Below are 72,089 nucleotides of genomic sequence, written 5' to 3'. Positions count from 1 at the left end.
AGCCGCAGGAAGAGGGCCCGAGCTCTTCCGAAGGGAAACGGAAGTATCGGATCTTCGAACAAAGCGGGATTCTCGCACCACCTTACCAGTTCAGGTGTAGATGCGAGCGAACTATTTCCTGTGCGCTGTGTTAGTTATTTTAGCGTGTGCTAGCACCTGAATTTTGAGGCTCGAGTAACAAGTGAATACGTGAAATAATGAATCAGGTAATTTCATTCGATTCCCGGCGGGGTTAGGGATTTTCTCTGCCTCGTGATGACTGGGTGTTGTGTGATGGCCTTAGGTTAGTTAGGTGTAAGTAGTTCTAAGTTCTAGGGGACTGATGACCATAGATGTTAAATCCCATAGTGCTCAGAGCCATTTGAACCAGGTAATTTCATAGCTCTTTCCACCCCTCAGTTCACGTAAGTTTGAAGAAAAATTTGAAATTAAGAGGCTAGGTGGGCCGTCTCCTGCTTTAACAATTTGACAGACCGTTAAAACGAAAAGTCGCCAATTCAATAGGAAATTTGAATTGTACAACAAGCAAGAATGGCGGTGTGGTTGTGACATGAAAAATGACTTATTTTGTTTTCCTTGTTTATTGTCTGGAGGAGATCTTTCATGGTCTAAACACGGAGTCTGTGACATTCAACACCTCCATGACAAAATTAGAAAACACGAACTTTCTTCAGACCATGTAAATAACATTTTGAATACGGCAAGTCTAGGCAATAAATATAGCTACCCAATTAGACGGTGGGTACAGAAGGTCCGTGGCATTACACAACCAAAAAGTTACCGATAATAGGTACATATTGAATCTAATTATTAACTGTATTCGTTTCTGTGATGCTTTGGAACTTGCCCTTATAGGACATGAAGAGAATGAATCATCTTCCAATCCTCGTGTTTTTCGTTCCGTGATCAATTTTAGTGCAGAAAATTCAACCGGTTTACACGAGTAGCATGAAAGAGGGATAACTGAAGATGGAACAGCGATGTGTAATCTACTGCGGGAGGCAAAAGTAGTATGTGATGTAAGTTACGAGGCAAAAGAAAGATTCAAGTTCACTGGACACCTACTTTCAGCCTCTCTCTTTCTACCAGAGAAATTCGCTACTTACTCTTCCAGTTTTCCAGAAACTTCTTTCAGAGCTGCTATGGAATGTTACTCTTTTTTGGAAGCAAAGAAACTTCGAACAGAACTCTCTGTTATTTATGGAAGAGAGGAGTTCAGAAGCATATGTGGAGCTTTGAGCTTTCTGGATTACATAACAGACAATGACCTTTGTGATACACTGATCAAATCTGTGAAGCTCCTGAAAGCAATAATTACAATTACAATGACCTCATCAGAAGCAGAACGTTGTTTTTCTTCGCTGAAACGCATCAAAACCTTCTAGCTGAATACTATGGACAAAGAAAGACTGTCAGCACTCCCGATGCTCTCTATTGAACGAGACCTCGTTTCAGGAATTGCAGACTTCAATCAAAGAGTGATTGAAAGATTTGCAAATATGATGGAAAGAAGAATAGAGTTCCTGTACAAGTGAGCACCACCAGATCCAAATTCAGAGACAAAATCGAATGGCGTTAGCATCAGTCCTGCAGAAAAAGGTTAGTAAGGCATGCCTACCACTTTTTGAGTACATAGAGCTGCAGTTGATTTTAATTCCTTTTATTCTGTAAAAGTAATACTTTTTTCTGTGTTCCCTTTTGGTTTTATTATGAGAAGATGCAGGAGTGACACGAGCGAGCGGTCTGTTTATATAAGGCATTGACAAAAACATGAGCAGTATACTGATTTTCTCTCTTTTGTTGATGTTTTCCTTCGTGAGCAAAGTGCACCACCATCTTCTTTGGTCACGAGCCTCCACTGATACCGTCACTGCGCGATAGCGGTGGAAATGTTATACCGATGATGGTGCCACTAAAGCGGAGTTACTAAATACAGTTTTCCGTAATTTCTTCACGAAAGAAGATGAAGTAAATATTCGAGAGTCCGAAACCAGAACAGCTGTTAGCATGAGTGACATAAAAGTATATATCTTAGGTGTTGCGAAACAACTCAGATCACTTAAGAAAGGTAAATCTTTCCGTCCAGATGGTATACCAATCGGGTTCCTTTCAGAGCATGCAGACCCAATAGCACCTTTCTTAGCAATCATATATAACCGCTCACTATACGAAAGGTCTGTCCCTAAATACTGGAAAGTAGCACAGGTCATACCAATATTAAAGAAAGGAAATAGGAGTAACTCATTCAATTACAGACCACTGACCTCAATTTTCAGTAGGGTTTTGGAGCATATACTGTACTCGAACATTATTTATCACCTTGAAGAAAATGACTTATTCATACATAACCAACATGGATTCAGAAAATATCGTTCTTGTGCAACACAGCTAGCTCTTTATTCCTATGAAGTAATGAGTGCTGTCGACAAGGGATCTCAGATCGATTCCATATTCCTAGATTTCCAGAAAGCTTTTGATACCGTTCCTCACAAGCGACGGTTAAATTGCGTGCATATGGAGTGTCGTCTCAGTTGTGTGACTGGATTCGTGATTTCCTCTCAGAGAGGTCACAGTTCGTGGTGATAGACGGTAAATCATCGAGTAGAACAGATGCGATATCTGGCGTTCCTCAAGGTAGTGTGATAGGCCCTCTGCTGTTCCTGATTTACATAAATGCCCGCATCTCGTGGTCGTGCGGTAGCGTTCTCGCTTCCCACGCCCGGGTTCCCGGGTTCGATTCCCGGCGGGGTCAGGGATTTTCTCTGCCTCGTGATGGCTGGGTGTTGTGTGATGTCCTTAGGTTAGTTAGGTTTAAGTAGTTCTAAGTTCTAGGGGACTGATGACCATAGATGTTAAGTCCCATAGTGCTCAGAGCCATTTGAACCATTTTTTTGATTTACATAAATGATCTAGGTGATAATCTGAGCAGCCCCCTTCGATTGTTTGCAGATGACGCTGTAATTTACCGTCTAGTAAAATCATCAGACGATCAATTCCAATTACAAAATGATCTAGAGAGAGCTTCTGTAGGATGCGAAAAGTGGCAACTGGCACTAAACAAATCAAAGTGCGAGGTCATCCACATGGGTACTAAAAGAAATCCGATAAATTTTGGGTACACGATAAATCGCACAAATCTAAGGGCTGTCAATTCGACTAAATACCTAGGGATTACAATTAAGAGCAACTTAAATTGGAAAGATCACGTAGATAATATTGTGGGAAAGGTGAAGCAAAGACTGCGCTTTGTTGGCAGAACACTTAGAAGATGCGACAAACCCACTAAAGAGACAGCCTCCATTACACCTGCCCGTCCTGTACTGGAATATTGCTGCGCGGTGTGGAATCCTTAGCAGGTAGGATTGACGGAGGACATCGAAAAAGTGCAAAGAAAGTCAACTCATTTCATATTATCGCGCAGTAGGGGTGAGAGTGTCACTGATATGATACGCGAGTTGAGGTGGCAGTCACTGAAACAAAGGCGGTTTTCTTTGCGGCGAGATCTATTTACGAAATTTCAATCACCAGCTTTCTCTTCCTAATGCGAAAATATTTTGTTGATACCCACCTACGTAGGGAGAAATGATCATTATAATAAAATAAGAGAAATCAGAGCTCGAACGGAAAGATTTAGGTGTTCCTTTTTCCCTCGCGCCATTCGAGAGTGGAACGGTAGAGAAGTAGTATGAAAATGGTTCGATGAACCCTCTGCCAGACACTTAAGTGTGAATTGCAGAATAACCATGTAGATGTAGATGCAGATGTAGAATATTTCCTATGTTGTAGTTCTACTCCACCATCTCCCAGAGCAATAAGTTTGTGGCGACTCCTTCCATCGCCTCCATCTGTAGCAGCAGACGATGGTTTGAGCAGACAGGAAACCAGGCTTCCGCGTCTGTTATGTAACTACTGTGTCTGCGCGTAGGTGTCTGACGTTAGGCTTCATGGTGATCAAGTGGTTAGCATTCGAACTTCGTAAGACGAAACGATATGATGCGATGGTGCGACTCCTGCTCAAACCTTCATTTTTGTAATACAAGTGTAAATTCTGCGATATTCCAAAAATTTGCACCTACTCATCTTGTTACATTAGCAACCTGTGCGCAGGTTAACTGCCAAATTGGGCCTTTCTCTGTGTCTGCAGCTCGAAGCGTCGAGGTGCAAAGTACTTCCGGGCATCTTACGGGATCGCGTGTGTAAAGGATTTCGCAAATCGCGACAGGCGTACGTTTTCAGGAAAATTCTATGCGTTTCTTCATTCACTTGACAATAGTTATAAATGTACTGTCTGCCATCGGGTTTCCCTAAATGGCAGGCAGCACCGCATAACAGCCACGCTATGAGGGAAACAAACCAACAGCCAAACAGGCGAAGACATCAGGTAAACACGCCGAAGGTTCCAGTCGATTAATAGGAACCTTTCCTTGCAGAGGTCGCCGCGACATATCCGGCCACGGATCTCTACGCCGGGTTTCTATTGGCTCCAGCTCACTATATAGGCCCGGTCGGTCTGCTGCTAATGGCAACCGCTATGGCAGAGTCTCCAAGAAGATATCACCGAAGCCGCTGTACTGCACCGCCGATCGAAGTACCAGCCGACCGAAAGGAACCACATCTCCGGCTAGATCGACGGACGTCTACATGTATTGTACAGCCAGCTATTGTGTTGTAGAAGAAGTTACGTTCAATAAACTGTTGGAGAACACAACAGTGGCGACGAGTAAGGATTCGACAACCCAAAGAAGATGGAACCACAACAACAACAAGCACAACCACAACTGAAACAACAGAATCTATCAGTGCAGCATGTACTGAATCAACTTTTTCAACAGTTCGCGATACTGCAGCAGCAAGTGATTGCCGAAATTCAAAGTCTTCCCCGTCCACCGACACCGCCAGCGTTCCCGGAATTCGATGAAGACGCTGAAGATTGGGAAACATACGAAAAGAGGATTCGCCAACATTTCCGGATTCATCAGGTATCCCAGGAAAATGATCAGAGAGCCTATTTTCTTTCTTGGAATGTCTCCAGTATGTACGTGCTCCTGACGAAACTCCAGCCACGTGATCCTGACAGTCTTACCTTCACCGCCATATGTGAGTGTCTCACCTCCTACTATCGCCGCAGATATCACGTCATGGCAGCAAGAGTGGAATTTCACCAGAGTCGAAAGAAACCCGATCACACGTACCGACAATGGGCTGCTGAACTCCAAGGTCTCCGTCGGAAGTGCAACTTTGTCACCCGCATATCCCGGGTAAATTACGCAGATGACATGGTCCGGGATCTCCGAAGCAGCCCCAGACGCGGCTTTCCGCCACGACGCCTTAAAGTTGGAGGACCCGTCGCTAGATCAAATCATAGAACTTGCATTCAAGTTTGAAGTTTCCACTGCAGCTGACCGCAGATTGGAAACGTGGGCCGACGTCGCAGCCATCCGAGAAGAGACTTCCGACGTCCAGGAGGACGTTGCGGCCATATACGCACCTTCGCGCCGCACTGATATCACCATATTGGGTAAGCCAGTTCGACTGCAGGTCGATACAGGGGCTGCTGTATCCCTGCTCAATTACACTACCTACACCGTTTTAGGAGCGCCAAGCCTTCAACCGGCTCCTCGACGCCTCCTTACGTACAACAGACAGGGAATCGCTTTGTTGGGGCAGTTCACGCCGGTGGTTTCTTACAAATCTGTCAGTCGTACGATTTCTTATCTGGTAGTCGACAGTTCCGATGCTACCGATCTGTCTGGGTTGGATGCTTTCCAAATGTTCAGGTTCACAATCGACGATCATTTACCTCTGGCTTCTCCACAGGTGCCGTTTCCCGAAGGTGACTTTCTCTGCACCGAATTCCAGGATCTCTTCTCCCCCGGCATCGGGTGCGCCAAGGGGTTTGCAGCGACCCTCCACCTCCGGCCGTCAGCCCGCCCTCGATACTTCCGCGCGAGACAGGTCCCCGTCGCACTCCAACAGCCACTGCACGACGAATTGGACCGTCTGCAACAGGAAGGGGTGCTACGGCCTGTTCAGTTCAGCCCCTGGGCCACGCCTCTCGTCATCGTCCAGAAGCCAGGCATGCGTCTCCGTCTCTGTGGGGACTTTTCGGCGACCCTCAACCCCCAGCTCCAGGTGGACGACTTTCCGCTCCCTCGGCCTGATGATCTCTTCCGTAAATTGGCTGGTGGTCGTTACTTTACCAAAATTGATCTCGCTGAGGCGTACCTCCAGGTTCCTTTGGATGGAGCTTCTCAAACCCTCACCGTTCTGAATACGCCCGCCGGACTGTTCCAAGTCACACGCTCCTGTTTGGCCTGGCTAGCGCCCCGGCCATTTTCAGCGCTTCTTGGAACAACTTCTGCAGGACATTCCCGGTTGCATTAATTACCTAGACGACATTGACGTTACGGGCCCTACAGCTGCAGCCCATCTTACCAACTTGCGTCAGCTGTTTCTTCGCCTCCGCTAGGCTGGGCTAAAATGCAATAAGGAGAAGTGTTCCTTCTTTCAACCTTCTATTTCCTATTTAGAATATGTTATATCACATAAAGGCATCTCTCCGTCATTTTCCTATGTGGACGCCATACACCGCCTGCCTCCCCCCCGGGACATCCATCAGCTGAAATCCTTCCTTGGAAAAATATCGTATTACCGGAAGTTCCTTCCGTCGGCCGCTCAGGTGGCGGCCCCCTTATATCACTTATGCCGCAAAAATGTCCCCTTCAGTTGGTCCCCGACTTGTAAGACGGCCTTTTTCACCCTCAAACGCCAGTTGCAGTCGGCCTCCTGCCTAATGCTGTATGATCCGTCTCTGCCGTTGCTCCTGGCCACGGACGCCTCTGATTACGGGGTCGGGGCTGTCCTCTCCCATAAGCTTCCGGATGGGACAGAACGTCCGGTGGCTTTTCTGTCCAAAGCCCTAACTGCCACCCAGCTGAAGTACTCTCTGATCGAGAAGGAGGCATTGGCTGTCGTATTCGCCTGTTCCAAACTCATGCTTTTTTTGTATGGACGGGCCTTTCATATCGTCACTGACCACAAGCCCATCCTCTCCCTGTTTTCCCCGGAGGCCCGGCTTCCTACGACGACGTCTCAGAGGCTTCAACGGTGGGCTCTGTTCCTCTCGCAATTCCGTTACGCCTTGCATTTTAAGTCCACATCCCAGCGCGCCAACGTGGATGCTCTTTCCCGCCTTCCTCTTGGTCCTGACCCTGCGTTTGACTCTTCGGACGTCCTCGTGTTCCAAGTTGATGAAGCGATCCACGACACCCTGTGCGGGTTTCCCATCACGGCCCCCACGGTGGCAATTGCGACCACGCGTGACCCGTTGTTGTTCCGTGTCAGCTCCTATGTTCAGCGCGGATGGCCCAGCTGTGCCCCCACCCGCGACCAGCAGCACCTTCGGTTCTTTTTTTCTATCCGCCATGAGCTGTCAACGGTGGATGGTGTCCTATTGTGGGTAGACCCTACGTCCACTCCGCGTGTGGTCGTTCTCCAGCATCTAAGGACCGAAGTCTAGCTTCTCTTACATCAAGGCCATTGGGGAATCGCTCGCACCAAGGCGTTGGCGCGGCGTCACGTCTTTTGGTTCGGGCTTACCAGGGACGTCACTCACGTGGTTCAGAATTGCTCCACGTGCGCCCAACAGCTGCCCTGGCCCCCTCAAACCTTCCTCTCTTGGCATAAGCCGGCCGGTCCCTGGGATCGCATTCATTTGGACTTCGCCGGCCCCTTCATCGGCTACCAGTGGCTTCTCGTCACCGATGCCTTTTCACATTTTCCGTTCGTTATCCGTTGTACCAGCACCACTTCGGAAGCGACCCTCGCTGGTCTCCAGATAGTTTTTTCCTTGGGAAGGTTGACAATTGTTACCGATAACGGCCCTCAATTCCGGAGCCAGGAATTCACGACGTTTTGTTCTGCCAACGGCATCCAACACCTCCTCACTCCGTCCTTTCACTCGCAATCGAACGGCGAGGCCGAACGCCTCGTCTGGACATTTAAGGCCCAAATGACAAAATATGCCTCCGCCCACACTTTCGACGAGTCGCTGACTTTGTTCCTCAGTTCCTATCGGTCGACGCCCATTGGATCCCGTAGTCCGGCGGAACTTTTGCATGGCTGGCAACCTCGTACCCTTTTGCACCTCCTCCGGCCCGGACCCAAACAACGGGTTCCGACTGCACAGGCTCCCTTTGTTCCGGGATCCCTTATCTGGGCGCGAGGTTTCGGCCTGGGAGCCGGATGGATTCAGGGGGTGATCGTCCGGCCGCTGGGCCGTCAGCTCTTTGACGTCCGCATCGCCGACATAGTGGTCCGCTGGCACCGCAACCAACTCCGGCGCCGGTATCGGAGTTTTCCGACCGCCTCTTCTTTCCGGCAAGCCGCTCCGCCGCCTTCTTCCGGACTCCCGGATGTGCTCCCTTCCACCCATGGTCGGCGTGCAGGGACGCCAGACCCCGTCCAGCAGCAACAGCCGTCGTCTCCACATCGGCTGCAGGCTCCACCGGCTCCTCCGCCGACCCGACTGGCTGCGCCATCCGTCATCGTTGACGATGCCCCCATGCCCTTGGCACCGGCGCCGCCGATGTCGCAGCCTAGCCAGCGACGCCCGCACGGTCCCTTTCCGGGCAGCATCCCGCGGACGCCGATGAACCTATGCCCCTGGCGCCGTCTCGGCCGGCTTCCCCGCCTATTCCGCGATGCAGCTCCGCCCGCGCCCTACTCTGCAGGGGCGAGTTTTCACCGCCTCCTCCACGAGGCCGCCAAGGCCGAGCAGGACGACGTCGCCCTCCTCTCCCGCCCCCCCCCCCCGGGATGGGGGTGTGTACTGTCTGCCATCGGGTTCCCCTAAATGGCAGGCAGCACCGCATAACAGCCACGCTATGAGGCAAACAAACCAACAGCCAAACAGGCGAAGACATCAGGTAAACACGCCGAAGATTCCAGTCGATTAATAGGAAACTTTCCTTGCAGAGGTCGCCGCGACATATCGGCCACGGATTCCTACGCCGGGTTTCTATTGACTCCAGCTCACTATATAGGCCCGGCCGGTCGAAGGCAGACCAGGCTTCGTCCGCTGCTAATGGCAACCGCTATAGCAGAGTCTCCGAGAAGATACCACCGAAGCCGCTGTGCCGCTGTGCAACGGAGAGGCCGTCGCCCTCCCGCTGGCCGAGCGCGTGTCGGTTTCGCCAGTCAGCCGCGTCGGTTCTCCCAAGTCAGCACTCCGTGCCGCGCGCTGCGACACCTCACCAGCCGCAGGCGGAATCCGACGCGTCGGCAGCGGCCACCGGCTGCCCCGCGCCCCGCCGTCGACGTCAGCAGTAGCGGCCACCATCTGTGCTCCCTGCTGTTGGCAAACAACCGCCTGCCTACCTTCGGCCCTGGATTCCAGCCGACGAAGCAGCGACAGCACCACACCAGAGGCCGACGGAAGAAGGAGGAAAGCATGGGGTAAGACGCTAGCTCGAGCAATCAACGTCACACCCGGTATGGAACACACGGAGGAAGAACTTGTGCCCATGTTCCCCAGTCAAAAGATAGCAGCCATAGACAAAATATTGAGTGAAATAGGAGCAGAGTTAAAAGCTAAGCTTGTTTCATCTGCCCTGTTAACCGTGATTAGAGACAGTTTCCCTTGGCTTTCGAAATAACTAGCCTTGAAGCTAAACTGTCCTCCCTAAACGATGAAAATAGGCCACTAAGACTAGAACTACAGAGAGCCTCGAATCCAGTCAAAGACTTGCAAATACAAACTTTGCAAGAGAAGGCTGAGAAATTAGAGAACGAAAATAGGGAATTGAGTGTAGTGAACCAAGACTTGCAGCATCAAATAAGAGAACTAACTAATAAAGTCACACAACAAGCACAGACACAAGCACAGACACTGACATATGTTGCCGCCTTAACTATAGAGCCCAAAACCAAAGAGGCTCGAAGAATAGAACAGGCCAAAACAAAACAGGCCACAACCCTCTATATCAAATCGACAGAAAATCAAGACGCCAAAGCTGTTCGACAGACCATCACCAAGAATATAAATCCCAGGAAAGAGAATATACATGTAAAATCAATCAGAACCACACAGACTGCAGTTATAGTAGAAATGGAAACACAGGAGGATTGTCGAAAAGTAATAGAAAAGACTAAAGACCTGCACACCATTGTCTGTGAAGGACCGCGAAAATGCAAGCCATTCGTGGCAGTATACCACGTGCCAGATACACTTACCGACGAAGAGTTTGTAGAAAGCATTTACGAGCAGTATCTAAGCGGTGACACCATGAAAGAAGACTTCGACAGAGAGGTCGAAAGAAGATTCGAAACGGGGCCTAAGGGAAGGGGCTTCAGTCGCCAGATACTGGAGGTCAGCCCACACCTGTACAGAGTCCTTACAAGAAGACAGAGAGTGTACATCGAATCATTTTCTGTGAAAGACTATACAGTAGTAAACCAGTGTTTTAAGTGTTCCGACCTAGGACATACGACTAAAACGTGGAGAAAAGCCGACGTCACGTGTGCCAAGGGCGGCAACCAAGGACACAAGCGCAGTGAGTGCAGGTCCGCGGTTTGCGTCTGTATCCCCTGCAAATACAGAGGCAGTGTCTGCAATAAAACAAAAGGAGGTGATTGTTACACCTATAAACAGCTGCATGACCGGCTCCTGACAGTATAGGCTATGGCAGCTAAAACCAGCACACACACAAGAAACGCGAACGCCCAAAGCCAATCACCCAAAAAACATAAATACAAATCACCGTCAACATTACAGAGAAGCTACCAAAGAGCAATTTCCTGGAGAAGGCGAATGAATCTTCTGCCCTAGAATTACGTCGATAATGAACCCATCCCGCCCGTAACACACTCAACGACGTTACAGGATAGCTGCATTAATACGATAGAATATATAGATGACATGACAATCTGTGGCTCCATCCACTACGAGGTGGTAAAGCAAATTAAAAGACAATTACACCACTGGATAAACTTCAAAATAACATTAATGCAGAGGATAGGTGAGTTGGAAGAAGAGCTTACATATATTGTGTACAAGAAAATGTGCAAACAAAATCGACATACTCCCTCACAATTTCTCCCAGCCGAAGTACATCACACCACACATACGCAGGATGAACACAAACCAGAATCATCATCACATGGAAAACCCTACGACACACGTAAATGTGAACAGTACATCAAACCAGTCAAATTTGTCTCGGGAGGCACTCTTCACCCCGGGAAAAAGGAACAAGGAACAGACAGGCACGCAGTCCCTGAATCAAAACACATCGAAACACTCAGGCTACAGACCAATACAAAGCTCAAAACTACCGGACCCAGACTTATAAAAGTAGACCAATTAGATGAGGACAAATCTGAGGGAGAGACATGTGACATTTGCAACGATGTCAACGTGCGTCTAGCAACAACCTCCACTCCAAACACAGCCAAAGACAACATAACACATACAGTCAGTCCCATACAAATCACCACCATCGTCGACACCACGCCACCAAGCACCACCAACATCAGTGAAAAACGTGTGAAGGCAAAAAACATTGAGGAGGCGTGTGACAAAACGAAAAGTAACCGTGTGACATCCCAAAGAGGTCTTAAAATGTTCCCCAATCAGCGGCCAACACCAAGCCACAATCCGTCTAGTACCACTTCAGAGACCGCAACAGAAACCAGTACCAACAGCAAGCCAGCTGCATCTAATTACGATAATTTAGAACTTAACTTACTTTTAAGTAGGCTAGAGAAAAAAGAGATACTGCAGACAGCGCAGCGGATGCTACTTAGATTGTGCCATCCAAAGGGAGATTCTCTCTGTTTTCCAGTAACTGAGCAAACAGACAGAATCATCCTAAAGACAGAAAATATTCCTACATCAGCAGAGCCGCTGCTCGATCTCATGCTCCAGGTCTGCCTGCGCAGGTCAGAATCTTTCGACTTGGACAAAATATATATAGATCATGTAAGAGCACACGGACGAACACATTTTGATTACTCACAGACTGGCAGTAAATGTTTTGTACTCGTAAAACACCCAGAACACAGCCAAAAAATGAATGTCTTACAACATAAAAAAAAACAGTACGACACTCAGCGCGGAAATCCCTAAAATAGCACAAGACCTGCAGGCAGACATCATGTGCTTACAAGAACTTTATAATAGAAACGGGGAACTGATATGTCTACCAAAACATTGTTGTTGTTGTTGTGGTCTTCAGTCCTGAGACTGGTTTGATGCAGCTCTCCATGCTACTCTATCCTGTGCAAGCTTCTTCATCTCCCAGTACCTACTGCAACCTACATCCTTCTGAATCTGCTTAGTGTATGCATCTCTTGGTCTCCCCCTACGATTTTTACCCTCCACGCTGCCCTCCAATACTAAATTGGTGATCCCTTGATGCCTCAGAACATGTCCTGCCAACCGATCCCTTCTTATGGTCAAGTTGTGCCACAAACTCCTCTTCTCCCCAATCCTATTCAGTACCTCCTCATTAGTTATGTGATCTACCCATCTAATCTTCAGCATTCTTCTGTAGCACCACATTTCGAAAGCTTCTATTCTCTTCTTGTCCAAACTATTTATCGTCCATGTTTCACTTCCATACATGGCTACACTCCATACAAATACTTTGAGAAAAGACTTCCTGACACTTAAATCTATACTCGATGTTAACAAATTTCTCTTCTTCAGAAACGCTTTCCTTGCCATTGCCAGTCTACATTTTATATCCTTTCTACTTCGACCATCATCAGTTATTTTGCTCCCCAAATAGCAAAACTCCTTTACTACTTTAAGTGTCTCATTTCCTAATCTAATACCTTCAACATCATCCGACTTAATTCGACTACATTCCATTATCCTCGTTTTGCTTTTGTTGATGTTCATCTTATACCCTCCTTTCAAGACACTGTCCATTCCGTTCAACTGCTCTTCCAAGTCCTTTGCTGTCTCTGACAGAATTACAATGTCATCGGCGAACCTCAAAGTTTTTATTTCTTCTCCATGGATTTTAATACCTACTCCGAATTTTTCTTTTGTTTCCTTTACTGCTTGCTCAATATACAGATTGAATAACATCGGGGAGAGGCTACAACCCTGTCTAACTCCCTTCCCAACCACTGCTTCCCTTTCATGTTCCTCGACTCTTATAATTGCCATCTGGTTTCTGTACAAATTGTAAATAGCCTTTCGCTCCCTGTATTTTACCCCTGCCACCTTTAGAATTTGAAAGAGAGTATTCCAGTCAACATTGTCAAAAGCTTTCTGTAAGTCTACAAATGCTAGAAACGTAGGTTTGCCTTTCCTTAATCTTTCTTCTAAGATAAGTCGTAAAGTCAGTATTGCCTCACGTGTTCCAGTATTTCTACGGAATCCAAACTGATCTTCCCCGAGGTCGGCTTCTACTAGTTTTTCCATTCGTCTGAAAAGAATTCGTGTTAGTATTTTGCAGCTGTGGCTTATTAAACTGATTGTTCGGTAATTCTCACATCTGTCAACACCTGCTTTCTTTGGGATTGGAATTATTATATTCTTCTTGAAGTCTGAGGGTATTTCGCCTGTTTCATACATCTTGCTTACCAGATGGAAGAGTTTCGTCAGGACTGGCTCTCCCAAGGGCGTCAGTAGTTCCAATGGAATGTTGTCAACTCCCGGGGCCTTGTTTCGACTCAGGTCTTTCAGTGCTCTGTCAAATTCTTCACGCAGTATCGTATCTCCCATTTCATCTTCATCTACATCCTCTTCCATTTCCATAATATTGTCCTCAAGTACACCGCCCTTGTATAGACCCTCTATATACTCCTTCCACCTTTCTGCTTTCCCTTCTTTGCTTAGAACTGAGTTTCCATCTGAGCTCTTGATGTTCATACAAGTGGTTCTCTTATCTCCAAAGGTCTCTTTAATTTTCCTGTAGGCAGTATCTATCTTACCCCTAGTGAGATAAGCCTCTACATCCTTACATTTGTCCTCTAGCCATCCCTGCTTAGCCATTTTGCACTTCCTGTCGATCTCATTTTTGAGACGTTTGTATTCCTTTTTGCCTGCTTCATTTACTGCATTTTTATATTTTCTCCTTTCATCAACTAAATTCAATATTTCTTCTGTTACCCAAGGATTTCTACTAGCCCTCGTCTTTTTACCTACTTGATCCTCTGCTGCCTTCACTACCTCATCCCTCAAAGCTACCCATTCTTCTTCTACTGTATTTCTTTCCCCCATTCCTGTCAATTGTTCCCTTATGCTCTCCCTGAAACTCTGTACAACCTCTGGTTCTTTCAGTTTATCCAGGTCCCATCTCCTTAAATTCCCACCTTTTTGCAGTTTCTTCAGTTTTAATCTACAGGTCATAACCAATAGATTGTGGTCAGAGTCCACATCTGCCCCTGGAAATGTCTTACAATTTAAAACCTGGTTCCTAAATCTCTGTCTTACCATTATATAATCTATCTGATACCTTTTAGTATCTCCAGCGTTCTTCCATGTATACAACCTTCTATCATGATTCTTAAACCAAGTATTAGCTATGATTAAGTTGTGCTCTGTGCAAAATTCTACCAGGCGGCTTCCTCTTTCATTTCTTAGCCCCAATCCATATTCACCTACTACGTTTCCTTCTCTCCCTTTCCCTACACTCGAATTCCAGTCACCCATGACTATTAAATTTTCGTCTCCCTTCACTATCTGAATAATTTCTTTTATTTCATCATACATTTCTTCAATTTCTTCGTCATCTGCAGAGCTAGTTGGCATATAAACTTGTACTACTGTAGTAGGTGTGGGCTTCGTATCTATCTTGGCCACAATAATGCGTTCACTAAGCTGTTTGTAGTAGCTTACCCGCGTTCCTATTTTCCTATTCATTATTAAACCTACTCCTGCATTACCCCTATTTGACTTTGTGTTTATAACCCTGTAGTCACCTGACCAGAAGTCTTGTTCCTCCTGCCACCGAACTTCACTAATTCCCACTACATCTAACTTTAACCTATCCATTTCCCTTTTCAAATTTTCTAACCTACCTGCCCGATTAAGGGACCTGACATTCCACGCTCCGATCCGTAGAACGCCAGTTTTCTTTCTGCTGATAACGACATCCTCTTGAGTAGTCCCCGCCCGGAGATCCGAATGGGGGACTATTTTACCTCCGGAATATTTTACCCAAGAGGACGCCATCATCATTTAATCATACAGTAAAGCTGCATACCAAAACATGCTACCACAATAACAGGCAGCAATGACTGTAAGGCTGCAGTAGTAATTCTAAATAGAACTTATAACATAATTAAGGTAACACAGTTATGCAATCAACACTTGGTTACCATAGAGATAACTAACGGGAAAGTCACATGAGTTATTGCATCCATGTACACCCAATACAGCCATCAAATACAGCCGTATGCAGAATACATTAGAGACCTAGTAATGTATGCCAGAGGCAAAAAATTAATAGTAAGTGCTGACATTAATTCCAGATCGACACTCTGGAACTCAGACAGAACAGATGACAGAAACACAATTACATGTAATGAATACGGAAGGACCTATACCAACATAAGCAGGGTTCGATGGTACGAGCAGTAATATCGACTTCATGCTAGCAAATAAGGCAGCAATGGCATACGTAAGAAACTGGACTGTACACGACAACATAACAAGTAGTGATCATAATGTCATAACATACACACTAACTCACACTCAAAACACAATGACCAAATCACACACCAGACACTTGCTGTTGCACAAAGCAGACTGGAACAAATTAACGGAAATTATCCAACGACACGATCCAGAAAAAATCAATGGAAGTATCGATTATAGAGCACACGCGTTAACACAGGTGATATATACAACATGCACGCTATGAGGCAAACAAACCAACAGCCAAACAGGCGAAGACATCAGGTAAACACGCCGAAGATTCCAGTCGATTAATAGGAAACTTTCCTTGCAGAGGTCGCCGCGACATATCGGCCACGGATTCCTACGCCGGGTTTCTATTGACTCCAGCTCACTATATAGGCCCGGCCGGTCGAAGGCAGACCAGGCTTCGTCCGCTGCTAATGGCAACCGCTATAGCAGAGTCTCCGAGAAGATACCACCGAAGCCGCTGTGCCGCTGTGCAACGGAGAGGCCGTCGCCCTCCCGCTGGCCGAGCGCGTGTCGGTTTCGCCAGTCAGCCGCGTCGGTTCTCCCAAGTCAGCACTCCGTGCCGCGCGCTGCGACACCTCACCAGCCGCAGGCGGAATCCGACGCGTCGGCAGCGGCCACCGGCTGCCCCGCGCCCCGCCGTCGACGTCAGCAGTAGCGGCCACCATCTGTGCTCCCTGCTGTTGGCAAACAACCGCCTGCCTACCTTCGGCCCTGGATTCCAGCCGACGAAGCAGCGACAGCACCACACCAGAGGCCGACGGAAGAAGGAGGAAAGCATGGGGTAAGACGCTAGCTCGAGCAATCAACGTCACACCCGGTATGGAACACACGGAGGAAGAACTTGTGCCCATGTTCCCCAGTCAAAAGATAGCAGCCATAGACAAAATATTGAGTGAAATAGGAGCAGAGTTAAAAGCTAAGCTTGTTTCATCTGCCCTGTTAACCGTGATTAGAGACAGTTTCCCTTGGCTTTCGAAATAACTAGCCTTGAAGCTAAACTGTCCTCCCTAAACGATGAAAATAGGCCACTAAGACTAGAACTACAGAGAGCCTCGAATCCAGTCAAAGACTTGCAAATACAAACTTTGCAAGAGAAGGCTGAGAAATTAGAGAACGAAAATAGGGAATTGAGTGTAGTGAACCAAGACTTGCAGCATCAAATAAGAGAACTAACTAATAAAGTCACACAACAAGCACAGACACAAGCACAGACACTGACATATGTTGCCGCCTTAACTATAGAGCCCAAAACCAAAGAGGCTCGAAGAATAGAACAGGCCAAAACAAAACAGGCCACAACCCTCTATATCAAATCGACAGAAAATCAAGACGCCAAAGCTGTTCGACAGACCATCACCAAGAATATAAATCCCAGGAAAGAGAATATACATGTAAAATCAATCAGAACCACACAGACTGCAGTTATAGTAGAAATGGAAACACAGGAGGATTGTCGAAAAGTAATAGAAAAGACTAAAGACCTGCACACCATTGTCTGTGAAGGACCGCGAAAATGCAAGCCATTCGTGGCAGTATACCACGTGCCAGATACACTTACCGACGAAGAGTTTGTAGAAAGCATTTACGAGCAGTATCTAAGCGGTGACACCATGAAAGAAGACTTCGACAGAGAGGTCGAAAGAAGATTCGAAACGGGGCCTAAGGGAAGGGGCTTCAGTCGCCAGATACTGGAGGTCAGCCCACACCTGTACAGAGTCCTTACAAGAAGACAGAGAGTGTACATCGAATCATTTTCTGTGAAAGACTATACAGTAGTAAACCAGTGTTTTAAGTGTTCCGACCTAGGACATACGACTAAAACGTGGAGAAAAGCCGACGTCACGTGTGCCAAGGGCGGCAACCAAGGACACAAGCGCAGTGAGTGCAGGTCCGCGGTTTGCGTCTGTATCCCCTGCAAATACAGAGGCAGTGTCTGCAATAAAACAAAAGGAGGTGATTGTTACACCTATAAACAGCTGCATGACCGGCTCCTGACAGTATAGGCTATGGCAGCTAAAACCAGCACACACACAAGAAACGCGAACGCCCAAAGCCAATCACCCAAAAAACATAAATACAAATCACCGTCAACATTACAGAGAAGCTACCAAAGAGCAATTTCCTGGAGAAGGCGAATGAATCTTCTGCCCTAGAATTACGTCGATAATGAACCCATCCCGCCCGTAACACACTCAACGACGTTACAGGATAGCTGCATTAATACGATAGAATATATAGATGACATGACAATCTGTGGCTCCATCCACTACGAGGTGGTAAAGCAAATTAAAAGACAATTACACCACTGGATGAACTTCAAAATAACATTAATGCAGAGGATAGGTGAGTTGGAAGAAGAGCTTACATATATTGTGTACAAGAAAATGTGCAAACAAAATCGACATACTCCCTCACAATTTCTCCCAGCCGAAGTACATCACACCACACATACGCAGGATGAACACAAACCAGAATCATCATCACATGGAAAACCCTACGACACACGTAAATGTGAACAGTACATCAAACCAGTCAAATTTGTCTCGGGAGGCACTCTTCACCCCGGGAAAAAGGAACAAGGAACAGACAGGCACGCAGTCCCTGAATCAAAACACATCGAAACACTCAGGCTACAGACCAATACAAAGCTCAAAACTACCGGACCCAGACTTATAAAAGTAGACCAATTAGATGAGGACAAATCTGAGGGAGAGACATGTGACATTTGCAACGATGTCAACGTGCGTCTAGCAACAACCTCCACTCCAAACACAGCCAAAGACAACATAACACATACAGTCAGTCCCATACAAATCACCACCATCGTCGACACCACGCCACCAAGCACCACCAACATCAGTGAAAAACGTGTGAAGGCAAAAAACATTGAGGAGGCGTGTGACAAAACGAAAAGTAACCGTGTGACATCCCAAAGAGGTCTTAAAATGTTCCCCAATCAGCGGCCAACACCAAGCCACAATCCGTCTAGTACCACTTCAGAGACCGCAACAGAAACCAGTACCAACAGCAAGCCAGCTGCATCTAATTACGATAATTTAGAACTTAACTTACTTTTAAGTAGGCTAGAGAAAAAAGAGATACTGCAGACAGCGCAGCGGATGCTACTTAGATTGTGCCATCCAAAGGGAGATTCTCTCTGTTTTCCAGTAACTGAGCAAACAGACAGAATCATCCTAAAGACAGAAAATATTCCTACATCAGCAGAGCCGCTGCTCGATCTCATGCTCCAGGTCTGCCTGCGCAGGTCAGAATCTTTCGACTTGGACAAAATATATATAGATCATGTAAGAGCACATGGACGAACACATTTTGATTACTCACAGACTGGCAGTAAATGTTTTGTACTCGTAAAACACCCAGAACACAGCCAAAAAATGAATGTCTTACAACATAAAAAAAAACAGTACGACACTCAGCGCGGAAATCCCTAAAATAGCACAAGACCTGCAGGCAGACATCATGTGCTTACAAGAACTTTATAATAGAAACGGGGAACTGATATGTCTACCAAAACATTGTTGTTGTTGTTGTGGTCTTCAGTCCTGAGACTGGTTTGATGCAGCTCTCCATGCTACTCTATCCTGTGCAAGCTTCTTCATCTCCCAGTACCTACTGCAACCTACATCCTTCTGAATCTGCTTAGTGTATGCATCTCTTGGTCTCCCCCTACGATTTTTACCCTCCACGCTGCCCTCCAATACTAAATTGGTGATCCCTTGATGCCTCAGAACATGTCCTGCCAACCGATCCCTTCTTATGGTCAAGTTGTGCCACAAACTCCTCTTCTCCCCAATCCTATTCAGTACCTCCTCATTAGTTATGTGATCTACCCATCTAATCTTCAGCATTCTTCTGTAGCACCACATTTCGAAAGCTTCTATTCTCTTCTTGTCCAAACTATTTATCGTCCATGTTTCACTTCCATACATGGCTACACTCCATACAAATACTTTGAGAAAAGACTTCCTGACACTTAAATCTATACTCGATGTTAACAAATTTCTCTTCTTCAGAAACGCTTTCCTTGCCATTGCCAGTCTACATTTTATATCCTCTCTACTTCGACCATCATCAGTTATTTTGCTCCCCAAATAGCAAAACTCCTTTACTACTTTAAGTGTCTCATTTCCTAATCTAATACCTTCAACATCATCCGACTTAATTCGACTACATTCCATTATCCTCGTTTTGCTTTTGTTGATGTTCATCTTATACCCTCCTTTCAAGACACTGTCCATTCCGTTCAACTGCTCTTCCAAGTCCTTTGCTGTCTCTGACAGAATTACAATGTCATCGGCGAACCTCAAAGTTTTTATTTCTTCTCCATGGATTTTAATACCTACTCCGAATTTTTCTTTTGTTTCCTTTACTGCTTGCTCAATATACAGATTGAATAACATCGGGGAGAGGCTACAACCCTGTCTAACTCCCTTCCCAACCACTGCTTCCCTTTCATGTTCCTCGACTCTTATAATTGCCATCTGGTTTCTGTACAAATTGTAAATAGCCTTTCGCTCCCTGTATTTTACCCCTGCCACCTTTAGAATTTGAAAGAGAGTATTCCAGTCAACATTGTCAAAAGCTTTCTGTAAGTCTACAAATGCTAGAAACGTAGGTTTGCCTTTCCTTAATCTTTCTTCTAAGATAAGTCGTAAAGTCAGTATTGCCTCACGTGTTCCAGTATTTCTACGGAATCCAAACTGATCTTCCCCGAGGTCGGCTTCTACTAGTTTTTCCATTCGTCTGAAAAGAATTCGTGTTAGTATTTTGCAGCTGTGGCTTATTAAACTGATTGTTCGGTAATTCTCACATCTGTCAACACCTGCTTTCTTTGGGATTGGAATTATTATATTCTTCTTGAAGTCTGAGGGTATTTCGCCTGTTTCATACATCTTGCTTACCAGATGGAAGAGTTTCGTCAGGACTGGCTCTCCCAAGGGCGTCAGTAGTTCCAATGGAATGTTGTCAACTCCCGGGGCCTTGTTTCGAATCAGGTCTTTCAGTGCTCTGTCAAATTCTTCACGCAGTATCGTATCTCCCATTTCATCTTCATCTACATCCTCTTCCATTTCCATAATATTGTCCTCAAGTACACCGCCCTTGTATAGACCCTCTATATACTCCTTCCACCTTTCTGCTTTCCCTTCTTTGCTTAGAACTGAGTTTCCATCTGAGCTCTTGATGTTCATACAAGTGGTTCTCTTATCTCCAAAGGTCTCTTTAATTTTCCTGTAGGCAGTATCTATCTTACCCCTAGTGAGATAAGCCTCTACATCCTTACATTTGTCCTCTAGCCATCCCTGCTTAGCCATTTTGCACTTCCTGTCGATCTCATTTTTGAGACGTTTGTATTCCTTTTTGCCTGCTTCATTTACTGCATTTTTATATTTTCTCCTTTCATCAACTAAATTCAATATTTCTTCTGTTACCCAAGGATTTCTACTAGCCCTCGTCTTTTTACCTACTTGATCCTCTGCTGCCTTCACTACCTCATCCCTCAAAGCTACCCATTCTTCTTCTACTGTATTTCTTTCCCCCATTCCTGTCAATTGTTCCCTTATGCTCTCCCTGAAACTCTGTACAACCTCTGGTTCTTTCAGTTTATCCAGGTCCCATCTCCTTAAATTCCCACCTTTTTGCAGTTTCTTCAGTTTTAATCTACAGGTCATAACCAATAGATTGTGGTCAGAGTCCACATCTGCCCCTGGAAATGTCTTACAATTTAAAACCTGGTTCCTAAATCTCTGTCTTACCATTATATAATCTATCTGATACCTTTTAGTATCTCCAGCGTTCTTCCATGTATACAACCTTCTATCATGATTCTTAAACCAAGTATTAGCTATGATTAAGTTGTGCTCTGTGCAAAATTCTACCAGGCGGCTTCCTCTTTCATTTCTTAGCCCCAATCCATATTCACCTACTACGTTTCCTTCTCTCCCTTTCCCTACACTCGAATTCCAGTCACCCATGACTATTAAATTTTCGTCTCCCTTCACTATCTGAATAATTTCTTTTATTTCATCATACATTTCTTCAATTTCTTCGTCATCTGCAGAGCTAGTTGGCATATAAACTTGTACTACTGTAGTAGGTGTGGGCTTCGTATCTATCTTGGCCACAATAATGCGTTCACTAAGCTGTTTGTAGTAGCTTACCCGCGTTCCTATTTTCCTATTCATTATTAAACCTACTCCTGCATTACCCCTATTTGACTTTGTGTTTATAACCCTGTAGTCACCTGACCAGAAGTCTTGTTCCTCCTGCCACCGAACTTCACTAATTCCCACTACATCTAACTTTAACCTATCCATTTCCCTTTTCAAATTTTCTAACCTACCTGCCCGATTAAGGGACCTGACATTCCACGCTCCGATCCGTAGAACGCCAGTTTTCTTTCTGCTGATAACGACATCCTCTTGAGTAGTCCCCGCCCGGAGATCCGAATGGGGGACTATTTTACCTCCGGAATATTTTACCCAAGAGGACGCCATCATCATTTAATCATACAGTAAAGCTGCATACCAAAACATGCTACCACAATAACAGGCAGCAATGACTGTAAGGCTGCAGTAGTAATTCTAAATAGAACTTATAACATAATTAAGGTAACACAGTTATGCAATCAACACTTGGTTACCATAGAGATAACTAACGGGAAAGTCACATGAGTTATTGCATCCATGTACACCCAATACAGCCATCAAATACAGCCGTATGCAGAATACATTAGAGACCTAGTAATGTATGCCAGAGGCAAAAAATTAATAGTAAGTGCTGACATTAATTCCAGATCGACACTCTGGAACTCAGACAGAACAGATGACAGAAACACAATTACATGTAATGAATACGGAAGGACCTATACCAACATAAGCAGGGTTCGATGGTACGAGCAGTAATATCGACTTCATGCTAGCAAATAAGGCAGCAATGGCATACGTAAGAAACTGGACTGTACACGACAACATAACAAGTAGTGATCATAATGTCATAACATACACACTAACTCACACTCAAAACACAATGACCAAATCACACACCAGACACTTGCTGTTGCACAAAGCAGACTGGAACAAATTAACGGAAATTATCCAACGACACGATCCAGAAAAAATCAATGGAAGTATCGATTATAGAGCACACGCGTTAACACAGGTGATATATACAACATGCACGCTATGAGGCAAACAAACCAACAGCCAAACAGGCGAAGACATCAGGTAAACACGCCGAAGATTCCAGTCGATTAATAGGAAACTTTCCTTGCAGAGGTCGCCGCGACATATCGGCCACGGATTCCTACGCCGGGTTTCTATTGACTCCAGCTCACTATATAGGCCCGGCCGGTCGAAGGCAGACCAGGCTTCGTCCGCTGCTAATGGCAACCGCTATAGCAGAGTCTCCGAGAAGATACCACCGAAGCCGCTGTGCCGCTGTGCAACGGAGAGGCCGTCGCCCTCCCGCTGGCCGAGCGCGTGTCGGTTTCGCCAGTCAGCCGCGTCGGTTCTCCCAAGTCAGCACTCCGTGCCGCGCGCTGCGACACCTCACCAGCCGCAGGCGGAATCCGACGCGTCGGCAGCGGCCACCGGCTGCCCCGCGCCCCGCCGTCGACGTCAGCAGTAGCGGCCACCATCTGTGCTCCCTGCTGTTGGCAAACAACCGCCTGCCTACCTTCGGCCCTGGATTCCAGCCGACGAAGCAGCGACAGCACCACACCAGAGGCCGACGGAAGAAGGAGGAAAGCATGGGGTAAGACGCTAGCTCGAGCAATCAACGTCACACCCGGTATGGAACACACGGAGGAAGAACTTGTGCCCATGTTCCCCAGTCAAAAGATAGCAGCCATAGACAAAATATTGAGTGAAATAGGAGCAGAGTTAAAAGCTAAGCTTGTTTCATCTGCCCTGTTAACCGTGATTAGAGACAGTTTCCCTTGGCTTTCGAAATAACTAGCCTTGAAGCTAAACTGTCCTCCCTAAACGATGAAAATAGGCCACTAAGACTAGAACTACAGAGAGCCTCGAATCCAGTCAAAGACTTGCAAATACAAACTTTGCAAGAGAAGGCTGAGAAATTAGAGAACGAAAATAGGGAATTGAGTGTAGTGAACCAAGACTTGCAGCATCAAATAAGAGAACTAACTAATAAAGTCACACAACAAGCACAGACACAAGCACAGACACTGACATATGTTGCCGCCTTAACTATAGAGCCCAAAACCAAAGAGGCTCGAAGAATAGAACAGGCCAAAACAAAACAGGCCACAACCCTCTATATCAAATCGACAGAAAATCAAGACGCCAAAGCTGTTCGACAGACCATCACCAAGAATATAAATCCCAGGAAAGAGAATATACATGTAAAATCAATCAGAACCACACAGACTGCAGTTATAGTAGAAATGGAAACACAGGAGGATTGTCGAAAAGTAATAGAAAAGACTAAAGACCCGCACACCATTGTCTGTGAAGGACCGCGAAAATGCAAGCCATTCGTGGCAGTATACCACGTGCCAGATACACTTACCGACGAAGAGTTTGTAGAAAGCCTTTACGAGCAGTATCTAAGCGGTGACACCATGAAAGAAGACTTCGACAGAGAGGTCGAAAGAAGATTCGAAACGGGGCCTAAGGGAAGGGGCTTCAGTCGCCAGATACTGGAGGTCAGCCCACAACTGTACAGAGTCCTTACAAGAAGACAGAGAGTCTACATCGAATCATTTTCTGTGAAAGACTATACAGTAGTAAACCAGTGTTTTAAGTGTTCCGACCTAGGACATACGACTAAAACGTGGAGAAAAGCCGACGTCACGTGTGCCAAGGGCGGCAACCAAGGACACAAGCGCAGTGAGTGCAGGTCCGCGGTTTGCGTCTGTATCCCCTGCAAATACAGAGGCAGTGTCTGCAATAAAACAAAAGGAGGTGATTGTTACACCTATAAACAGCTGCATGACCGGCTCCTGACAGTATAGGCTATGGCAGCTAAAACCAGCACACACATAAGAAACGCGAACGCCCAAAGCCAATCACCCAAAAAACATAAATACAAATCACCGTCAACATTACAGAGAAGCTACCAAAGAGCAATTTCCTGGAGAAGGCGAATGAATCTTCTGCCAGAGAATTACGTCGATAATGAACCCATCCCGCCCGTAACACACTCAACGACGTTACAGGATAGCTGCATTAATACGATAGAATATATAGATGACATGACAATCTGTGGCTCCATCCACTACGAGGTGGTAAAGCAAATTAAAAGACAATTACACCACTGGATAAACTTCAAAATAACATTAATGCAGAGGATAGGTGAGTTGGAAGAAGAGCTTACATATATTGTGTACAAGAAAATGTGCAAACAAAATCGACATACTCCCTCACAATTTCTCCCAGCCGAAGTACATCACACCACACATACGCAGGATGAACACAAACCAGAATCATCATCACATGGAAAACCCTACGACACACGTAAATGTGAACAGTACATCAAACCAGTCAAATTTGTCTCGGGAGGCACTCTTCACCCCGGGAAAAAGGAACAAGGAACAGACAGGCACGCAGTCCCTGAATCAAAACACATCGAAACACTCAGGCTACAGACCAATACAAAGCTCAAAACTACCGGACCCAGACTTATAAAAGTAGACCAATTAGATGAGGACAAATCTGAGGGAGAGACATGTGACATTTGCAACGATGTCAACGTGCGTCTAGCAACAACCTCCACTCCAAACACAGCCAAAGACAACATAACACATACAGTCAGTCCCATACAAATCACCACCATCGTCGACACCACGCCACCAAGCACCACCAACATCAGTGAAAAACGTGTGAAGGCAAAAAACATTGAGGAGGCGTGTGACAAAACGAAAAGTAACCGTGTGACATCCCAAAGAGGTCTTAAAATGTTCCCAAATCAGCGGCCAACACCAAGCCACAATCCGTCTAGTACCACTTCAGAGACCGCAACAGAAACCAGTACCAACAGCAAGCCAGCTGCATCTAATTACGATAATTTAGAACTTAACTTACTTTTAAGTAGGCTAGAGAAAAAAGAGATACTGCAGACAGCGCAGCGGATGCTACTTAGATTGTGCCATCCAAAGGGAGATTCTCTCTGTTTTCCAGTAACTGAGCAAACAGACAGAATCATCCTAAAGACAGAAAATATTCCTACATCAGCAGAGCCGCTGCTCGATCTCATGCTCCAGGTCTGCCTGCGCAGGTCAGAATCTTTCGACTTGGACAAAATATATATAGATCATGTAAGAGCACACGGACGAACACATTTTGATTACTCACAGACTGGCAGTAAATGTTTTGTACTCGTAAAACACCCAGAACACAGCCAAAAAATGAATGTCTTACAACATAATAAAAAAAAAAACAGTACGACACTCAGCGCGGAAATCCCTAAAATAGCACAAGACCTGCAGGCAGAAATCATGTGCTTACAAGAACTTTATAATAGAAACGGGGAACTGATATGTCTACCAAAACATTGTTGTTGTTGTTGTGGTCTTCAGTCCTGAGACTGGTTTGATGCAGCTCTCCATGCTACTCTATCCTGTGCAAGCTTCTTCATCTCCCAGTACCTACTGCAACCTACATCCTTCTGAATCTGCTTAGTGTATGCATCTCTTGGTCTCCCCCTACGATTTTTACCCTCCACGCTGCCCTCCAATACTAAATTGGTGATCCCTTGATGCCTCAGAACATGTCCTGCCAACCGATCCCTTCTTATGGTCAAGTTGTGCCACAAACTCCTCTTCTCCCCAATCCTATTCAGTACCTCCTCATTAGTTATGTGATCTACCCATCTAATCTTCAGCATTCTTCTGTAGCACCACATTTCGAAAGCTTCTATTCTCTTCTTGTCCAAACTATTTATCGTCCATGTTTCACTTCCATACATGGCTACACTCCATACAAATACTTTGAGAAAAGACTTCCTGACACTTAAATCTATACTCGATGTCAACAAATTTCTCTTCTTCAGAAACGCTTTCCTTGCCATTGCCAGTCTACATTTTATATCCTCTCTACTTCGACCATCATCAGTTATTTTGCTCCCCAAATAGCAAAACTCCTTTACTACTTTAAGTGTCTCATTTCCTAATCTAATACCTTCAACATCATCCGACTTAATTCGACTACATTCCATTATCCTCGTTTTGCTTTTGTTGATGTTCATCTTATACCCTCCTTTCAAGACACTGTCCATTCCTTTCAACTGCTCTTCCAAGTCCTTTGCTGTCTCTGACAGAATTACAATGTCATCGGCGAACCTCAAAGTTTTTATTTCTTCTCCATGGATTTTAATACCTACTCCGAATTTTTCTTTTGTTTCCTTTACTGCTTGCTCAATATACAGATTGAATAACATCGGGGAGAGGCTACAACCCTGTCTTACTCCCTTCCCAACCACTGCTTCCCTTTCATGTCCCTCGACTCTTATAACTGCCATCTGGTTTCTGTACAAATTGTAAATAGCCTTTCGCTCCCTGTATTTTACCCCTGCCACCTTTAGAATTTGAAAGAGAGTATTCCAGTCAACATTGTCAAAAGCTTTCTGTAAGTCTACAAATGCTAGAAACGTAGGTTTGCCTTTCCTTAATCTTTCTTCTAAGATAAGTCGTAAAGTCAGTATTGCCTCACGTGTTCCAGTATTTCTACGGAATCCAAACTGATCTTCCCCGAGGTCGGCTTCTACTAGTTTTTCCATTCGTCTGAAAAGAATTCGTGTTAGTATTTTGCAGCTGTGGCTTATTAAACTGATTGTTCGGTAATTCTCACATCTGTCAACACCTGCTTTCTTTGGGATTGGAATTATTATATTCTTCTTGAAGTCTGAGGGTATTTCGCCTGTTTCATACATCTTGCTTACCAGATGGAAGAGTTTCGTCAGGACTGGCTCTCCCAAGGGCGTCAGTAGTTCCAATGGAATGTTGTCAACTCCCGGGGCCTTGTTTCGACTCAGGTCTTTCAGTGCTCTGTCAAATTCTTCACGCAGTATCGTATCTCCCATTTCATCTTCATCTACATCCTCTTCCATTTCCATAATATTGTCCTCAAGTACACCGCCCTTGTATAGACCCTCTATATACTCCTTCCACCTTTCTGCTTTCCCTTCTTTGCTTAGAACTGAGTTTCCATCTGAGCTCTTGATGTTCATACAAGTGGTTCTCTTATCTCCAAAGGTCTCTTTAATTTTCCTGTAGGCAGTATCTATCTTACCCCTAGTGAGATAAGCCTCTACATCCTTACATTTGTCCTCTAGCCATCCCTGCTTAGCCATTTTGCACTTCCTGTCGATCTCATTTTTGAGACGTTTGTATTCCTTTTTGCCTGCTTCATTTACTGCATTTTTATATTTTCTCCTTTCATCAACTAAATTCAATATTTCTTCTGTTACCCAAGGATTTCTACTAGCCCTCGTCTTTTTACCTACTTGATCCTCTGCTGCCTTCACTACCTCATCCCTCAAAGCTACCCATTCTTCTTCTACTGTATTTCTTTCCCCCATTCCTGTCAATTGTTCCCTTATGCTCTCCCTGAAACTCTGTACAACCTCTGGTTCTTTCAGTTTATCCAGGTCCCATCTCCTTAAATTCCCACCTTTTTGCAGTTTCTTCAGTTTTAATCTACAGGTCATAACCAATAGATTGTGGTCAGAGTCCACATCTGCCCCTGGAAATGTCTTACAATTTAAAACCTGGTTCCTAAATCTCTGTCTTACCATTATATAATCTATCTGATACCTTTTAGTATCTCCAGGGTTCTTCCATGTATACAACCTTCTATCATGATTCTTAAACCAAGTATTAGCTATGATTAAGTTGTGCTCTGTGCAAAATTCTACCAGGCGGCTTCCTCTTTCATTTCTTAGCCCCAATCCATATTCACCTACTACGTTTCCTTCTCTCCCTTTCCCTACACTCGAATTCCAGTCACCCATGACTATTAAATTTTCGTCTCCCTTCACTATCTGAATAATTTCTTTTATTTCATCATACATTTCTTCAATTTCTTCGTCATCTGCAGAGCTAGTTGGCATATAAACTTGTACTACTGTAGTAGGTGTGGGCTTCGTATCTATCTTGGCCACAATAATGCGTTCACTAAGCTGTTTGTAGTAGCTTACCCGCGTTCCTATTTTCCTATTCATTATTAAACCTACTCCTGCATTACCCCTATTTGACTTTGTGTTTATAACCCTGTAGTCACCTGACCAGAAGTCTTGTTCCTCCTGCCACCGAACTTCACTAATTCCCACTACATCTAACTTTAACCTATCCATTTCCCTTTTCAAATTTTCTAACCTACCTGCCCGATTAAGGGACCTGACATTCCACGCTCCGATCCGTAGAACGCCAGTTTTCTTTCTGCTGATAACGACATCCTCTTGAGTAGTCCCCGCCCGGAGATCCGAATGGGGGACTATTTTACCTCCGGAATATTTTACCCAAGAGGACGCCATCATCATTTAATCATACAGTAAAGCTGCATACCAAAACATGCTACCACAATAACAGGCAGCAATGACTGTAAGGCTGCAGTAGTAATTCTAAATAGAACTTATAACATAATTAAGGTAACACAGTTATGCAATCAACACTTGGTTACCATAGAGATAACTAACGGGAAAGTCACATGAGTTATTGCATCCATGTACACCCAATACAGCCATCAAATACAGCCGTATGCAGACTACATTAGAGACCTAGTAATGTATGCCAGAGGCAAAAAATTAATAGTAAGTGCTGACATTAATCCCAGATCGACCCTCTGGAACTCAGACAGAACAGATGACAGAAACACAATTACATGTAATGAATACGGAAGGACCTATACCAACATAAGCAGGGTTCGATGGTACGAGCAGTAATATCGACTTCACGCTAGCAAATAAGGCAGCAATGGCATACGTAAGAAACTGGACTGTACACGACAACATAACCAGTAGTGATCATAATGTCATAACATACACACTAACTCACACTCAAAACACAATGACCAAATCACACACCAGACACTTGCTGTTGCACAAAGCAGACTGGAACAAATTAACGGAAATTATCCAACGACACGATCCAGAAAAAATCAATGGAAGTATCGATTATAGAGCACACGCGTTAACACAGGTGATAGATACAACATGCACAAAACACTTCAATACCGACAGCAAAGAACACAAATTGCTCATCAGTACCATGGACCAACGAACTTACGAGACTCATACAAGACGCAAGACGCAAACGAAAATTATATCAAAGGGCGATAGCAGATAGGGACAGACGAATAAGACTTGAAGCATATAGGCATGCACAAGACTTATATAGACAGACCCTATACAACACGCGTAGACAACAATGGGAACTATTAGTAACAACACAAACAGAGCAAAATATATGAGGGGAACCATACAAAATACTGACAGAGAAGATAAAAACCCCACCAGTTCTGGGAACGCTAAGGCAGGATGACGGCACGATGACGAGGGGATGGAGGAATACAGCAGAGTTTCTGCTGTATAAACTGCTCCCTGACGACGTTATCGATACAGACACACAATATCATGTAACACTAAGAGAAAACCTACACACACCATTCCACACTGCAACTGTCACCTGTCCTTTTGCGCAAGAAGAGGTTGCGCTAGCAATCTCAGAGCTCAAAAACAAAAAAGCACCTGGACCAGATGGTATCCACTCGGAAACACTGAAACAACTAGCACCGCAGATCATCCCGTACCTAACAACGTTACTGAACGATGCCTTACGGCTGGGCAGGGTACCAACAGTATGGAAAACCTCGAAAGCAGTCATTATTAAGAAATCAGCGGACAGGGATCCTTCAGATCCAAAGACTTACAGGCCATTACGCCCAATAAATACCCTAGCAAAGATTCAGGAGAAGCTACTGTGTCAGCGCCTGCAAACACACAGAGCTCTCAGGGGTATGAGCCAACACCAGTTCGGCTTCAGATCTGGCAGATCAATAGATGATGCCATGAACCAGGCCCTGACATAGTTAACACCACAAAACAGAAATACGCCATGGCAATAATGATTGATATTGCCGGAGCATTTGATAATCTTTGGTGGCCAGCACTGTTTCAGAGGCTAAAACATCTGGAGGTACCGCAATCACTGTAAAGACCGAGTAGTCGAATGGCAGATGGACAGCCGGAAAGTAATTAAAAGAATTACCAAAGGCTGTCCTCAAGGGTCGATCTGCGGCCCCATCTTCTGGGACATAACAATCGAACCCCTCCTACAGCGTCTGCATGGGGATGACAAGTCAGACGGAATTGTCGCCTACGCAGATGACCTATTAGTTGTAGTCACTGCAAACAACAGAGGCCAGTTAGAAGAGAAAGCCAGTGGATTACTACAAACAATTACTCAGAGGTGTCACAACAACAAACTCAGGATAGCCGAAAACAAAGCAACATACACTTTACTGAAAGGATCACTCGAAAGGAATCCTTCGGTTAAAATTGAGGACACAAACATCAAACGAGCACGCATTTCGCGCAATCTTGGGGTACTCATAGATGAAAAATTGAATTTCCACGACCACATAAGGCTAACAACAGACAAAGCAGAAAAAATACTCCACAAACTGTTGAGGCTAAATTCAAAACAGTGCAGACTACCTCTACCAGTCATACGTACATACCACTGTGCGCTCTTCGAATCAGTACTAAGCTTTGCAGCTAGCACGTGCGCACATTGACTGAACGTGGTCACCAACAAAGCATCCGTCAGACGAGGGCAGAGAAGTGTCCTACTTAGGCTATCTGGAGCCTTCGGTACCACCTCAGCGGATGCACTGTATGTGGTGCTCGGAATATGCCCCATAGATATCACGATCAAATACAGAGCTGAAAGGTACTGGTTCAAGGTGGGGAGACTAGATAAGGTACACACAATAACCGGTGTGCCCATAGAGACGATACGTCACCTTAAAAGTTGGCGTTTGGATACATGGCAAGGTGAGTGGGATGTAAGTGATAAGGGACGTAGACTGTACGACTTCCTCCCTGACATAAGGGAGCGGTTGAGAATGAGACATATCGATCCCAGCCGCGGTATGGTACATTTCTTAACCGGGCACGGACCTTATCCCACGCACTTAAACCGCGTGAGTCTGAGGCAGACACCTACATGCACATGCGGGGAAGAAGGTTCCCCAGAGCACACTGTCTTTTTCTGCGAGCAATAAACGAACAATAGACATACACTACACTTAGATTACACAGATACAGACATAGATATATACACAGCAATAAGAGACGAAGAACAATGGGCACAATCAAACGCACTGACAAACAGTATTTCAAAAACAACACATGAAGAGTATATGCGGACACGATATCACAGACATGCCTATGTGCAGCGTAACAGAAATCTCCAGAGGATGGACAGCGATACCCACATTGACAACGAAAATAGTGACAATGAGGAGGAACAGGAGGAGGAAGCTGAGATGTGACAGTAAATAAGCAAATTGCTGGCAATTTAGCAAAGAAAACACCAAATGCTGTACATGGGTGGGCACCTAAAGTAGTTAATACATAGGATTAGTAACAAATAGGATAAGCAACCTTATTTCTCTACTAACTACCATTTGTGTGTGTGTGTGTGAGTGTGTGACTGGCGGTCAACGGCTCGAAGAAACCATTCCGAGGTATTCATCGGCAGTCACACTCGGTGATGGTACTGACAAATCTCTCATCTATCCTATTTTCGTTTTATATTCATCTTAAAAAACAACAAAATTTTATTTGTATTTCAACCTTAAATTATTGTTATTTTGAAAAGTATCATTCTTTGTAAATGTTGTAGATAAAACAAAAGGAAAGGAAACTGTAAAAAGATGAAAAACGAAAATTGTAAGATGTAGAACCTGTTTTAAACATCAGGTAACAGATGTATAATTTGGCAATAAATAAATAAAATAAATAAGTTGTAGAAGAAGTTACGTTCAATAAACTGTTGGAGAATACAATACATATGTTTGTTCTAATAGTGAAATTTAATTAAAAATAGTAAGTAATAAAATAATATGAAATTCACTAAAACTACATGCAAATACACATGGTTTTTTTTTAATTATATTACGTCTCAAATGTGATATAAATTAAATAATATAACCAGGAATGAAAAAAATAAAGTTTGAGCAGGAGTCGAAACGTCGCCTCATACACATTCGTTTACAAAGCACGAACACTAACCACTGTCCTTTTTTTTTTGCGTGCCTCACATGACATCGCTTGAAGTTCCCTTGACTCAGTATTTTTATTACAGAGCCCAGCTAGATCTCTAACCAAACACGCTGAGCTACCAAGAGCTCTAACATCTTGGCGCAGATACATCAGTTACGTAAGAGTCGCGTAAAACTTCTCTCGCGATTTTCTCGGAACTGGTGTCACCGCCACACACCACACTTGCTAGGTGGTAGCCTTTAAATCGTCCGCGGTCCGTTAGTATACGTCGGACCCGCGTGTCGCCACTATCAGTGATTGCAGGTCGAGCGCCGCCACAAGGCAGGTCTAGTCTAGAGAGACTCCCTAGCACTCGCCCCAGTTGGACAGCCGACTTTGCTAGCGATGGTTCATTGACTACATACGCTCTGATTTGCCGAGACGACAGTTTAGCGTAGCCTTCAGCTACGTCATTTGCTACGACCTAGCAAGGCGCCATATTCAGTAATTAGAATGTATTCTGAACAGACAATAATGTGAATCATGTACCGTCAAGAGTGACGTTCATCATTAATGGATTAAAGTAAGGTATCAAACTAATTACGTCTGTTTTCTGAATTCTAATTCCTTGTCATGTTCCAGACCTCATGTCAGGATAGTTCTTCCCTCCTCACGCTAGCCTGCTTGAGCTAAAACGCGTGCATTTCGGCCTCCTCTAGTAACACGGTGTTGGGGTGTTGGCTCTTCTGCCAACGCAACAACTTGCACGTTATATGTTCCAGCCTAACGACAAGCGCCGGCTTGTTCTAACATACTATACCTGAAAACTAACGACTATAATTAAATTTTAGGAGCTAATACCTCTCAATCAAGGAGTGCCTTCGCTCGCGGTGGAGACTTTGGATCGGGCGGACCGTGAATGGCTTACAGAGCGTCCGGGAAGGCGGCGCGGAAGAAGACCGTAGCACTCCTCTCGTTACCCGGACCGCGACAGAACGCGGACACCGAAGGCGGGATAAGGATTCTGCATATCACAGCGAAATGCGGCAGGGGGCGGCGCGAGCCGCGTCGGACCGCGCGGACGAGTTGTCGTGAGCGCAGGTGTGGGGTGGGGGAGGGGGGGGGGGGAGTGGGCTGTCGCTCGTGGGAGGAGAGGAACTAGAGACTGACGGAGCGACGGGTTGTTGTGCTTCGCGTCCGGAAAGCGTGGCCGTGTAACAGGGGGAGGAGGCAGCGACGTTGGCGTCACGGATTTACTTTACACTTTGTACACCTTTGTTAGCCACCAAAACAATATCATGTGGGGTCCTGCCCACTCGTCTCTTATAAGGTGCTGCATTCTCGGATAGCTATACGACAATTCAAGGAAATGACATTAATAGTTTTTATTACAATAATGAAGACTGAGAATACTCTGGATTTACAACGTCGCAAGCGATGGGCGACATGCAAACAGTCAGTGTCCTTTGCTATATACAATTGTTCATGCAAGTTTGTCAAATGGTTCAAATGGCTCTGAGCACTATGGGACTTAACATTGAGGTCATCAGTCCCCTAGAACTTAGAACTACTTAAACCTAACTAACCTAAGGACATCACACACATCCATGCCTGAGGCAGGATTCGAACCTGCGATCGTAGCAGTCGCGCGGTTCCAGACAGAAGCTCCTAGAACCGCTCGGCCACCCGGCCGGCTGCAAGTTTATCACACAGTTTGTGGATCACTAATAAGGGCTATCGTTGGGCTTTCTTCCAAGGCGTGGATTCTGTCAGTGTACGTCTTCTACTGCCCCCGAGGCTGGCAGTAGCGGTGCTTATATTCTCCTCGTATAAAGACCGCTCTTGCCGTGGTTCGTCCCTAGTCAGCGGGCTACTGGCTGACGTCGTCTCACAGCTTTCTGTGCTCTTGTGTTGTTCCTCTTCGTGCCGGCGCTAGTCGCTAGGCTGGAACACATAATGTGCAAGTAGTAAGGTGCATTACTCTGGCAATTCAAATTTTACGCGACTCTTACGTAACTGATGTATCTATGCCAATTCTCATGGGGTTGTGGCCCCTAGATGTAAAAATCAGGGAGCAGGCCGCATGGTACTGGGTAAAAAAGGGGCAGATTGATAAAACCGAGGACATTATGGGGGTCCGAGTTGGGGATAAACCATCAATCAAAAGAATGGAAATGGAGCTTTAGCAAGAGATCTGGGATGGGGATGAGACAGGGAGAAGAACACACCAACTATTACCAAACATCCAGGAACGGTTAAGAATGAAGCATTTTCAGCCTAGTAAGGAACTGCTGCACTTCCTCACGGGGCATGGTCCGTACCCGGCATATCTTTGCCGTTTCGGGAAAAGAGCGACTCCCTCGTGTGACTGTGGTGCCGGGATAGGTACACCGGACCACGTGGTCTACGAGTGTCCCATTTGCGATGACGTTGCCGCAGAGTTAAGGAATTCACTGCCAAACACAGATACCTTCCATCTAATGAGGAACCCAGTTACTTTCACAATCATTGATAGATTAGCCAGCGAGGTATCCGCCAAGGTCCTGAGAGAATATCGTAGGGAGATAGAGTAACGAAAGCGCCAAAACGTGACATCACGCACCATTCCATTCCGCCAGGATGCGTACTGGCCGACCGCCGTGACGATCGGGATCCATCGTGTCCAGGACTAGGGGGAGGGTGCGAACTTACCGAGTATAGACACAGTACACCGATTATAACTTAGTAGATAAAATTATTAGTAGGAAATATATTGTAGGACATTCAAAAAAGACCTGCATCGATTTTCATTAAGGCCAGCACAGTGCCAGGGGCACGCCCACTGGGGTTAGCTCGGTCAGCACGGCCAAGAGATAGTATGTTTATATTTCTATTGGCACACATGTAACGCTGCAGGATGTAGTTTAGTAAAGTAGGGTAGAGTAGATAGCATAGTAGGTTAACGGTAGGTCAAATAGTAGAAATACCCATAGAGTAGCTAACCTTCCATCCTGTAGTTAATACTAATAATAAGTAGATAAAGTCTTGGTAAATGTTGATGAAAATTATTAATTTTGATTGTTACTTCGACCCACTAATGTCTTAGGTCGTGGGTTATTTTGTATGATATTGGTTTTGATCAATAAAGATTTAATAAAAAATGCCGGCGCAGCTATTCCAGCATGCCCCGTAATCTATTCTCATGTTCCTTGTCTAGCACATCGCTTAGGCATGGAAGCCCCTTAGGAGTACAGAAGGGAACATGAATCGTTCCCTCAACATATACCGCGCGATTGTAGTCTCGTCAGGTCCTAACAATATTTCCGTGTGATAGCCTGTGGATGCTAATTAGTAACATTTAATTCGACTACATCCCCTTACCATCGTCTTACTTTTTTCGTTGTTAACCTTACAACTTTATTCCAAAATGCTGTACCGGGTGATTCTTTCCCCCATGTATTGATCGATGAGATGATACGGACCAAAAAGGTCTAATGAACTTACGTCCGGAAATCCATGGTTTTCGTACCAGAGACCATTTATTGTGATACATTATTTCAGAGACTGCGGCCTAGTACTCACTATACCATGCAGCCACAGTTGCAGTATGCGTGGTTTCCTCCTAGAGGGTGGTACTGTTCCTCATACGTCATGCCGTAGCGCCTCTCCTCCCGTAGTAATTGGTAATGTTGCGTCCGGTTCACTTCTCTTGCCTTCTCACCTTGTAGTGGATGAGATACACCGTTGTCGAATCGAGAGCTTGCCGATAATGTGTTTACTTCCGGAAAGGCAAATGGCAACGGGTGGCGGACAGTAAGGTTGTATAAGAAGACCTATCCCCGCCGACAACCACCACAGTATGAAATGTTTGCAACAGCGTTTCGCTGTTCGTCTGAGACAGGATCGTTTCAGGAAGCAGGAAATTATGAAGGAAGTACCCAAAATGTTCGGATACTAGATTTCGATGAAAATGTGATTAATACTATGGAAGACAACCGCCGTGTCAGAAAGAGGCAGTTAGACCGCCAGTACAGGGTAAGCTAGATGACTGTGTGGAACATTCTCCTTGGCAATAGTAACTACCCGGGTGCAGGGGTTACAGGCTTTCCACATCAACAGCAGTTTTGTCACTGGTTTCTTCACCAAGGAACCTCGATTCCGGGATCTGTGTCATCCATCCTATTCACTATGTGGCAACCATTACATGGATAGGCAGTGGGGCCGTGGAAGAGACATAGGTGGGGAGGAGAAACGGAATAGCAAGATGAGAAAGTGGTAGTGCTCCCTGTAGTATAGAGACATGGTGGGGGAGGATATGGTTGCTAGGTGTAACATTGTGATGCTTTGCTGCCAGAGGGTACAGGAAGTGGGGAGATGTAGAGAAGGGGAAAGTACTACATACCTACATTAGTGGGATAGAAAGTGTGTGAGTACTGGTGTGGGAGCAGGGATGGTGGGGGGGATGTCAGTTGGAGGACAGGGACTAGCAAAGGTTGTGGCAAGGGGGAAGGGGGGCTCACAAGAACAAAGGATACATTTGAGGGAGATTTCACAACTATGCAGTTCAGAAAAAAAATCTGTTGTTGGTCAGAAGGCTCCCTATGGTACAGTTGAGCCTTCATTAAAGAGAAGTGCATCATGGTTGGTGCATGCTCTGCATCTAGGTGGTCCACCTTTCATACAGACTAGCCAACTATGGTCACTATACCTGTGCTGATGAGCAATCCCTCCAAATACGGGAAGGATCTCCTGAGGCCTTCACAAATCGTAATTACTCTCTGAACCTTGTCCAGAAACAGATCTCCCCAACTACATACGTTTCTCCCCATGTCCACTGTTTGGACAAAAAGAAGCATTTCTGTTGTGACTCAGTATCACCCTGAAATGGAGCAGGTGAATGACCTTTCCCACAAGGGTTCGACTACCTTTCATCATGCTCTCAATGTGTGCATATCTACAGTTTTTTAACAGTCATCTGTGGGGTAGCATGCAGAACCACCACGGTACGGTGATAGCGAATCATCAGCATCGGTGTAGCCGGAATGTGTGGGCCAGGATGATTGGCGACCGTATTTTGAGATCAGTCTTCCTTCCATCTCGCCTAACAGGCCGGAACTATAGGCGTTTCTTGTGAGTGACTTTGACTCCTCTGCTGGAAGAAGTGCCATTGATAATTCGAAGGGTTATGTGGCTGCTACGTGATGGTATTCCATCCCACTTCACCATTAACGTCTGGATGCATCTCAGTCGTGTCATTCCTGGTCGATGGATTGGACGAGAGGGTCCAGTTGCATGGCTGCTCGGTCACCGGGTCTCAACCCGTACGATTTCTGGTTACGGGGTAATCTCGAAAGTATCGTGTATGCAGAGCCCATTCTAGATGTGGAGACACTGGAACAGCGTATTCATGCAGCCTTTGACACTGTTCGGATGCAGCCTGGCCGATGTGAACGTGTGAGGCAGAACATTCTACAGCGCGTACACGCATGCTTTGAGGCACATGGAAACCATTTTCAACACATACTGTAACTGTTACTTCATGGTACAGTACGTATTAGACCGCAGTCTCTCTAGCAATGTATGACTGAATAAACGCTCTCTAGAAAGGAAACCATGCATTTCCGGACATAAGTTCATTAGACCGTTTTTTCCGTATCCTCTGCCGGCCGGGGTGGTCTAGCGGTTCTAGGTGCTCAGTCCAGAACCGCGCGACTGCTACGGTCGCAGGTTCGAATCCTGCCTCGGGCATGGATGTATGTGATGTCCTTAGGTTAGTTAGGTTTAACTAGTTCTAAGTTCTAGGGGACTAATGACCTCAGAAGTTGAGTCCCATAGTGCTCAGAGCCATTTGAACCATTTTTCCGTATCCTCTCATCCTCTCATTGATCAATCCCTAAATCACCCTTTTACCTACAGTGCAGCTGATCTTCCGAGTTTTTTTACAGTCATCGCCAAACTCGACGTTTTTATTTCATTTCCCTCCCCTTTTACTCAGTTTCCAAATTCCTACTTGGTTTTCTTTGCTGTCTGCTCATCATACAGATTGGAGCTATACTCGACAATGCGCGGTAACGAAGACTGCACGTAAAGTGAGGTTAAGATATAATTTCCTGCAAAAATTATGTGGTACAATACGGGATTCTGCATCTTCGACCTTACGATCACCTGACGCTCTCCTTGTGTATTCGGCAGCACCATATTTCAGCCGTGCTTGGATAAACATCAGATACACGAATATGGCAGATATGCAGTCAAACAATCCGGATTGTTACTGGTATAATCGAGCTCACTCTAGAATTATGACACCATGTAACCTGAGAAAGCCGGCCGTTGTGGCCGAACGGTTCTAGGCGCTTCAGTCTGGAACCGCGCGACCGCTACGGTCGCAAGTTCGAATCCTGCATAGGGCATAGATGTGTGTGATGTCCTTAGGTTAGTTAGGTTTACTTAGTTCTAAGTTCTAGGGGACTGATGACCTCAGATGTTAAGTTCCATAGGGCTCAGAACCATTTTTTGAACCTGAGAAAAAAGAATATCATCTGAGGAAGTATAAGAAAATCTACAACAAGTTGCAGCCAATTTGTGAGGACATATCTGCTCTCTGAATCAACAAACTCCATGTATCCCCCACTCAGATCAAGTAGCAACCTGGTGAAGTCTGGGCGCAAAAATAGTATAACAATACTCCAGCAGAGGTCTATAGCTTTCTACAATTAAAAAAAAAAGAAACATGGGATGCTGATCTGTCCCAGAGGACATGGAGTACACCAACAAGATCCAGGCCTACCTAGCAAGATGCGGTGATCTACTACACAGGTGGGGAAAGACTACCACTGAAGTGCGCAATTTTTGGTTTCCAACACAGGCAGTCTGACACAGTGTGGTAGAATACACTCAGAATTTGCACCCGGAAACTCCTTTGATTTCTTGGACACTACAGCAGATGTGATAAATTATATAAATAATATATCGATAAATTTAGAAATTGTGTATATATTTGATTTGTATGTCTAAAGAGACGTGTACTTGCCACAGGGTTTATAATACATATAAATAAAAAGATAAAAGATCCTTTTCTCAAAATTTTAATCTCCGAAAGTTCTTCACTGTTTTCTTTAAAATTTTAACACAATGTTCCATTCGAATACATGTGTGTTTTTATATCCCTGCTGGAACACTATCTATTCTAATATATAATACATATTTAATATAAAAAGGGAAACGTTGTTAGCAAACTCTCGAAAAGTTCTTCAAACTTAAAATGCTTACTCGTTAATCCAATGAACATTCAGGTGGACAGAGGCTATATCTTTTTAATATATGTAATATATAAATATACATATACCATCACAAGGGACACAGCCTTATCGAAGGCACCTTCAGTGCTGGGTGGGAGGGCTTGCTTGCTTCGAAAAAGTTGACAGCTGAGCCCGCTGTGGAGTAACTGCTGGCAGGGTCACCCTAGCCGGAGTGCTCTCGATTGAGGAGCCAGACGAAGAGTCTCCCACTTTGTAGGATAGGGAGTGCTCTGGAGGCATAATAAACCGAGCCTGCCTGAGAGAGGCAATCCAGAGAACATCATGGAGCTCGCGATACCTGCGGGTGAAAGCCCCATCGCGCGACTTAACCTGCACAGTGCTCGTAACACAGACAGGAATTATAAAATTACTGGTACAGCCTCATTTTGTTTGTGAGTTCGAAACAGGCAACAGCCTAATCCTTGAAAAGAAGATGTTGACGAAGATGATGATGATGGTGTTGTTTGGTTTGTGGGGTGCTCAACTGCACAGTCATCAGCGCCCGTACAAAGTCCCAATTTTTACACAGTCCAAATTTTACACAGTCCAATCGAGCCACTGTCACGAATGATGTTGATGATGATGATGATGATGAAGTGATGAGGGCAACACAAACACCCAGTCTCCGGGCATGCTTTATATATTTTGGGAAGTGGTAGTATGGACCGAAACAAGAAAAAAATGTCCAGTAAACATGTGTTCTAAAATGCATACTTTAAGAACTTTGAGAACTTGTTCATCTTCGCTGCTGAGAAACATAACTCTTCTAATGAACAAGTGCACATAACGTTTAAGGTTTACACGCTTACAGGACATTTTTTTGTTGTTTGGTCCATACTAACATTTTCCAAAATATGGAAAGCAAAGAGTTTGCTGCAGAAGAGATTTGTTTCGCAGTATCGTAGATAAAGAACTGCCCAAAGCTCTTACGATATGAGTTTTAGAGCCCATGTTTACTTCAATTTTTTGTTTAGAATGACCTTTCTTGTCATATCGGTGAATGTTGACCATTACTTCTGAAAAACACTGTATGAAGGGGAGCCATTGTTACCAAAAATCCCAAACAATTCTGACTGATTTACTTCATATTTTTACATGACACTCTGGTGAATATTCTGATGGACATAAGTTGTCTATTTTTAATATATATTATACATCAAGTTATATAATAGAGAAATTTTTGTTAGGAAAACTGTTGTAAACTTCTTCAGCAATTTACTTCAAATTTTTACAGGACACTATAGTAAACATTCATATGGATTGAAGCTACATATTTTTTTAAACAGCGGTTTATAGGTTTGCTGTCAGAACAGCTTGCGATTAAAAAAATGCTTTGCTCTGCTGTGAATATGTGAGGTTTTGATTTCTTTCTCGCAATCAGTTTTAACTACAACAGTACTGAATTTAAACCGGTAAAAAAATTGTTTCTGCGATATATATTATAGAAGTCCAGTTCCGGATTCGTACAGTTGTTTGGAGAGAGCCAGGTGGGGTGTGGTGGTCGGAACCTAGTTACGCTCGAGAGAGAACACATGTATTAGGCAGTAATACAGGATTGTCTTCCAAAGTGCGACACCATAGCCGGGCTGGCAGAGCTCCGCCTCGTCCGAGGAGGAAGGCCAATCAGCACGCGCTTGTGTTGCAGTACTGCCTGGACAGCGAAGCGGCCATCGACCTGTGGACGTTGGCGGCTTTCATCTCTACGTATCGATCTCCAAAGTGCTATCGCTGACGTCGAAGATTTGCACTCAGGCGTCTCGCTCCAGGTCCACTGAAGTACTCGCTGGCCCACAGGGATCGTGTCTCAGTCCCATTTAGGAGACAGGAGCCGGCAGCATCGATGTCTGCTGCACAAATGGGATGGGCTTCTGGCTCCCCTCGCGAAAGTGGATGACGGACAGCATCCAGGTCAAACAGAGCAAGTCTCCAGCAAGCCTATGGTGTGGTGACGGCCGCCGCACCCCATCAGTGTTGCCCTGGAAGTTGGCAGTGGCTCTGGCAGCAGCGGCGTCCTTCCATCTGGACTCGTGGTTCTGTAGACGACTGAACACAGCTGGGTGTGGTCAGGGTCGACCACCATAGCCACCCGTCTCAGTAGATAACTGCCGCTGACGTGAGTGCTGCGACCACGCAGTGAGCAGTCTTCAATCAGCAGTCAGCAATGAGACATTTGTTGAACAGGATGGGATAATTGCGCTGACGCTTCGGTGCTGTCTGCGGCGGTGGGGATGACTATGACATCACGTGTCCTGGGCTTCCCACGTTATGAGCTCTGCTAGTGACTTAAGACTTTCGCAACTTCGCCTTCCAGAGATGCTTTTTTGCTGGTTCGATACTTGGATACTTATTTTGCATTGTACCTAGCGTTCCTTACAACAGTCCGCCTCCGGTAGCTGAGTGGTCAGCGTGACAGAATGTCCATCCTAAGGGTCCGGGTTCAATTCCCGGCTGGGTCAGAGATTTTATCCGCTCAGGGACTGGGTGTTGTCTTGATCATCCCCATTGACGCACAAGTCACCGAAGTGGCGTCCAATCGAAAGACTTGCACCCGGCGAACGGTCTACCAGACGGGAGGCCCTAGACACACGACATTTACACTTATATCCTTATAACACTTTGCTTTGTCACTTGTATGACAGTATTTCTCGGCTTCCATGACGTCATTATGCTTCGCTTGCAGACCTGGACGCTAGGTCGTTGCCCGACGTTGCAATAGGTTCCATGCTTGCCACAACTCGCTCAGCATTTCCCCTTAGCTAGCGGCCTACTAGTCACTCACAAAGGCAGTTCGCCTTTCAGGAGCTGTCAAAGTAGAACTAGGACGAGTTTTTTAGTCTCCTCCGTGGCGTAAGAATATTCTGTCTCATTGCATATCATTTTAAACAAGAATTGTATACAGAAAAATGTGTTGTTTTCATTTTTCCTCGCCGGCGCTTTCCATAGAAAACAGAATAGTTATACTTTCTGGATTATCAGCTTATGATTAGAATAGTACTACGGGATCTTAAACTGCAGAAACAGTAAACAAGGCTCAAGATCAGAGAGAGGAGGAGGAGTGAAGGAACAGAGAAGGGCGGAAGAAATGGCCATAGAGAAGGGGAAGGAGCAGATGGATAGAGAGATGGAGATGGAGGAGATGTAGAGAGAAGGAGGGTGGAGACGATGGCCAGACACAGCGGAAGGAGGTGATGGACAGATACAATGGGGAGGATCATGAGGTGTACAAAGAGAGGGGAAGGAGAAGAATGACAGAGAGAGGAGGGAGAAGAGTGTTAGAAGATGTATCTGAACCGTGATTTATTTTCAAAGAATATTCTTCAGAATTTATTTTACTTACTAGCGATTCATCAAGAACATCAACACATTTAATCACATAAGCATTGAAGTAGTTGCCAGGGAGTAACTGATGAAATCATAACCAAATTCCTTTTAACAAATGGGAATTTTATTCACTTTAATAGTGCCTAAAAGCATTTTTTAAAAAAAGAAAGAAATTTAACATTATGACCAGAAAGCACCCTCTAAATATCAAAGTTACAATTCATTCAGAGGCAGAAAGAAACAAATTTTGAATGTATTAGCTTTCGGGCAGAGAACCTTAACGCTCCCTTTTGACACGGCCGTAGTTACAACCGCTCACAACAGCCTATGAAAGACTACGCTGATGCATATCTGCAACACAGCAAATAACTTTAAACTAAGAGTTTTAACAATTTACACAAGCACACAAACTATGCACCCCCCGTAGGAGGGATTGAAATGGTACAAAACACTAACAATTATAATATTAACCTTGCCACCAAAGGTGCAACTTGATTTTAACTTACAGTAAAAGGGTGGCAACATTATATACTAGAATGATCATTTAAATAAAAGCCCATGAAATGCAATCTTATATAACACTCTACAAGGTTGGCCAAACAATAGTTAAGGTGCTCTACAATACAGAGATACCGCCTCTCAAGACCATAGGCAATAACATCAAAGTTTCCAAAGATCAGAACATATTTCAGGTATAAGGCCGTTACACTCCAAGCAATAAATTCGTTAACACACCAAATCCGACATGACAGAGGCAGCTACTAACATACGGTAGATAGATAGGGAGATTACCGAACAACCCGAACCGCAGGTTGCTCTAACCCGCCCCGACTCCACAAGGGAAAAACGGACCACCCAATTTATAAACAACCACCTTCCCACGGGTGGGCAAACGGAGAAGAACGGTGAAACGACCCCAAAGCAAACCGGCTGGTGACCTCACCAAGAAAACGAGTAGAATTTAACAAGAGTAAATCAAACAACATATCACCAATCACTTAACTTCTAATAAACTGCGATTTCTGGAGAAGTCCTGGCGCAGCAGCACCAAATCGCTCTCCCCAACAGTCCGCTGCCAGCCGCTTCAACGGACGCAGGAAGGCGCGCCGATCTACCGTCTCACGGCGTCGCAGCTCGCACCGGCCAGACTGATGTCGTGGGTTGACTCCTGTAGCTCTTGTGTCGACCGCGAAGTCACTACCCCTCGCTGTACGCCGCGGCCCACTGGACTCACGTGGCGAGCTCACATGCGCCGACGCTCAAGACGGAAAATTCATCTTGTGTCTCAGCGCGCGACCGACCAACCGATCGATTCAACCGCTAATGACCATTGCCTAGCAAACTCGAGCAGACTGGCGGCCTAACGCGCAGACTCAGATGCAGGAACTAAGCTCCGACCGGGCGACCACTCGCTGAGTTCTCTTACTGGCGGAGTGGAAAGACTCTCATATTGCCGGCTTTAAAGGTTGATCCGAACGACAGACATACTAGCACTCCGAACGACAGACAGACACTAACTGCCTAACAAATGCGGACGAGAGACAGACTAGCAAGCTGGGGACGAGAGACTGACCCACTGAGCGACTGGCGAGCTCATAGCGCCCCTTAAATGCACGCGAACAGGCAACCTTTCCCCTTTCCCACCAGAGGGAGACAGCAAAGCTGCGATTGCCACAGCGGCGCCACCGCCAGAAACGGAGGGCGACTGCTTCACACAACGCGCTGCGGCACGCTCTTCAAAAACAGCAATTTTTACCTCGGCTCAGTATCGAATTCCAATATTTAACAGTTACGAAGCGGTGGGATAAAAATAATAACTTATGGGATAGGCTACAACCCTCTCTCACACCCGTTTCCACCACCGTTTCCCCTTCTAGTCCTCCGACTCTTGTAATCGCAGTTGGCGTAGGGCTCTGTCCTCTCCCCTCTCCTCTACCTCCTATACACGGCAGATATGCCCCAACCACCCCCCCACCCCCCGCCACCCAGTACACCTCTTGCAGTATGCCGATGACACCGCATTCCTACCCTCGCTCCTATCCTCCAACGGTCCCAACACCTTCTCCAGAATCACCTTTACCTTTTTGGCGCATGGTGTAACCAGTGGCTCCTGAAAAACAATCCTTCCAAGACCCAGGCAATCATTGTAGGTCGTACCACTCGCTCCTTCCGGCTCCTGGATTTCTCCCTTACCGTCTGCGCCCGTCCTGTCCTCCTCACCCCCACCCTCACCTACCTTGGCCTTACCATTGACCGTCACCTAACCTGGATCCTTCATTTCTGCTCCATCCAATCCAATGCCCACAACCGCCTCCGACTCCTCAAACTCCTCTCTGACCGGACATGGGGTTTGCACCCCTCTACCATCCTCCACACCTACAAATACTTAATCCGTCCTATCCTCTGTTATGCCAGTCCTGCCTGGATATCTGCCCCCCCCCCCCCCAAATTCTATAAGTCCCTCCAGATCCTCGAGCGTCATGCACTCCGCCTCACCTTCCGTATACGCCTCCCGTCCCCCACGCTGATCCTCTATGACCTCATTCCTTTCCCCCATCTGCTCCTATTCCTCGAACATATCCGCATCCTCTACACCTCCCGCCGCCTTGATCCCCCTCACCCCCGGTTGCTCCTCTCCTCTCCCATCCCCGCCCCCTGCCACGTCTTCACTGTTGTGTCCCCCCAACCCTCCATCTCTACACCCTTCATCTCCTTTGCCCAGCTGGCTTCCATCAACTCCCCCTCCCAGGTGATGCACTCTCTCCCTCCATTTATCCCTCCTATCAACTCTGATTCTCACCCCCCTCCTTTCCTCGATCATTTTCTTCGGCTCCCTCTCCCCCCCTTCCATCCTCTTGCCCCCCCTAACCTCTCTTGCCCCCCCCCCCTTCTCTGCCCCGAGTCCTTTTGCATTTCCCTCCTCTGCCTTTTCCCATTCCCTCTAGCGTCTGCCCTGCCCCCCCCCCCCCTTATGAGTCCTCTCCCTCATTTGGTTCCCCCCCCCCATCTGCCCTAGGCTATGGTGTTTCCTCTTTGTGCCGACATTTTAGTGCATTGTTTACAGTGAGTGTCCAGTGTTGTATGTCTTTTCCGAAGTGTTGCGAACGGCCATCATACTGTCGCTGGGTGTGATTTGATATCTCTTGCGAACAGAAACCAGACTGTCGCCATGTTTTTTAATTGTCTGTCTACTATGTTCCTTGTCTGCATCCTGTGTATTTTTATTCGCTTTGCCAACACTTTGCTTTATGTTTTAATTTTCCCCATATTTCCGCCGTTTTACAATTTAAGTCCCCGTTTTATCGCCTGAGTTTATTGTTTCTTAACTTCTCCTTACATTTTAAAAAGTCTGTAGGCTGCAGAGCAGCGTAATAAGCTGCTGCCAGCCCGCCCCCTTCGGGGGGGGAATCGAAATACAATAAAGGAAAAAAAATTGTAATCGCAGTGTGGTCTACAGTGTCGATATTTCAGGATGCTATAGTGAATAACTATAGAGACTATAGTGAATGGCACAGTATCCGCTGCTTCGCCGGAGCTCTCGTACAGGACGTTATCGGTCCCCTGTCAGACTGGCGAGACCGCGCTCAGCGTGTGGCGGCCCGTGTGACTCAGTGTCAGAGCCTGTGTCGGTGCGGAAGCCGGCCGAGTCCTGCCCGCCGCCGCGGCGTCCGGCGTAGCACCGCCCAGCGGCGGCCTCATCTGCATAGCCAATTATATGTAAAGCGGCCGGCGCCGGCGCCGGCGCTAACTTATTCATTGCAATTTCATATACATTTGAAAGTAGCCGTTAGGGACTCTGGGCGCCGGGGATTAGCATTTTCTTGCGGGGAAAATTAATTCAGAATTAGTGGTGCAGAATCGCAAAAAAAAGGAAAAAAAAATTACACGTGTTCTGGTAGGAAGCTGTTAAAGCAGAGACGGTGCATTAGTTTACGGTGACGGATTGCCTTGCCGAGCGCAAGACTACACGTACTGGCCGTGCTGTCTCAGCCGGCCGGAGTGGCCGTGGCGTTCTAGGCGCTTCAGTCTGGAACCACGTGCCTTGGGCATGGATGTGTGTGATGTCCTTAGGTTAGTTAGGTTTAAGTAGCTCTAAGTTCTTGGGGACTGATGGCCACAGATGTTAAGTCCCATAGTGCTCAGAGCCATTTTTTTCGTGCTGTCTCAGTCGTGATAACTTCGTACTGTCGAGGACAGAAGCGTGGCAGGGTGTACTACGTCATCACCAGAATCGGCTGACTGGGACTGCACCCTTTATCTCCTGTTGAATAGTGGATTTTCATCTGACAGTGAATGGCGTTGCGTGTTTCGAGAGGCCAACTTCATTGCCAGATTGAGCACTAACGTTGCTAGTGTTGTTAGTCCAGTCGGAGCTTCATGCTTCTGTTACCGTTACTACCATTAGACCTGCATACTCGTTGGTGTAGCCCTTTGTCGTTTCGGCTCGTCTAGGATACGTTATGAAAGGAAAATTTGTCTTACCGGTTTCTGGAGGCACTGCGAACTTGGTAAATGGTTAGAAAGATACTTATGAAACGTTCACTACATGCCCGGAACCGAGAATACAATATGATACATGATGGGCACGAAGAAATCAAACCACTAAAGAAAGTTACACGTAGAGATTATCAGTATCAAAGAATTAAATGGCGGTAGCATACACTATAATTTTTCCAAAAACAGGATGTGAGGTGAATCCAAAACTACAAGCCTAAATGCAGACTACGCGTACAGTCAATATTTACTTATTTTCAACAACGTGCGAAGAAACAGACTTTGGAAACTTTGGAAATTTTTGGTCTTATGGGACCAAACTGCTGAGGTCATCGGTCCCTAAGCTTACACACCACTTAATCTAACTGAAACTAAGTTACGCTAAGAACAACACACACTCCCGTGCCCGAGGGAGGACTCGAACCGCCGACGGGGGGATCCGCCCGGACCCTGACAAGACCCCCTAGACCGCGCGGCTACTCCGCGCGGTTCACACAGACTTTGATGGCCTTCTTCCAGCTCTACTAAATTTATTCGGAATTGCGGAATCTTCCTGACATTAGCTGCATGGAGATATTACCTATTGGTGACACACGAAAATTTGTGCCGGTCAGGGACTTGAACACTAATTTTCCGCTTGTCACGAGCGGCCGCCTAAACCGCTTCGGCTATTCGAGCATGCTTCCAGGACAGACCCAAATATATATATGTCGCACTATCAACGCAACGCTCCCAACTTTACTTGAATTCCTGCTGCAAGGTTTCAAGGACATAGGAAAGTTTGGTTCGGTGCTGGAAGCCAAACTGTTTAAGACATCTGGTCGTGATAAGACGGAAATTCCGGTTTCAAGTCCCGGTCTGGCACAAATTTTCATGTGTCTACAGTAGGTAATATCTTCATACCTAATGCAACTAAGATCAGAAGCATCAGGCAATTGTGAATTAGTACAGCCGCAACAAAGCTGCTGATGTCTGTTTCTTCAGAAACTGTTAAAAATAAGTATTACAAACCTCGAGAAAAGCAAAATGATCGTAATACTAACGTTGAATACGTCTGTCTCCTTGAAACCGCGCGGCGGAAATTCATGTAAAGTTGGAGCGGTGAGCTTGTCGACAGTGTGATGTACGAAAGTTTCTGTCGGTCCTGGAAGCACGCTCGGACAGCCGAAGTGGTTAAGGCGACTTCTCGCCATAAGCGGGGAATCCGGGTTTGACTCCCGATCTGGCACAAATTTTTATGAGTCACCAACAGGTAATACCTTCAGACATAATGTAGCTTATGTCAGAAAGGCTGTAGAACTACAAACAAATTTCACAAAAAAATACATGTATATAAATGTTAGAGCGAAGCTCCAGACTACGCTATTTTGTTATGCCAAAAATATCGTTAGCACAGCTCTTATACTGATTGATTATAACATTCAAATAGCATTTACGGTCAATATTCTAAAAGAATATATGTTTTTTTAAATTAAAACTTTAGAATAATTAAATATCACGTGATCGAAAACGCCCTGTTATTGGCTGAAGCTCTGGGACGTTACGGACTAGGAGTAAGACGAAGGTGTAGGTGTGTTACAGGAGTGTTCGCCGAAGTTACGACGTTTTTACGTACTTTTGCAGCAAACAGTGTATGTATTTACTGATGAAAAACAAAATCACAACTTTTAAGTAAGAATAGAAAGGATTTTTGTGAACGCTGATAGTGGAAACCTTGCGAAAGTTGATGCATTTGTACTGAACACATTTAGAGAGACGATATGTGCAAAGACGGACCTTCTTTTCCTTGCTCACTGCAACATCATGAAACTCACTCAAAACTAAGGAACTTTAGACCTTTTGCAAATATAGAGTTCACATGTTCTAATCCTAGAAAAGTCATATATTTTTAAAATTTGTGAGGTGTAGTAAAAAGTGAAATACACCCCTCTCCAGGTTGCTGACTATCTTATCCCTTTCACGGGCTGTGGCTGATATACATACCACTAAACGTATCTTTACAGTGTTAAAAGGAATGTGTGTTGCCACTTTTGTACGCTCCTGGCATCTAGTGGCAGTCCGTTGCACCACCTGTGGTTTCTGTTTGATGTGAAATATAGTGTAAGCGTAGGCTTCCGCGGCCGTTGTCTTCTTCAATAAAATTCTTCAGGGTATCAGACCGCATCGTCATAATTTAAAATGCGCCAACGTTTCGGCCAGCGTTGCAGCTAGCCTTCATCAGGGCCCTGATGAAGGCTAGCTGCAACGCTGGCCGAAACGTTGGCGCATTTTAAATTATGACGATGCGGTCTGATACCCTGAAGAATTTTATTGAAATATAGTCTTCAGGACTGGAGGAAGTATTTCGAAACAACCGGTGTTTTAATGATTATTGGGAAGTACGGTTACCACCAATGTAGTTTCTGGAAGGGGCTTGGGAAGTATGCTTACCATAAAATTAATCTGTCATTCGTGACCGGCCAGAGTGGCCGAGCGGTTCTAGGCGCTACAGTCTGGAACCGAGCGACCGCTACGGTCGCAGGTTCGAATCCTGCCTCGGGCATGGATGTGTATGATGTCCTTAGGTTAGTTAGGTTTAAGTAGTTCTAAGTTCTAGGGGACTGATGACCTCAGAACATACATTATTGTGACCTGTATCGGCTCATACCTTTATTGGGTGGTAAAGTTTCAAGGATTGGTTTCACATTGTGGTAAGTATACTTCAATATCGACAGCAAATGTTTTTTTATTAAAGTGAAAGAAAATATAAAATAAAAACAGAAAATAATGTTCATTATTTTTTTACATGTAATGGCAACAGATAACAGCACACAAAAGGGAAGTTGGAAATCTATTTACCACCAGTTTTAATACCTCACAAAAGTGCCATGGCGATATAAGTGCCACCATAGTTTTTGGTCCTAAATCATATAAAATTATCAAAAAATAAATATAGTCAGTTTATCACATTTCTAGTAGAGTAGCAAGAAAATTATCTTCACTGATTTGTTGCAAAAAATGTGCCCGTGAAAGGATTATACAAGTTGTGCAAAGTAAAACCGTCCCGGAAAATATTTCATGCAGTTTACGACACGCAACCCCACCTAAATCATCGGCTCCATGAGCGGTTGGTGTAACGAGGGTTGCCTGTCGTAAAGTGCATGACTTACACTGACGTAAAAAAAGTCACAACACCAAGAAGGAGTTGTGCAACATAAGTGAAATTTGATAGCCGTATTTCTACATCTAGAAGATTATGTCTATTGAGATTTAACGCCAGTCGATGAGAGTGGCGCAAGTAGCGGCCTCGATTGTTAGTTACATTCGAGATTGGACGTGGTGAGTTGATGTTAGTCAAGAACGTCATTAACGTGAGAAAGATTCCATTATCAACATATCAGTGAGTTTGAACGAGGTCATGTACTAGGGCTACGAGAAGCTTGATATTCCTTCTACGATACTGAAGAAAGCCCTGGCAGGAATGTTGACACTGCACGATGCCTGGCGGCAGTGGTCACGGGCTCCAGAGGGCCAAATACCACTACCGGAATGGAAGCGCATCGTGTTCGGCGTATAGTTCTGGCGCAGCGTACTGTATATGCAGCAGCAGTTTCATCAGCACTTGACACCACAGTGGCACAGCTGTGAGTCAGACGTCAAGTAGCATGCAGTCCACTGAACCCCTACCGCCGCCATTTGCGACTTCAATGGTGTCAAGCGAGAGCTCATTGGAGGGCACGTTTGAGGTCTGTTGTATTTCGTGATGAAAGCTGGTTCTGCCTTGGTGGCATTGATGGTCGTGTATTGGTTACAAGGAGGCCAAATGAGGACCTGCAACCAATCTGCGTGCTGGAAACACTGGAGCTACAGCTGAAGTTATGGTCTGCGGCGGGGCACGATTTCGTATGACAGCAGGAGCACTCTCGTGGTTACGCACCATGAGTGTACACATGTATGACTGTATTCATAAACAGCATTCCAGGGGGTGTTTTTCAACAGGGTAACGCTCGACCACATACTGCTGCTGTAACCTAAAACACTCTACAGAATGGAAACGTGTTGCCGTGTCCTGCTCGGTCACTAGATCTGTCTCCAATCCAGGACATGTGGGACATCATCAGACGACAACGCCATCGTCATACACAGCCACAACGTCCCTATATTGAACGATCAAGTGCAACAGACATGGAATTCCATTTCAAAAACTGACATTCGGCATCACAATGCATTGACGTTTGTACGCTTACAGTCAACACTGGTTATTAATGTACCAGCATTTCACTTTTGCAATGGCTTATCTCGCGCTTACATTAACTTGTGATCATGCAATGTTACTTAAATATGTTACCTACACAATTCTATTACCGCAATTTCATTACTCTACAATAATTTTTTTTAGATTCTTTTTCCGTCTGTGTGCATCATGAGCCTGTTTTGGGTTGCTTACTCTGTACTGAATCACGAATTTTCTTTCCGCTTCGAACCACACGTTACGTGAGCATATTATTGTCGAAAGAATTCCACAGATTTACATTTTATGGGTGTGAAGATTGTAATGAAAATGCGGTTTCATGTAAAGGCAGCAGATGGGGTACGCTATCCCCGGAAACTTACATGTACTTATACAAATATACTCCGTAGTTCACGGAATGCGCGGTATTGGGTTGTTAATCCCAGTATTTGAACTTTTCTATCCTACTGCGTTCCTGTATTGAACGAGAGATATTTGATTGTCCATTCGCCACTGTACGCAGATTAATTGCCGTGGTCACTATGAAATCTATTTCGCAGGGGCAGCATGTCTGTCTCACAGTTCTCTAAACTAAACAACAATATTTCCGATAGAACAATCTCACCTTTCTCCGAATGATCGCTATTTGTTGGATATTTTGCCCTCTGCGGTTCCTTCTAGCAGCATGGAGGTTTTTCCCTGATGTCTGTACAATAATTTATTACATCACCATCGCTTAGATGTACCAGGTGATCAAAAAGTCAGTATCACGGAATAATGTAGATAGAGAGGTACAAATTGACACACATGCTTGGAATGACATGGGATTTTATTAGAACCGAAAGATACAAAAGTTCAAAAAATATCCGACAGATGGCGCTTCATCTGATCAGAATAGCAATAATTAGCATAACAAAGTAAGGCAAAGCAAAGATGATGTTCTTTACAGGAAATGCTCAATATGTCCACCATCATTCCTCAGCAATAGCTGTAGTCGAGAAATAATGTTGTGAACAGCACTGTAAAGCATGTCCGGAGTTATGGTGAGGCATTGGCGTCGGATGTTGTCTTTCAGCATCCCTAGAGATGTCGGTCGATCACGATACACTTGGGACTTCGGGTAACCCCAAAGCCAATAATTGCACGGACTGAGGTTCGGGGACCTGGGAGGCCAAGCGTGACGGAAGTGGCGGCTGAGCACACGAGCATCACCAAACGACGAGCGCAAGAGATCTTTCACGCGTCTAGCAATATGGGGTGGAGCGCCATTCTGCATAAACATCGTATTTTCCAGCAGGTTTTTATCAGCCAGGCTGGGGATGATGCGATTCTGTAACATATCGCCGTCTCACCCGTCATGGTAGCAGTCACTGACGTTTTGCTGTCCAGAGCCATCTGTCGGACATTTTGTGAACTTTGTTTTTTTTTTGTTCTAATAAAACCCCATGTCATTCCAAGCATGAGTGTCAATTTTTACCTTTCTATCTACATTATTCCGTGGTTTATTATGTTTTCAAATTTATACTGACTTTTGGATCGCTGGTATACTATATTCACATTATCTGTTTTGACAAGTAGTTGCTATCATTAAATGGGCAGAAACCAGTAATATGAATATTTTTTTTGTATTTAAGCGATCGTGACGTAATACGTTGCTACACAATCATTTACAAACGTCATATACTTCCAATTGACATTACAACAATTCTTAAAAAGTCGCTTATGTCTTAACAGATAACCTTGTAACTTTTGTTCGTTATGTAGTCAATGTTTTCCTCCCCTCATCGACTCTGCGGGTAATCTGCTAATTTATTATCAGTCCACTCAGCTTCCAGAATTCATTTGTAACACCACATTGAAAGAGTTGTTTTGAAACTTTTTCATTAATGCTGTTACTTTCGCCTTAACACGTTGGATATATGTATATCTCCATTTGGTACAACGCCAATCCGACACAGAGCTTCTGGAGGAGGAATGAGTGCCCTTCTCCGTTCATTTATTAATTTCGTTTGTGAACCCCATTTAGTCGTTGTGGCCTCTACCGAGGCATGTAATCCATCCTCCGTCTCTCACTGTAGTAGGATCATAACAAAATGACTGCGAGTATAGTGATGGACCATTTCTGTGTGAAATCTTGTAGCTTTAACTAGTTTCTTTTGTAAACGCCACTTTGCTATGGTAACCTTCAGCCAAGCTCGTGGTCCTTAATCTTCTCACTGCGGTAGGTCCACTGTAAAATGCTGTGTGTGTGTGTTATAATAAGCACTATGCTATGCAATTTGCGTGTGGAATTCCGCAATTTTAAGCAATTTTATTTATGAGTGGTATTTTGCTGACGTGGTCCTAACTGTGTCTTTTGTCACGCTAGAATCACAATAAAATGACGTGTTATAATAAGCACAGTGATATACAACTGGCATGTGAAGCCTTGTAGTTGTGAGTAGCTTTCTTTGGGACTAGAACTATGACTTCGGGTCACGGTCCAAACCCATAGTGATTACCTTACGGTTCGTTGTTCAGGAACGTGAACAAATAATTGCCAGGATTCTGTTTCAGCAGTACATCAATGGAGGTTATCCTTTTTGTTTTTTTATCGCTTTATCCATATTATCTTCTCTATCTCGGTATCGAGATGAAGTTTGCAGCTGAAGCATTCTTGAGTACAAACTCAGATCCCACCAGCAGCTTTTGTGTCCCAGTATCTGGTGTATAATAAAATTCAGTATCAGAGTCGTAATCTATCGCTGGATGTTTGAGAAAACGAATGTTTCTGCTGTGTACTGCTTCACACACAATGGTAACTAGAGGTGGGCCACAGTGTGATGCAGATGGACACGAGCACAAATGAATAACGAGCAGGTCTTTATGGTAAACAGAAGTTTTACTTGAATTGTGGCTTTCTCCGAGAGTTGCGAAGAATCTTTACAAAAGAGCAAAATTCAGTCCCATCCTTTGGGCAATAAATTCTATTACGACAGTTTTGTATCCCGCCTGGAAGGCGGCGCGTGGTTAGGAGCAGGAGCAGGAAAAATACGTCTGTACTGCACGTAAGTAAAAGTGGTTTACTGGTGTAAAAAACAAGTTAATACATGGTTACATAACTTGCAATAAGGTGCGATGCTGAGACCCGTCGTATGTAGAGCAAAACTGCAGCGAAGTGTCCGGGCCGTCTACTCTTGATCAGATGGGCTGAATCCACAGTGGTGCTCGTAGAGCTGAACAGAGCCTGCTAGAGGGCGCTGTCGTCGTTGTCTGTGTCGTAGTGCCAACCTACGCCGTGGCATCGTGGCTATCGATACCACAGACAGCAATTAATATATGATCAGAAAGAACAACTCTCGATAGAACACCATTATTTGTTTGATCTGTCGCTATTACAGCTCTTCTTCTTTCACTTCCTGTTCTAGCAGGTGCTATTACCATACTACTCTGAAGCGCCAAAGAAACTGGCAGAGGTATGCATATTGAATACAGAGAATATGTAAACCGGGAGAATATGGCGCTGCGGTCGGTAACGTCTATACGAGACAACAAGTGTCTGGCGCAGTTGTTAGATCGGTTACTGCTGCTACAATGGCAGGTTATCAGGATTTAAGTGAGTCTGAACATGGTGTTACTGGCGACTCACGAGCGACGGTATACAGCATCTCCGAGGTAGCGATGAAGTGGAGATTTTCCCGAACGGCCATTTCACGAGTGCAGCGTGAATACCAGGAATCCGGTAAAAACATCAAATCCCTGACATCCCTGCGGCCGGGAATAAATCCTGCAAGAACAGGATCAACGTCGACTGAAGAGAACTGTTCGACGTGACAGAAGTGCAACCCTTCCGCAAATGGCTGCAGATTTCAATGCTGAGCCATCAACAAGTGTTAGCGTGCGAACCTTTCAATAAAACGTAATCGATATGGGCTTTCGGAGCCGAACGCCCACTCGTTTACCCTTGATGACTGCACGACACATTGCTTTACGTCTGCCTGGCCCAGCAACAGCGACATTGGACTGTTGATGACTAGAAACAAGTTGCCTGGTCGGACAAGCCTCGTTTCAAATTTTATCGAGCGGATGGCCGTTTACGGGTGTGAAGACGACCTCATGAATCCATGGACCCTGAATGTCACCAGTGGGCCGTTCAAGCTGGTGGAGGCTCTGTACTTGTGGGAGTGTGAGCACTTGGAGTGACATGGGACCCCTGATACTTCTAGATACGACTCTGACAGAGGACACGTACTAAGTATCCTGTCTGATCACCTGCACCCATTCATGTCCATTGTGCATTCCGACGAATTGGGCAATTCCAGCAGGAAAATACGACACCCCACACGTCCAGAACTGCTACAGAGTGACTCCAGGAACACGTTTCTGAGTTTAAACACTTCCGCTGGCCATCAAACTCCCCAGTCACGAACATTATTGAGCATATTTGGGACACCTTGCAGTGTGCTGTTCAGAAGAGATCTGCATCCCGTCGTACACAGCCCTGCAGGATTCGTGGTGTCAGTTCCCTTCAGCACAACTTCATACATTAGTCGAGTCCATGCCACGTCATGTTGCGGCACTTCTGTGTGCTCGCGGGGGCCGTACACGATATTAGGCGCATGTACCAGTTTTCTGGTTCAGCGACCCATGTCCAACTATTAGAGGAAGCAAACTAAAGAGCATTGTGCCGTGTGAGGCTTTGCTACTGTCGAAGGCTGATTAAGGTTGATGTAATCTGCTACTGAGACTGGTTGTGTCAGAATTCCCAAATCCTAGCGGCAGAAGGGCGATTGTACTCGGAGCCGCAGAAGAAGTGGCTCAGCGGGCACCCGTCATTGGATCCACCAGGTTCCCGCGTGACCGCTTTCGGCGCCTGATGGAAGCAATGCCGGTGAAAGTGGTATCGATCGATGATACCACAGTTTCCTTGTTTTTGAACCCAGGCAAAATTACCGCCTCCCCAACGAGCAGTGCAAGGTTTAATAAATCTAATTTGAATGTTTAAATTCACCTTAAAGGATCACTTTTGTCATAAATATTTTTATGTGCATTGAAAATTAATTCAAGGAACTGAAGCTTGCACCATGTCAAGTTTGCTTTTTGTATGAAACAATAAAATCAATTTGAATACAGCCAGTTCAGGTGCTAATTAACGTGAACTACTCCTTTCCCCATCATGTTAACCCTTTAAGCAACTAAGCACGTATGTGTTAAGATATGATGTGGGGTACAAATGATAGGAGCTGATTACCTGTATTACAGAGGGTAGAAAATCTCTCTTGTTTTTGACGCCACTGTCACCAATCCTTGCATGCCTGTAATTATTCATGCAGATATCCGTGTTATTGATTTGCGCAAGTAAATTATTTATTACTGATCATTTCACATTTTTTATCTTGCCAAGTCTTTGGTCCTTGGGCTATAATGTATGTCTGGGAAGTGAATTTGGCGTAGTTAAATGGAAAGAGAAGGATCTTAGACAGTTTTGGTAGCAAAAATAATATCAAAGTAAGACAGTTCTCACATCTCCCATTTAAAATTGCAGTCTAATCTGAGGGCAGGCACAGCAATCTTCCAACATCTCAAACAAGTCGATTCTCTTTGTTCCTGATTCTCCCAGCCAAGATTCATTTCCATGCAGTACTGTGACTGAGCCATACATTCTCAGAAAGTTTCTCAAATTAGCTAACTATGAGTCTGTTAGAGTTCTTGTAGTGAGGTTTTCCCTCTCTGGCTGAGCTAGTCTACTTATCACATCACCCTTGATTTACACATCATGCGTCATTCTGCTTCAAAGGTAGCACAATTACGTACTTCCTATAGTAGGAGCTCCCCAGTTTTGATGTTAAATACATCGCTAATCCACGGCAACTTCCGCCAAGCACTGCGAATCTTATTCATCCTCGCCCCTCTCTCTCGTACTCTGCAGCCGAGTGAACTCCACACAGATCAGGCAAGAGCGAAGTTCACTCAACCACTCTCTCTCTCTCTTGCAATTTTAATCCAATTGTCAAGAATCTTATATATTTCTGTCATTGTTCCGTCGCTGCCCAGGGTGTACAGTATGCAGAAAGAATGACCGCTGCCTTAGGCTCGTTTTTTAATCTCAGCACTTGCCTTCGCATTCTTACTATTCTCTCCTAGCTCTCGCAGACGTTTCTTCCGTTATAGTTTACATTTATTTTCTAAGAACGTTTTCCAGCGTTTCATGTTGTCGAAAGCTTTAGAGTGAATCTTCATATTTCTACAGTCGCCCTCTTTTTTCAAGATGCTGTCTCTCTTGTACCTTTACTTCTCCTAAAGACAAACTAATCATCATGAACACTGTTTGCGTTGGAAAAAATATCCGATCACTACCAAATGGTTTCCAGCAAAATAACCTCCACTGATGAGAATGCACGCCGCAGTCTCAGCTACAAGAAATTACACCTAATTCACCCTTCACGATGTTTGTAAATCAATCTTGGTAATGGATTGCATAATGCAATAGATATACGCTCGATTCCCTTGGGCTCAGTACGTTTCAAGAGTCTTATTTTTGTCTGTTATTGTTATTTGAACGTCATCCCTCAGACTCTTACCGCAATCGTAGAGTAGTTGCCATGGCAATTTTAGTGCCTTACCAAAGACGTCGGCTATCCGTGCCGACTCCTTTTATTGCGGCGCAAAAAACGCCACACGGCCCTCTTACGTTTTCTTGCCAAAGTATGGCAGTTCTGCCAGGCTGCCTTATCTCTGTTCGCCTCGCGTGGCATCAATAGGCAGACCCATGGCGTATGTTTCTGCCTCACGAGAGCCAATCTGAGCCCAAGATGCCAGATTTCAATTTAGGGACAACGTGGTCGACGCTATAGACATACTTGGCTGCTGGATTCTGTTTAGTGTGGACGCTGGTCTGTCGTTTCACTATCCTGTACATACTTAGCTGAGACCGCTTTATGTTCTTACCTTAAACTACATTAGCACGTATGCTTCACTTTACCGCAGTCTTATGGTTTTGGTATATGTTCCGTGCGGATTGAGTTCTCACTTTACGTGCTTCTTCAAGTTCCATGAAACACAATATTTCTTCGCGTTATGTGAGGAAACATGGACCCACGTGCATTCAGATATCCAGTTGTGCGCCTCAGATCCGTGAGCTCTTAAAAAAAATAGTCCTTTTCTCTCTCAACTAAAAGCAGGAAGAATGATTTCATTGTATCATTGGTCTCTTTATACTCAACATCCACGTGACTTAATATTTTTACAGCAGTGTTGGGTTTCCTCAAGCTACCTTGTCCCTTTAAAATGTGTTTGCCGCTATGAAATGAGCTTGCCTTAATTCGGCATGCACTCTTCTGCTTTTATCGTGACATTTACGGCTGTCGTACAAGTAAGCGTGATGCAGTTTGCTGAAACATGCAATTCGGAGCATCGAAGCCGTCAAAACGGTCCCTTGAACACTAATTTCGTCACTGTCTCTTAGGATTTGAAATTTCTTGCGCTAGGTGCTCAGTTTCAGAAGATGTAGATGAGGGACAGTCAAACGAAAACGAGACAGGTGGAAAAGATGAGTAAACTGTGTTATTATTTCAAAAGTAATCGCCATAAACGTTAATACATTTACCCCTGTGAGAGACAAGACGGGTAGTGCCTTCAAGAAAAGCGTTTGCAGTTGTCCGCTCCCATCTTGCCAAGGTTATTTCGACTAAGATGCAGAAGTTTCGCTTGGAAGCATTTATCTATACTCCGTATAATCTAGAACTCTGCACATACGGTTTATACATTTTTGGAGCCCTGGAAAAAGACATTCGTGGGCAACGATTTGCTTCCGATGATGTGCACGCACGGTTCTGTAGGCAAACGCAGTCATTTTTCGATGAAGGTGATGACCTGCTTCTGTCATATTGGAGTAAATGTGTAAATAATTACGGTGACTACTTTTAAACTAATAAACAGTGTACTTCCTTTTTTTCATTTGTCTCGGTTTCATTTGGCTGCCCTTTCATCATTGTCTGGCAAGGGTTTTGTGTACAAGTTCGTTACATAAGTATGCATTAAAACAACAGCATTCCTTGTCCAGACTTATTAATATATTTCTTTCGGAAACTTCTAAATGAAACTGAGGTAGCACTAGCTTAACATTAGAATTTGCGGGTTACATTGCGGTGGCATGAAATCCGAAAATTGGCTGAAAATTAGGGTAGAACTTTTTAAAAAATTTAATTGAGCACTTAGCACATTTTTTTTCAAGACGACGGTAGGCTTTCAAGTACCTTTAACGCAATCATAAATCAATAGTGAACTCATCATTTCTTTCATACGATAGACATTTGCTGTCCATTTTTCCTGAGTTGCAGTGACTTGCATTCCCCCGCAGAGGTAAAACATTTATTTCAGATTCCAGTATCCCTTTTCATTACAGTGAGTATTTTCGTTACTTGACCCGCGTCTATGATAAAGATGCTAAGCTCTGTAATGGAAAGGAATGAATGTTACGGCTTAACGTCCCGTCGACGACAGACTCACTACAGACAAGCTACAGGCTTCCCCTGGAGAACAGAGGGAAATGTCGGCCGTGTCCTCCTCAATGGAACCATCCCAGCATTCGCCGTAAGTGACCTAGGGAATCACAGAATACGTGACCCTTGATGACCGGACGGGGATCTGAACCGACGTCCTCCCGATTGCGCCACCTCAGTCTGTGGAACACCGTAACATCAAGGGATCGCACAGTTGGTCAGCAGTGCCGTAATTTTACCTCACAGCTTCTGGAGCCAAGACGTGAAAGGTAGTGGGTCGTTCTACGTTTACAACGGAGGAATAACGTCTTAACATCTCAGAAATACTCTCGGACTTGGCAACAGGTGAAGAAGAATTACATTTTCGTCTACTGCGATTTAGTGTAATAGCGACACGGCAATCTAACATAAACCTCGGAGGCTCTTGGTCGGCGAAAATGGTCGCGCTGCGATATCACTTGATGTTAGTGAAATTGGAACGTGGCGATAAGAATTACATATTTAATGGACCGCCTCTAATAACTAATGTGTGTTCTTTCGACCAAATCAAATTACAGGAACAACCCAAAGGGTTCCCGTGCAATGTATTTCACTAGAAATTGACCGTGCGATATGGATGCTAAATTTGTCCCACTACATCGTCATAGTATGTAAGCAGATTGCCTCATCTCAGTGATTTTTACGGTCTGAGAGAATATAAGCATATGATTAATATATTAAGATGGGAGACATACGCGTCGTAGACAGGCTGTTTCATTATCATACGTGCAAAGGACTGGGTGAATAGACAACAAGCAAATAATGCTAATAAACCAATGGTTCCCGGACATAATATATTTAGACTGAGTACAGAACACCTTATAACATAGTTGCCGATGATCTAAACTGCAGATATTAACCTGAAAACAGAAGCATTAGAAAAAAGAGTTCCATATGGTCACTGTTCACGTGAAGGCAGCCTCTGGCACGCCTCTGCATCGATGCCCGTACACGTTCAAAAATCCCGGGCATGGACCGAATGCATTGACAACCATCGACAATGCGTTCCAGGAGGTCCTGGACACTATCAACAGGTCAAAACTGTTCTTCAGGCAACTGTCAACAGCACCGACGTTCTTGGAGAAGTACATGTTCCACACAGTGCTGTCTTACAGTACAATTATTTACAAACATATTGTAAGACAACATAGTGGGTATCATCCGTTTCTCCAAGACTATCAACAGGGCTTGAATACACCACAGCTTTTAAGTATGACCACAAAAAGCCAACGGACCCAAGTCCGGGGACCCGACGAGAGTGGTACTGGCGATACGTGTTTTGTTTAAGATCCATGCCACATATTCCCTAACAGCGACATGAAAGTATACCATCACGTATGTACCGCAAATGCATCCTTTCAACATAATGAACATCATCCGAAAAGACATTACCGCTATTGTAACACTGGCAGGACTGCAGTTGAGCATACATGGTGTCGGCGAAACAGTTGGTTTCCGGACGTATGTTTATTGGGATTGCTTGGTTATTTCATTGTTCTCTACTTGCCAGTTTGTTTGCATGTTGGGCAGGGCATGTTGAAAAGAACCGCCTGTGTAATTCTTACGCAAAACTCTCCAAGCTTTTTAAATAAAACAAACGTTATTAGCATTCTACATATTTGCAGTCCTCTGCCGCTAGAGTGCTCCGAATTGTAGCGTGTAATACCGCAGTGCGTAACGTAGCTATGTCGGTGCGTGAGAAACCACGAGCCGTAATCGCGTTTCAAATTCGAATAGTTAGTCCACACATGGAGAACCCTCTCCTGCAACACGACCATGCCAGACCACACACGAGCGTTGCGACATTTGCAAAAATCCGACGCCGTGGCTCCGCTGTCATCGACCATTCGCCATACAGTCCCGAGTTGGCACCGTCCGATTTTCATCTGTTTCCAAAACTTAAGTAATACCTTTGAGGACTTCACTGTCATAGTGAAGAAGCGCTGCAAGTGGAGATGAGGTTGTGGTTCCGTCAACAAAGTCAACAATTTCACAGTAACGATAACAACAAACTGGCTTCTCGTTGGGAGACAAGCGTTCGTCGCCAGGTTACCTATGTTGAGAAATAAATACGTAGACATAAAGAATAAAGATGTAGCATGTTGATAACGTTAATTTTATTTAATGAGCTTAAAGAGTTTTCACATAAAACATTAGGAGCCATTACTTTTCACCACGCCCTCTTACTGTAGTCGAACCTCCGAGTAGACTGCTAAAAAAATCGTTTCAAATATTTAAAAAAATGTTTGCTCAACATATTTAGCATTTTAGATTTCTTACAGTGAAATATAATTTTCACTATAAACAAATCACATGAATCAAAATATAAGGGGATGAATTGGTAGGATAAATATTTAGGAACACTCCTGAATTTGTAACGGTCGGTATGCGATCGAGTAAACTTGGAAGCTACAGTTATACGGCTATTCATTATGTCTTTGGTTTCAAGTCATGAAATATAACTCATTACGCTGACCGAAAAGGTTTTTTTCTCAGTTCGCTTCAGTGATCTTCTACACTGAATTGACAACTATTTTGTTTCCATATATTACTGGCACATCTAGCTTTTCTCCACATTGGCATAACTTCGCTAATTCTTCGGTTTAGCTATCAACATATCATAAACACTATGTGCATCCACGAGCGCTATCTGTACTCTGAGCCACGCGGGGTAGGTATGTGGTCTGAGGCGCCTTGTCACAGTTCGCGCGGCTCCCTTCGTCGGAGGTTCGAGTCCTCCCTCGGGCCTGGGTGTGTGTGTGTGTGTGTTGTCCTTAGCGAAAGTTAGTTTAAGTTAGATTTAGTAGTGTGTAAGCCAAGGGAGCGATGGCCTCATCAATTGGGTCCCATAGGAACTTACCACAAATTTCCAAAATTCTTTGCCCATAGTAAACAAACGTGGCTCCCGAGTGGACAAATGCAGAACCTAATTCGCGGTAAGTTGCAACTGGTCAAGTGAGATGCTTGAGATCTCATAAAAGGAATGAAGCTTAACGATACCGTGAATTTTATGGAAAATTTCTGCCGAATAAAATCCTAAATCAATTGTCCATTTCCTGCCACAGTTGTACCGCTCGTGCTATCTCCTACTTATTCAGTCATTTAGTGTGGCGTAGTTTCAACTTCAACTTGCATCTGTCGGCACACTGTTAACTGCAGGCATCAATGAAGACGTCGGTCAAAGAATGAGCTTATTATGTTTCTTCACCGGAGCGGTAGCTGGCGAGAACACATCACCAATATCCGACACGCCATGAGTCCAACTCATGCATTAGTATTTAGAACTTGGAATGTACATACATCTACATAGATACTCCGCAAGCCACCGTACAGTGCGTGGCGCAGGGTGCCCGGGTACCACTACTTGTCATATCCTTTCTTGCATGAGAGAAAAACGGCAGTCTATGTGCCACCTTATGACCCCTATTTTCGCGTACCTAATCTTCGTGGTCCTTATGCGCAATGTATGTTGGCAGCAGTAGAATTTTTCGGCAGTCAGTTTCAACAGCCGGGTCTCCAAATTTTCTCAATAGTGTTTCTCGAAAAGAATGTAGCCTTCCCTCCAGGGATTCCCATTTGAGTTCCCGAAGCATCTCCCTAACACTTAGGTGCTCTTCGAACCGACCAGTAACAAATCTAACAGCCCTCCTCTGAACTGCTTCGATGTCTTCCTGCAACCGGACCTAGTACGGATCCCAGACACTTCAGCAGTACTCAAGAATAGGTCGCACCCGTGTCCTATATGCGGTCTCTTGCACAGGTTAACCACTCTTTCCTAAAAATTCTCCCAATAAACCGGTCCACCATTCGCCTTCCTACCACGGTTCGCATATGCTTGTTCCATCTCATATCGCTTTACAACGTTATGCCCAAATATTTAAAAACTTCATTGTGTCAAGCAGGGCACTTGTAATAGTGTGTCCAAGCCTTACAGTTTCGTTCTTCCTACTTATCCACATTAACTTACGTTTTCTCACATTTAGTGCTAGCTGCCACTCCTGACACCAACTAGAAATTTTATCTAACTCGTATCTTGCTGCAGTCACTCGACTTCGACACTTTATCGCACACCACGGTTTCATCAGCAGACAAACGCAAATTTCTGCCCACCCTGAAAGCCAAATCATTTATGTATATAGAGAACAACAGCCGTCCTACCACATTTCGCTGGTGCACTTCTGACGATACCCTTCTCTCTGATGAACACTCGCCGGCCGAAGTGGCCATGCGGTTAAAGGCGCTGCAGTCTGGAACCGCAAGACCGCTACGGTCGCAGGTTCGAATCCTGCCTCGGGCATGGATGTTTGTGATGTCCTTAGGTTAGTTAGGTTTAACTAGTTCTAAGTTCTAGGGGACTAATGACCTCAGCAGTTGAGTCCCATAGTGCTCAGAGCCATTTGAACCATTTTTTTGATGAACACTCGCCGTCGAGAACAACATACTGGATTTCATTACTTAAGAAGTCTCCGAGCCACTCGCATATCAATTAGCTTATTCCATATGCTCGTACCTTAGTTAACAGCCTGCAGTGGAACACCGTGTCAAATGTTTTCCGGAAACCTAGAAATACAGCAATTCAATAACAGTTCTGTATTGGAATACGAAATAGTAAAACAGGTAGTCTGTTACGATCAGCATATTGAAAGGATTATCACAGTGAAGACGTACACCAAGGCACGAGACACCCATAGTAGTATTACGTGGCTGTTACCTCTCCAGATGATAAACACACTGTGGCTTGGATTCGACAGTCGGGAGATGGAAAGATGGAAATTTGATACGAGGGTTGTAAATAAAGCAACGTAGTCCACACCCTCACGTGAGCGGTCATGAGCAAATGGGACGTGGGGGCGGTCATATGTCGCTGTTGTCGATATGTAGAGTGCGTTTGGTGGGCATCCAGTTGGGAGTGTTGGAGCTGTGTGACGTTGAAATGAAGAGCGTCGATTTCATCGCTCGGGAGTGTATTTTCAAAAGGCGATTAATGTTCATGGATTAAAATCGAATTTGCTCGTGGCAAAAATGCATCAGAATGACGAGAATGCATTAGCGTGTAGGAGGGTTGCGCAATTGGTAAGGGGGGTAGTGCGGGTCGGAATGAGACTGCGGGTTTTCACGGCACAGGTCGGCCATCGATGCCTCAGGATGAGAGTGACTTCGTGAGAAGTTTCGTTTCCACCTCATGCGAGACCATCGATGGACTGTCTGCGATTCATCAAAAATGGTTCAAATGGCTCTGAGCACTATGGGACTTAACATCTGAGGTCATCAGTCCCCTAGAACTTAGAACTACTTAAACCTAACTAACCTAAGGACATCACACACATCCATGCCCGAGGCAGGATTCGAACCTGCGACCGTAGCGGTCGCGCGGTTCCAGACTGTAGCGCCTAGAACCGCTCAGCCATCCCGGCCGGCTGCGATTTATCCGTAGAGGTTGGTCTCAGTTGTCAAACGGTGTTCCATATAAGGACGACATATCTTTACATGAGAAAAAATGCGTCCCATTGGGTTCCACATCAACTCACCGACGTACAGAAATACTATCGGTTTTCAGTGGTTGACAACCACCTACGCAGATACAACAACGAAGGAGGCCCATTGTTGCAACGTATGGTCAGCACTGGTGAGACGCAGGCACGGGCGCACGAGTTGAAGCGTCAGTCGAATGAATTGCGTCACACAGGTTCGACACGTCCCCGGAAATTTCGCCAGGAATCCAGTCGAGGGAAGGTTGTGAAGACTCTGGCATGAGACGTTAATCCTGAGCATGCTGTGCCTGAGTTACAAAGCATCAAAAGTGACTACTACTGCCGATTACTCGAACGACATCTGCGTCCTGCTATGTGGTGCAAGCGTCCACGTTTGTTGCGAGACGGTTGCCGTATCGTGTTGCAAGAAAATACACGTTGTGATACAGCAATCAGTGTCAAGCTCTTACTGCAGCGGTGGTCCTGGGAGGCCTCAGATCACCCTCCGCACTGCGCAGCCGCGAGTCGCTGTGACTGCGACTTGTCTCCGAAGCTGAAGGAAACCATCCGACGCCGCCGATTTCCTGACGTGGGACAATCCATGGTTGTTATCAAGAGAGACGTCTTGCCAACGGTTCCCAGAGTCTTGTCGACTTTTCGCATAAGGTAACACACCTTTCAGGTGACTGCAGCGACGGAATGTAATGCAATACAGATAGAGGTACTCAAGGTACCCTCCGCCACACACCATCAGGTGGCTTGCGGAATATGGATGTAGATGTAGATGAAGAACAGGGTATAGGGTTTTATGGAAATCATCGGAAGTGGTTAATAATGTCATATTATGCTCATAACATGTTTTCTTCCTTATGAATTTCAGTACTAAAGAAACGGAAATGAAATTCAAATAAATTGAAACAGGGTACAACGCTCTATTTAAGTCATATGATACTTGTGACGTCATTGCTAGCACGTCGCTCCCCAGTGATTTGGCCGGAAAATGGGTTACAAATCGTGTGTAGGACCACATTATACAAATAAATCTATAAAAACTCCTGAGAAACTGTTTTTGAGATTTCTAAAGAATGAGAAGTTGCGTAAAATGTGGTTGTAAATTGATCGTAGTTATCCAAATGGGATAGTGGCCATTGCATGTATTTATTACTGTGAAGATCATTTTCATGTAACCAAACGCTCCATAATAACACGTTGTCGCTTGTCGAGAATTAGGTAGCGGGCTGAACTTCTAATACAGCGTGCACAACATCGATACTCATTTGGAGCAAGCGCTTCCCCCTCCCGTTTTTTCACCTAATGCTACTGCCTTCTTAAGCCTGCTTTCATTGTAATAGAGTTACTTAAGAGCTGTAAATTCTTTATCATAATACATTTTATTACCTACTTTCATTTATTAGCTTCGTTTGCCAGCTGATGGGCTCTGCTGGGCCCGCAACTTTCGTAGCTTCATAATATGACATCTTCTTTATACTTTTGACAAAATTATCTGGAAATTGTTTATTTCTTGTCGATTACTTAAGTTCACGACAAGCTTGTTTCGGCGTATGTGTCATTATCAAGTGTTTCTGTTGACATTACAGTTATATGGTAAGGCTATGTAATATGTCTATGTAATAGTACCATGAGATTTTAGCTTATATTATACTTACGTCTAGATGGAGTGATCTTGGAACCTAAGTTCGTCTCTGTTCTATGTTGTTAACGTAGGTCATGTATTTATGTCCTATAGAAGCTGTAATTCATGCCTCATGTAGTTCCCATTCTGAATAATCTGAGAAACCATTTAATATTCTCCAACAAGTCGCTGAAGACAATAATTTGCCACTTCCAGATGTCTCCATTGAGCCTGTTGTAAAGGCGTATGATTATTACGAAGAGAAAAATTGAACACTGTGTGGAACCTACGTGGAAATGTAGTAAAACCAGGGCATTACGATGAATGAATGTTGGTTCCGGCTTAAGCGCTCTTAAATCATAGTGTTTCAGCGGCAGTGAAGTATGCAGTAGAACTACGAATACTTTAAGGTCATGCTGCGTCACCTGCATCTTTCATAGAAATAATCTTATGGTTGAAATTAATGACCTGAAGGAACAAAAAAAAAACTTGAGTGTGTAAAGTTGTTAAAGACAAAGACGATGCTGCTCTGCAGTTCCCCACGAGCGTTATTACGCCGTCTGAAAATTGGAAACTTGAGAAATGAGATACCTGGAAGATACTGGTAGTACTGGCAACAACCACAGTAATTAACAATCAGAATTATCTACTGAGTGTAAAAGTTTTGTCTGTGTCTTATTGTGCAGGCCCTGACAAGTCGACCTGGAAAACCTTTTCAGAATGGTCAGAACAAATAATCCAGTTCCAGATAACCTAAGTTTTAAGACAATTATGCACTTATTGCTGCGTCCCAGTACTCCTGTCCCAATCGCAGTGTAATGCAATTCTCACGTTCCCTATTTCCGGAGGATAAGTGTGGGGAAGTTTTTGAAGAACGAAGAGATTATACGCGCATCAACTTTCGGAAGGTTTCCGCTATCAGCGTTAACAGAATTCCTTTCCATTGTAGCTTACGAAAAGATGCAAATGTGGTTTCCATTACTAAATAACTAAACTGTTTGCAGTGAAAGTATGGAGAAGCACTGGTACCTTCGGCTGACACTCCAATAACATATGCATAGCTTCATCTTACTCCTAGCCTGTGACGTCACCAGAGCTTGAGCCAATAAGAGAGCATAATCAATCACGTGACAAAATCTTGAAATTTAATGATTTTTATGGGTCAGTTGCATAAAAACAACAGGTATTTTGTGAGAACAATGACCTAAAATGCTATTTGAATGTTACAATAATTCAGAATAACAACAATGCGAAATATATTATTTTAACACAGGAAAATAGGCTATTCTGCTTATTAGTTCATTAAATATTACGTTCTATCGATGTTTCCAATACTTCATTTACAGGTCTCTCCTGAACTGCGTAAACGAGCGAAAGAAGGAATTTCAGAAAACTTTGCCAAGTTTTTGCTCAGGGATTGTACAGATTAAAGGTTTAATAAATGTGATAGATGAGCCCTGTGGGTCATGTCAGAGTCCCGGTGTTGACCTCTCCACCCCTCCCCCTTTCCCTCCCACCACTCATCTTCTTCCCGTCGTCGGACGCGAAGATTTTGAAACAAGAACTCCGCAAATAGTTGTGTTATGAAGTCACAACCGCTTTCGTGGCTTTTAGGCTCAACATCATACGCATATCTAAAACACAACAAATAAAAAATGACATTGATGGGACCCCTATTCATCCAAGTAATGGCACAGCCATAAGCAAATAATTATGAGAATAGTTAAAAAAAACATGTGAACTTACAAACATTAAAACATGGTAAACAATGTGGTCGAGAATATAGAGGGCCCAATCTTCGGAATTGAAACCGTAATTCCGTAGGCGGAGAGTTAGTATATAAACATTTGGGTACGGAAAACATTTAATGTCATGTAACAAGGATGCACCTATAAGCAAAGAGCGAAAGTAACATATGGTCGATGCAAGAAACAGAAGGCTTACTAGCAAGTCAGCACACATGGAAGTTGGGGCTTCTTTACATTAATTTTCATAAAACAAAATGGCTCTGAGCACTATGGGACTCAACTGCTGTGGTCATAAGTCCACTAGAACTTAGAACTACTTAAACCTAACTAACCTAAGGACATCACACACATCCATGCCCGAGGCAGGATTCGAACCTGCGACCGTAGCGGTCGTGCGGTTCCAGACTGTAGCGCCTTTAACCGCTCGGCCACTCCGGCCGGCTTTTCATAAAACAAGGGTAATAAAACAAGCAGGTACTACGTATGTATACTATGAAGGATAGACCCAGATACAAAAGCAAATTACATTGCACGTACATTGGTGGCACGACCAAATACAGAGCAGGGAAAATATATCGCAAAACCAAGAAATGCTGAGGGGTCAACAAGGGAGATGAGCAAACTGTAATAAACCAGATGCTTACGGCTCTAGTATGACTTTGATGTATAAGAGTTCAACCACTATCACTGATAATTTATTATTGTTTATGTATGTACCTGATGATTTGGGCCGCGCGGAGTAGCCGAGCGGTCTAGGCCCTGCAGTCATAGACTGTGCGGCTGGTCCCGGCGGAGGTTCGAGTCGTCCCTCGGGCATGTGTGTGTGTGTTTGTCCTTAGGATAATTTAGGTTAAGTAGTGTGTAAGCTTAGGGACTGATGACCTTAGCAATTAAGTCCCATAAGCTTTCACACACATTTGAACACTTTTTTGATGATTTGGATTTTTATTTTATTTATTTATTTTTGATGTGGCCTGCACGTCCTGTCAAACATCTTCATCTTAGATTAGTACCTGCAATCTAGATCCTCTCCAACTCCCTCTAGTTATTCCCGAAGATATTCTTTGATATCTTAACAGATTTCCTACCATCCTGTCCCTTCTTGTCAGTATTTTCCACATATTCCTTTTTGTCGTCTCATTGTCACTGTAGTCTGGTACCATGGGAAGCAAGGAGAGGATGTTGTTTGGTCGCCGGTAACACAGCTGCATGCACTTATTTACAGGGTTCTTTATTAATCAGAATAGAAAGTTACTTATCATAAATTAGTCCGTGTGGTACAAGGTATTCTGTAATAGTCAACGTTAGCTCCATGGATGGTGAAGTCCCGGTATGTACACTGCTCTGGCTGCTACGTGCTGCCTGAGACCGAGACTCTGACTGGGCCTGTAACTGTCTGCAACTGCAAGTAACTCGGCTGCGACTGATGACTCGACAGTCCGCGACAGACTGCACCCTCCGGTCTGCGGTGGCTATCTAAATACTAGCGGCCGAGAGGGTGCTGGTGGGACATTTCTTGCGCGTCTGTCTTTGGCCTCGCTTGCTCCATTGCCTACTATCGCTCTCCTCGCAGCAGCACTGCCGATCGGAGTGCTGGAGACAGCTTACGGCAGCACACCTTTCCTCATCGATTCTGTGGAACACTTCCTCCTACCATCCTGTCCATTGTTGTCAGTATTTTCCATATATTCCTTTCCTCGACGATTCTGTAGAGAACTTCCTCATTCCTTATCTGTCCACCCGATTTTTAACATTCTTCTGTAGCAGTAAATCTTAAACTCTTCTATTCTCTCCTGTTCAGGGTTCCCATAGTCCATGCTTCACTATCCTCCCTACCAGTGTTCTTGCTTTACTCCTCCATTTTGATAAATATAACACCCTCATAGACTATTTGAAAGCCACCGGCATCAAAATTTAGTTTATGAGTTGCCGAGGTCTTCATTTTCAAAGGGATCTGCCCGGTTCTTCATCGGGGGCATAATTTTGTGTTTTAACTTGTGTAAGGATCTCTACTTGTACATTACATTTTCATTGTTGCTCTCTTGTGCATTTTATGTCACTGTTGTACAGAAACTATTGCACATGCCGTTGGCTGTATTGTCTTTTTCATTTTGGGTTTTCCTTTTATTTTACGTACATCTATTTGTGTGCTACAATTAACACATTGTTGCAAAGTGTTATTTGCAGTTCTGTTCTTTAGCTATTCTCAATTATTGTATGATGTATGTTGTTTGCTCGTTAATGAACTGTCTTTTCTATAAGAGCGTATGTATGTTTGTCATAATGTTGCTGAACAGTGCTATTTGTAATTCTTCTCCAATGTCACTGCCATTACTGCCGTTGGCTCTGTGGTGTTTGTCTAATTGCGCTTTTATTGTGTTTATGTGTTACCATGGTCATTTTGAGCTATTCTGCTTTTTTGCGATTATGTTTCTTTGGTACTTCATAACTGTTGTTGCTGTCTGGTCCTTGTAACCCAAAGCCAAAGAAATTAAAAATAATGCT

The sequence above is a fragment of the Schistocerca nitens genome, chromosome 5 (assembly GCF_023898315.1).
Source record: "Schistocerca nitens isolate TAMUIC-IGC-003100 chromosome 5, iqSchNite1.1, whole genome shotgun sequence".
Classification (NCBI taxonomy): domain Eukaryota; kingdom Metazoa; phylum Arthropoda; class Insecta; order Orthoptera; family Acrididae; genus Schistocerca; species Schistocerca nitens.
Note: the sequence above shows the minus strand (reverse complement) of the source record.